We start from the raw sequence: 64,479 nt of genomic DNA, 5'->3' as shown, positions 1-64,479 counted from the left end.
TTGTGTGATTTTGATGAAAATTCAGCTGTATGTTTTATAATGGGGGCTGATCACATGGATGCAGCTGTTATGGGTTCCACCAACTGGCAACAGGAAGTATGGCACTTTTAATAAACTTTAAAATAGTCCTCTTTATTTACCTAAATTGCTTAAAAATTATTTAGAATAATATCAAATGCAAAATGCATGTGTCCACCTTGCATTGTTTTCCGAAAGCCACCGGGTGAAAATGGACCCATGGTGCTTGGGGCCGTCATCGCTGCTTGCAGCTATATTTCTATTCTTTTAATCATTTTAATCTTCTTTTTAAATATTGTTTTTAGATTTAATATTAAAAAATTATAATTTTAAAATTAGCCTGAAGCTGATATACATTTGGTAAGTCTGCCAGTCTTATTTTTGTTATAAAGATTTAAACATACAGTTGAAGTCAGTGGTTAAGGTTCTGGGTTACTGATCAGAAGATTGGGGGTTCAAGCCCCAGCACTGCCAAGATTCCACTGTTGGGCCCTTGAGCAAGGCCCTTGACCCTATCTGTTCTAGGGGTGCCGTATCATGGCTGACCCTGCACTCTGACCCCAGCTTAGCTGGGATATGTGAAAAAAAGAATTTCACTGTATATGTGCAAATGTGTGATAAATAAATATAATTATAAATTAAATTATTAAGTCAGAAGTTTACATAAGCCTTAGCCAAATACATTTAAACTCAGTTTTTTACAATTCCTGACATTTAATCGTAGAAAACATTCTACATCACTACTTTATTTTAAGAATGTGAAATGTCAGAATAATAGTAGAAAGAATTATTATTTCAGCTTTTATTTCTTTCATCACATTCCAGTGGGTCAGAAGTTTACATACACTTTGTTAGTATTTGGTAGCATTGCCTTTAAATTGTTTAACTTGGGTCGAACATTTTGGGTAGCCTTCCACAAGCTTCTCACAATAAGTTGCTGGAATTTTGGCCCATTCCTCCAGACAGAACTGGTGTAACTGAGTCAGGTTTGTAGGCCTCCTTGCTTGCACACGCTTTTTCAGTTCTGCCTACACATTTTCTATCGGATTGATGTCAGGGCTTTGTGATGGCCACTCCAATACCTTGACTTTGTTGTCCTTAAGCCATTTTGCCACAACTTTGGAGGTATGTTTGGGGTCATTGTCCATTTGGAAGACCCATTTGTGACTGAGCTTTAACATCCTGGCTGATGTCTTGAGATATTGCTTCAATATATCCACATAATTTTCCTTCCTCATGATCAGGGTTGTAGTGGAGGGTAAACGCCGTTTACGCACCTTTTTATTTGTGAAATAGCATTTACTCACATTTTCATTTAATTAATTATCGTTTACCTACTTATTACCACGTTCCCAGCATTGCTCAGGCACGCGAAGTATGCTCTTTATGTTTGCCTGCGCATGCTCGATTTGCCTTGCAAGCGTGCACTGTTTCATCTATCCAACAGCAAACTCTACACTGACGATGTAGAACTACCCAACCTCGGCTTAGAACCAGCGAGCGCTGGCGGCAACAATCAGTCTCACTCAGACAGAGATGACAGACATACGAAACTTTAAACGTCCATTAACTTCTGCGACTTACTTGTCTTCACCTCCCCCGAAAAAACCCAGGCTCCTGGATAAGGAGGTATCAAATGGTAAATAAAATACTGTAGTTTTTGATATTTCAGTTAGTTGGCTAGCCACCTACAGTAGTTAGCTAAATGCAGTAATTATGTATTGTACATTAATACATTGTTTATGATCACATATTGTATCCACACTAGTGCTCTTTAGCGCTTCAAAATACTTACTGTATTTGCAGTGTAGCTCATATCAGATAATTATTAATGTGAATAAAAATATTTTAATATCAACATTTGCAAATCATATGTTTGGTGGAATGTGTGTTCAGTCCAGATGATTTTTTTTTTAGATTAGTAACCTGATTAATTACCTACACTAGGCCTTCCCTTTTAGCAGACTTGCATCAAATGCAATTAATTGATACTGTTTACATTTTTTATACGTTTTCGATTATATTGATGAATGATTTGTCGTATCAAAATTATCCGGAGAAATTCATAGTTTACCCACCTTTTTTTTACCACTACATCACTGCTCATGATGCCATCTATTTTGTGAAGTGCACCAGTCTCTCCTGCAGCAAATTAGATTGAGGTAAGGGCTTTGTAATGGCCACTCCAATACCTTGACTTTGTTGTCCTTAAGCCATTTTGCCACAACTTTGGAGGTATGCTTGGGGTCATTGTCCATTTGGAAGGCTCATTTGCGACCGAGCTTTAACTTTCTGGCTGTTGTCTTGAGATTTTGCTTCAATATATCCACATAATTTTCCTTCCTCATGATGCCATCTATTTTGTGAAGTGCACCAGTCCCTCCTGCAGCAAAGCACCCCCACAACATGATGCTGCCACCCTCATGCTTCATGGTTGGGATGGTATACTTCGGCTTGCAAGTCTCACCCTTTTTCTTACAAACATAACGATGGACATTATGGCCAAACAGTTACATTTTTGTTTCATCAGACCAGAGGATATTTCTCCAGAAAGTAAGATCTTTGTCCCCATGTGCACTTGCAAACTGTAGTCTGGCTTTTTTTGGCAGTTCTGGAGCAATGGCTTCTTCCTTGCTGAGCAGCCTTTCAGGTTATATCAATATAGGACTTGTTTTACTGTGGATATAGATACTTGTCTACCTGTTTACTCCAGCATCTTCACAAGGTCCATTGCTGTAAGAGACAGAATGTGTCTCCTTCCTGAGCGGAACGATGGCTGCGTGGTCCAATGGTGTTTATACTTGCGTACCTTGGATGTACCAGACTTGTAGTGGTCCACGTTTTTTTTTATTTTTTTATTTTTTTCTGAGGTTTTGGCTGATTTATTTTGATTTTCTCGTGATGTCAAGCAAAGAGGCACTGAGTTTGAAGGTAGGCCTTAAAATACATCCACAGGTACACCTCAAATTAGCCAATTAGCCTATCAGATGCTAATTGGCTAATTGCCTAAAGGCTTGATATCATTTTCTGGAATTTTCCAAACTGCTTAAAGGCAGAGTTAACTTAGTGTATGTAAACTTCTGACCCACCGGAATTGTGATATAGTCAAATAAAAGTGAAACAATCTGTCTGTAAACAATTGTTGAAAAAATTACTCGTGTCATGCACAAAGTAGATGTCCTAAATGACTTGCCAAAACTATAGTTTGCCAATATGAAATCTGTGGAGTGGTTAAATTTTTTTTTTAATGACTTCAACCTAAGTTTATGTAAAGTCTGACTTCAATTGTATTTTCTTCCCCTGTGTATTTTTGTGTGAAAATGGTACAAAACTATCCTACTAAAAAGCATGTGACATTATATAAACAAGAGTTAGGTCAAAAGTAATCAGAAGGTAATCAGATTAGATTACCTAAATCATTTAATCCAGGAGATTACATTGCTGATTACAATTTTAGTCATGTAATTTGTAATCAGTACCAGATGCGAGATAATCTACCTAGTGCTGAATAGTAGTTATATGAATTTTAATGAACAATTAAAGGTAAAGATGTTAAAATAACCCTCTAAGCAAAAAGGCCAAAAATAAGGAAGGTTTTCCATCAGAGGTTTTCCCAGCACACAGTAACTTCTAAAGCTTCATTACAGAACTGTTGCACATGCAACCTTATTTCAGCGGAGGGCGCTGCTGTCCACCTTGTGTTTATTGTTCAATTTCAGACCGTACAAATACAATGATTGGACGTTGTTTTGTTACGATGGGTCTATAATAACTCTTCAATTTTAAGTCTTTACTGTGTATTACCAACTCAGTGCCTTTTTAATGTTGTTATTCATTTATAAGTTATAGCCCACAGCGTTATTACGTGGCACAAAATACTTTTGTGATTTCTGGATAGGGCTATTTTTTAGATAGTTTACAAAGTTTTTTAATATATATATATATATATATATATATATATATATATATATATATATATATATATATATTATTATTATTATTATTATTATTATTATTATAATTGCACATTTACATTACAAAACAGGGAACATTACAACATTAAAATAGGCTAGTTTTATTTGTTTGTCAGACACCAGTTCTTGGAATTTATATTTTAAACTATTATACTTTATAATGCCTAAATGTTTCCAATAAGACAAAAACGTCCTGATGCGACTTAATGAAATATTTTTAAACATCTTTTTATCGGAAATTCATAACATTTCAAAACAATCATGTCCTGTTTATTTTTATTTAATATGTAATTATACTATTAGAGCCAGAAGCACACAGAACCCTTCTATCAAAGAATATCTGAAGCACGTCAGACATAGGTCGAGACGCGTTTATGGTCTACGTGCACGTTCTCGAATAGTGAAAGAGCTGACGTGCGCGCACCTCAACCTGCCTTTTAAGTCAAAGCGTCATTAACGAAATTCTAACAATTCAGGATACCAAATGTGTGTAAATTCGTCCCAGATTAACTATACAATGAAAAGCTGACGGTTTGTTGAAAATTTGTTTCATTGTGGGTGTTTTTAATAAAGTCTTCTGAAGGCTTCAGAGTTTTGAACATTTGTGGCTGCGGTTTCCAAGCGCTTCGTTTCTTTTAAACTGAGGTAAGTTTGATAACGTCATTTCGACTGAAGAAACACCGTCAATAGAAAACAAACACTAGATATCCTTTACGTTTGTCTCAACTAATATGTCTCTTGAAGGTTTTCAACGTAAAATTCCAAACTTTGTCACTTTTGTTTCGTTGTATTTTCGTCGTTCAACGCTGGCGACGTTATGAATTTTGAAGCTCGAGCGTGTCGCGTGATACTGTGAAGTATTATGATGCAATGACACAATAATCCCGATACCAGGTTATACTGTTACTGTGATAATGTGTAGTGAACTGTGTATATAGTACTGAAACTACAGTTTAAAACGCTTTGATAATGCTAACTCTATACTATTAAGTATGTATGCTGTATAATCCTGATACTGTACTTTAAATGTGTAAATAATCCTGATATTACACTGTGATACTTTGACACTACACTGTTGCATTTAAATATCTATTCTGTAATAATCTGATACTATGTAGGCTGCTGTAACTTTGTTACTAGACTGTGAACTGTGTGTATACAATTCAGAAATTATGTAAAAAGTGTGTATATAATTCTTATTCAATACTATGAAGTGTTTATAATTATAATCCTGATACCTCAAGTATAGATTAAGGATTATACACATTTAAATTATGCTATAGGCAAATCTTTATTACTACATATACTGTGATGTGTGTAAACAATCCTGGTAATGTATTGATAAGTGTGTATATAAAAATTATACATAGTTTTTAAGTGTGTTTTGTTAATATTAGTCAGGGCGATTTGTTCAACATGATAGGCCAGTCTTGGTGCACAAAAATTTGCTTGTGGTAAAGAGGAAGTTTGAGGTTGCCAAGTCATCCTGTGAGCATTGAATTGTGTGGTTGATTCGCAAACAGGGAGGAAGATATGTTCAGAATAATGGCCGGATCCTCACATTCAACGCGTTTCATTCGGTATTGCTTCTTGTGTAAAGACTGCAGTCCCAGCATCTGCAGAAAATGTTACTCATAAATTTGTTACTATGTACTTTTTCTCTTTATAGATGTCAATGGCTTGAATTTTATATCCCAGGCAGTCTGTCTCTGAACCTCACTGTCACTGATTCACTTTCAAGGTAAGGATGTTTTTTAAAGTTATAGTTGCTGAAATGGCTTATTTGTGTTGTTTAAGTGGTGCTTGCAAGGCAGCACTGTATCGGAGTTCCTAGTTTGATGCTTCTCTGTAAAATTCAGCAATTAATTAAGTGTGAACCACTTGACATATAGACTCCATTCCAACCTTGTTTTGTAGATAAATTCAGTCTTTGTATTTTTTTTTATTTTAAAGAAGTAAATTTCCTCTTTGCCATTCCAAATTGAATTGCCAGTGATTGTTATAATAGCGTTCGGAGACCAGAGGCCTGTTTCACGAAGCTAATTGAACAAACTTTGAGTACGTTTCAGACTGACAAACTGGAAGTGATCGGGTTCAGCGATCTTAAGACGCTCGCTATAAACCTTCTGACTCAGAGTTTGATCTTGAGTTCATGTTTAACCCTGAAGCGCATGCACAAGAGCTGCATTTCAACTATCGAGCCAGGGCCAGTTGTGTTCCCACTGTCACTTCCGGGGCTTTTTTGGGGCCAACGGCCAATGGACTTTGACCCGCCCATTACCCTTGGGCCAAACAAGGCCAACTGCAGATTATGGCGGGGTCAGTGTCAAAGCCAGAGTTTCTCCGAACTTGCCTGGTTGTGTATCCAGCACACAACGGTACAGGTTTGAGAAAAAAAAAAAGAATTTGCGTGCACAGTACAAACCCGTTTAAAGGCACAATAGACAAAGCAGTGCCCCAAGGAAGAACTTTCTATGGTTCGAGATCATAGACGGTGTGCTGGGTTGGTGAGGTGTCAATGCTAATTTACCTTGCTAGCTTGCTAATGTTTACATACGATATAAACTCGATATTCTAGATAAATACAAAACAAGATACCTCAGCTTAAGCTTCCCTCTTGCTTGTGAAATGGGCAGGGTGTGTGACGTTGGCACCAGGGTGGCGTATTAAGGGCAGGTTTTAGGGCAGCACTGCAGGGCTGTTGGCCCGAAGGTGGGAACGTAGATTGATTTTGGTCTCGTGGCTCGAGGTCTGCTGGCCAGTTGATAGCCCTGGGTCACACTGGCTGATAGTGTAAAAGTGGCTAATGAGTGACATTTGCATGAACAGCCAATGCATGAAGCAGGGAGAGAGTCAGCGCGATTATTTCTTGCAAGAAATTCTGTGTGATTTACTTCTCAGCTGAAGATCAAGAGATCATTATGAAAATATGAAGAATTTAAACATTTAAACGGAAAGAAGAAACATCGCTGCTGCTGCTGCAGCGAATGTATGAGATGACTTCTGGAAAATATAACTGGGTATTGATACAGATATTTCCATTTCAATTCTGATTCGCAAGCTCTCGATTCGAATCCGATTTCGATTCATTAAGATATCAATTCATATGTGTATATTTCAGTAACAGTGTCAATTTTTCTGACATATTAAAGAAATTCTCTCTCAGCTACTGCTGTAAAATATACAGGGAACCTTCTAACATGGCACATTATGAAATTATAAATGTTATTTCATCATTAGCTTCATCATTTTGGTCACATTTTAGCTTTTTAAAAATCCACAAATTCCACGTATTCCATCAATAAATATAATGTCTTAATATAATATGTAGTGCTGTCAGTCGATTAATTTTTTTTAATCGCGATTAATCACAATTTTTTTGTAGTTAATTGTAATTAATCACAGATTTTAAGTGTTGAAATTTGACACTATTTATACTTCTTTTCTTGTCAAAATGCATTTATTTCCATCTTAGGAAAGGGAAAAAAAAAAAAAAACAATACGTAGCAATATAATGCTTTATTAACATTTTCCAAACAAAGCCTTCCACAGTATAAACATAGAAATGCACTAAAATATCACCAATTCAAGTATCATTAACATAGGTTGCATATTTATTGTAATGGGCATTAAATCCCTTAAATGTCATCCTCCACAATATTAATCTGCCGATAGACTGTGGCTATCCACTTTGTTACAGCAATCGTGAAGCTGAGTTCATGATTCGCGTCAAAGCGGCAACGCCAGCGTCATGTGCCGCTTTGGACTCACCATGAAAAGCACTTGCAAACAAAAACTTCTCATTCTGCATTTGATGGTTAAGATTTAGTTTGCTTCTGTGGTAATTAAATCGTGCCTTACATAGGCTGAAAAAATACTCGATTTCTATTACAAGTCCCATCTGTGCTTGTTTTGTACATGAAATAGTGTTAAGAAGTCATTTCTCCATCATCTTATCACTGACAGGAAGCGCTGTCAGCAATTCTTTTATTTACTGAGATAACAACCTCCACGGTTCTATCATAGGAGAGAGCGTAACGTTCAACTAGCGTGTTAAGACAGTTCCGTCCAAGAATGTCTATGTCTGTCAGTGTAATGACTCCGGGTGGACACATTACAAAGGTTCCACCCTTCACACCAGTGTTTATGCTGTATTAATGGTAAATGCGTTAATCGTGATTAAGAAAAATTAACACGTTAAACTTTTGAAATTAATAGCATGCGTTAACGCGATAATTCTGTCAGCTCTAATAATATATTATACATTAAAAATAAAATATATATTATATATATTTGTTACTTATTTATTGTTTACATGCAGAATTTGTACTATTTGCATAATCTTAGCATCTGGAACCTTTTGAATTTGACACTGAATTTTACTTTAAGATGCTATGTAAACAAAACATTTTAACAACTTATAGGGCTAGTCATTATATTCTGACAGTAGAGCACTTTACTGAATTGGGACATATCTAGTAAATATGTTTGTTTCCCACTCCATAACAGATTTAATATTTCTTTCATTAGGCTCCTAATGATTTAGGCTAAGTGATCATTACTGTTGTTAGGTCAATGTAAATAGTCTCTTTTTAATACCTGCCACAGTTGTAGCAAATATGTATATTTCTGTCAAAATACCATAGTTACTGTCACTACTGTAAAATCATGATAAATGTAAGCAAGGATGATGTGTCATTTTTAAAAAAACTTTTATTTTGACACATGCAGCGTGTTGTCTTTTTTTATCGTCAGTGCCGAATAGAAAGTCAGGGCTGTCCAGCTGTTTGAGAGGTTTGACTTCCTTGATAGTGCTTTAAACTTGAAATTTTCGGGGTCTAGAAGTCTGTGTCACAATATCAGGGTAAGCCTTGTGAGCTGCCGTGATATCAAGTGATCAGCTCTGTACTATCCAATCTCTGGCTGATAGTGAGGGAAGCCCAATTGAAGCATGCGCTCTTGCATGAGCTTCTGTGATGTCTCGCGCCACACTTGTGTGAAAACCAGGCTTCAACTGCACCGCGCAAATGAGTTTAAAGCGTATTAAGTGCCGGACACCAGCTTCAGCGACCCGACAGCACAAAATATAGTTACATGTACTTTACTTTAATTGATATTAGGATTTAAGAATCCTAATATATCCTAAGATATCAAGATCGTTCAAATTAAGTTCATGATGCTATGGAAAATCTATATTTTTACCCATCCCTAAAGCCATGTGACTGTGTGATGCCTACAATATATTTTAATCAGAATATTTGTTCAGGTGGAAAGACTCGTCACACAATAAACGTTTCTTTAAAGTGTGAGAATCATCTTACGAACACTTCTGCAAAAAATTTCATAAATTTCAGATAGTGAATTGGTGGGTTTTTGTTAAATGTGAGCCAAAATCATCACAATTAAAAGAACCAAAGACTTAAACTACTTCAGTCTGTGTGCATTGAATTTATTTAATACACGAGTTTCACAATTTGAGTTGAATTACTGAAATAAATGAAATTTTCCACGACATTCTAATTTATTGAGATGCACCTGTATATACCCCTGAAAAGCATGCTTTAATTTGGAGAGAGAGAGATACAGGGGGAGTTTTTTGTATTGCATCAGAGATGTCACTGTACTCACAGCAGATTGGTTCAATATCTGTTTGCGATCTGTTACCCAGAATAAAACCTGCTTCGGAGTAGATAAGCCATGCAGCATAAATTACTATGCCGATAAACACTGTAAAAAAAAAAAAAAAAAAAACAGCCCGCCTTCTAGAGCCCAAAAACCAGGGTTTGTTCAGACTAAACTCAAACTTACCTGGGTAGCCACTAAAACCGGCTTCGTAAGACAGGCCTCTGATGTCATAGTGGCTGGCTGCTTCAGCTGCTGATGTCAGCTGGGTCTATTCTATGCCTCCCATTACTCTGGCTTTGTTCTCCGATCACTGGTATTTCCCTCAGGAAATGCAAATCTAGTTTGTTTTGCTTTCTGCTACACAATGTCTGGGTTATTGACATGTTGGTTGTCAGTTGAAATGCCTTTGGGCAACTATCTGACAGATGCTGAACTTGTAAAGACCATCAAACATCAACTGTTAAACCCAGATCCAACACAGTATTACCAGCAAATGAGATTTCAAATGGTTGCGTTATCTCTACGAGGGTGAATACTCTTGACACTGAAACTTTGTAAGGCTTTTCAACGCATTCCTATCTTTTCACATGTAAAATACCTTATCATGTGGCCAACCAAATGAGTCATTCATAAATACACTCTGTCCCTAACTGTATGACCTGTGACTCCAGGCATTGCAAGTGACCTTCTGCTGTTGAGATCCTTGTCTCAATGTATTTTGTCTAGTCACAGTGCAGCTATTGTTGGTTTGGGTGTACTGGCACTATTGACTGGTGGGCCCAGCAGTGACAACATCCTGTCAGTTGGAGAACATGGACTGGGCACATGCTGCCATGTTTGCTGACACAAAGAAATGTGAATTGTTTTTGTTTGTGGAGTAGTTTTTTGTCACCATGAATAAGTTTTGATTTTTTTTTATTTTTATTTTTTTTAATATATATATATAAAAGAAATCTGTACACTGTTCGAACTGAAAAAAGTCATTTACTATTAAATAACATTAAAAATGAATTTCACACATACAATGACTGGAATGTGCCTCTTTACAGGGGTGTACCACGATATGAATAATTTTATATCATGATAATGGTATATCACAATATAGTTATCTTTTCAACAAATAAAAAAAATAAGGTTTTATGTGTTAAATAACAATGTAGTAATGCTTAATGGTAAACACTCAACTTGATTTTAGATCAACCTTACAGGGCTCCAGACTAAAAAAAATGACTTAGGAGCCATTGGCTCCTAAACTGAAACATTAAGGAGCCAAATGGCTGTTTTTTGCCACCAAATCACAGAATTGCTCAATTTAGAGTGCTGTTCAGAAACAAGATAGAAAGCCGAAGAAAAGGAAGACAGCTGATAACCCATTCATCGGAGGTTTAATAAACAGTATATATAGTTGAGAAAATATGTTTGCATTCCCTTTTGTCTCATAAATATTCATACCTTTTTATAATTTATAGAAATATAAGAAATAAAAGATTTTTTTAATTAGTACTGCTCTTCAGAATCTTCATTACAGATAATTACATAAAGTATAGTATGCATATAGTGGTGTGTTGTCTTCTGTTTTATATATATTATTTTTTTTAATCCCCTTTTCTCCCAATTTGGAATGCCCAATTCCCACTACTTAGTAGGACCTCGTGGTGGTGCGGTCACTCACCTCAATCCAGGTGGCGGAGGACAAGCCCCAGTTGCCCCTCCTTCTGAGACAGTCAATCCGCGCTTCTTATCATGTGGCTCGTTGTGCATGACATGACGAGGTTACCCCATGTGACCCTACCCTCCCTAGCAACCGGGCCAATTTGGTTGCTTAGGAGACTCGCGACTCCAGGGGTGGTAGTCGGCGTCAATACTAGCTGAGCTACCCAGGCCCCCATGGTGTGTTCTCTTCTTGAGCATCAATGAATGTTTGCACCTTGTGTAATAGTTGTGTACAAGTCCCTCAATTGTATTAAGTGTCAAAAGCTTGATTTTATATATATATGTATATACATATACAGCTCTGGAAAAAATTAAGAGACCACTGCAAAATTATCAATTTCTATGGATTTACTATTTATAAGTGTTTAAGTAAAATTAACATTTAGTTTTATTGTATAAACTACTGACAACATTTCTCCCAAATTCCAAAGAAAAATATTGTCATTTTGAGCATTTATTTGAAAAAAATTACAACTGGTCAAAATAACAAAAAAGATGCAATGTTTTCAGACCTCGAATAATGCAAAGAAAACAAGTTCATATTAATTTTTAAACAGCACACTACTAATGTTTTAACTTAGGAAGAGTTCAGAAATCAACATTTGGTGGAATAACCCTGATTTCCAATTGCAGCTTTCATGTGTCTTGGTATGCTCTCCACCAGTCTTTCTCATTGCTGTTGGGTGACTTTATGCCTCTCCTGGTGCAAAAATTCAAACAGCTCGGCTTTGTTTGATGGCTTGTGACCATCCATCCTCCTCTAGATCACATTCCAGAGGTTTTCAATGGGGTTTAGGTCTGGAGATTGGGCTGGCCATGACAGGGTCTTGATCTGGTGCTCCTCCAACCACAGGAGGCTTGATTGACCTGGCTTTGTGGCATGGGGCATTGTCCTGCTGGAAAAAACAATACTCAGAACATAGTCAGAGCAGAAGGAAGCAAGTTTTCTTCCAGGATAACCTTGTACGTGGCTTGATTCATGCATCCTTCACAAAGATGAATCTGCCCGATTCCAGCCTTGCTGAAGCACCCCCAGATCTTCACCGATCCTCCACAAAATTTCACAGTGGAATTTCAAACACATACCTATAAATAGTAAATCCAGAGAAACTGATAATTTTGCAGTGGACTAAATTTTTTCCAGAGCTGTATGAAAAAAAAAAAAAAAAAAATATATATATATATATATATATATATATATAAATAATATAAAAAATATTTTTTTTTTTTTTTTATCACTTGGAGTGGAATTTGAATTTTAATTAAGTTTTTAATTTTTTAAAGAGGCCCTATTATGCTTTTTGGGATTTTACCTTTCCTTTTGTGTGTAATATAGCTGTTTGTGCATGTAAAAGATCTGCCAAGTTACAAAGCACAAAGTCCACTCAAAGGGGAGTTATTTTCTCCCACAGACAACACTGCTCAAGAACTACACAAAATGGCTTGATTGTAGTCCAGCCATTTCTTCCGTAAAGTATCTACGTCATTATGTAACACATTTGCATAATGCCTGCCTAAGGGCTACTTTAGCCCACCCGCCAGGATGAGTTGGGTGAGTGTTGTTGCCATTTTGAGGAGATGCTGTTTCGTCACTGCGAAAGCAAAAGCTCTTTGTTTGGACTTCCAAAGGCAGACGAATTGAAGAATCAGTGGTTAATATTTATTTTTACCACTATTCCTCAGCAGTACAACCACAACCAATGCTGGATTTTCAAGACGATTACTCCTGAAAGATGGTGATTCCCACTTTGTTTGGACAATCTGGCGCTTCAGGTCACAACCTCTAAGTATGCTTGATTATTTGTGGATTTATCTGCTACCGAGAGTTCAAATGCGGAGTTTTGTGTTGTAGCTACAGTGTACACCCAGTACACAGCTGTAGGCCTCTGCTAACCTGCTAGCGAATGTTGTTGTGTTGAAATAGTTTTGCTAATCAGCTGCGGGCCCACTTTTAACTACAATTGTGTAGAATTATGCTGATTGTTTGTTCTTAATATCATGAATAGTGATCAAGTGTGGAGATGGATTTATTTTTACAAATGGTAATTTTACGTCTACAATCCATGGTAGTGCTCAGCTAACTTGCTATGTTATGGTATTGTTTTGGTAAGGGTTTACTATTCAGCTGTGGGCCAGCTTTTACCTAAAACTATGTAACAAAATGGTCGATCTCAAGAGTCTTATAATTACATAATTACAAGCTGTAATGTTATGGCCTCTATCGGTAGTCCATGACTAACTTGCTCACTAACCGGGAGTAAGCCTCTGTTCTCCGTTCATATCTCAGGCGAATAAAGTTGGGCTACACCCATTCCAGCAAAAGATGACTAACTTAGATGCACTACGTTCTTTTACTTGAAGCTTTGTTAGGTTCACAATAAATCAACAGTGTGCTTGTAAGAAAGCTACAAAATTAAAACTTAGCACTGTGAAATGTCCTGCTCTAGTCGTGCCTGCAAATGCAGTTCGGTCGATCAGCTGTTCTTCCAAACTTTCATTATCGGACTTGGACTCAAACTGGTACAGCAAAAACCAACACCACTGTTACTATAGTTACAATAGTGTTTACAGCTGTTAAGGAAGCCTGAAACTCAGCTATGGTAAGGTGCGTTACATTTCTGACACGAGCTCTACGCGGTTTGGTCACAACAGACTAGGCCAACTGACCAATCAGAGCAGACTGGGCTTTTCGGAAAGGGGGGCTTTAAAGAGACAGGACCTAATTCAGAGCGTTTGAGCCAGAGGATGAAAATAGGTTTAGCAGAAATGGACAGTATGAGAAAAATGTGTTTTTTGAACATTAAAGCATATAAACCTATTCTAGTAGACCACAAAATAAAATCATGAACCTGTAAATTAGCACGATATGGGCTCTTTAAATAAATTTAATTTTCAATGCAAAATCACTAAAGCAAGAATATTCACTGATCCCTCAGCCCGGGGTTTGTCGATGTAATTGGATTTTGTGATATATCATGGAGGGAACAAAACAAATGTATTCACACAAATGATGTATTATCCTGGACAACGACATACCGACCGGTAGAGAATACACAGATGAAGTAGGTTAGTTTCCAAAGAGATGTTGCCCTTCACAACTGTTGTAAAGCCATCTTTCAAAAAGTTGAACAACACACATTTTAATTGCATTCATTTGAATTTTTAGTTAAAATAATAAAGTTTGAAATCAAGGTGTCTTGGGTTGTGTAGGCTTAACCCTAACCCTGCTTAATGAAAATTACCCCATAGTACCACCTAGCGTCCAACCAGCGGTTATACGTGTTCGTCGGTTTGAACATGAACACACCGTTGATTTTATTTTATTTTTTTTTATTTATTTATTTTTTTTTTTTTAACCATGTGTCCAAGCGTTTTTGTGATCTCCAATTACGGTCATACAGGATTTTTTTCCGACCACATTTTTTCTGCGAAGCTGACGGTTCACCACTGTACTTCCAGGTTTTAATAATGCTTTGGACAGCTCTTAACCAAATTCCAATGATTTCAGCAATCTCCTTGTTTTCTTGGCAGGCCAATAATTTGCCCCTTCTGAAACACAGTAACATCTTTTCCACAACCAGGGGATACTTCTTCTGACATGGTTGTTTAAGAAATGAGAAGCTACACACTGCATTAGTTAGGGTAAAAAGAATTGTTGCCAGCTGAAACATATTAATCACTGCAATAATGATCCAATCATAGGCTTTTAAGTATCTACTTATTTAAATCCAAACAGCAACTTTGTTTTGGCCAGGCAATGTATAAACCAGGTTATACAGTTGAAGTTTACCTACACCTTAGCCAAATATATTTAAACTCAGTTTTTCACAATTCCTGACATTTAATCATAGAAAACATTCCCTGTCTTAGGTCAGTTAGGATCACTACTTTATTTTAAGAATGTGAAATGTCAGAATAATAGTAGAGAGGTTCAAACATTTTGGGTAGCCTTCCACAAGCTTCTCACAAAAAGTTGCTGGAATTTTGGCCCATTCCTCCAGACAGAACTGGTGTAACTGAGTAAGGTTTGTAGGCCTCCTTGCTCACACATGCTTTTTCAGTTCTGCCCACAAATTTTCTATTGGATTGAGGTCAGGGCTTTGTGATGGCCACTCCTCTCCTTGTCTTTGTTGTCCTTAAGCCATTTTGCCAAACTTTGGAGGTATGCTTGGAGTCATTGTCCATTTGGAAGACCCATTTGCGACCGAGCTTTAACTTTCTGGCTGATGTCTTGAGATTTTGCTTCAATATACCCACATAATTTTCCTTCCTCATGATGCCATCTATTTTGTGAAGTGCACCAGTCTGTAGAGTGTAGTGCTTTCTTAAATACAATGGGATCATCGTATTACACGTGGTTTCAGAGTGGTTCTGTGCTCCATGCTCACAAACTCTATCTATCTGGTGCCCTGAGTGACAGTTGTGCTCTGAGTTTGGTTAAGTGTGTTATTGTGATCTGAGCGCATTATTTTATTTATTTTTTTTTTTTCTCCTCCCTTTCTCCCCAATTTGGCATGCCCAATTTCCAGTGCGCTCTAGGTCCTCATGGTGGCGTAGTGACTCGCCTCAGTCTGGGTGGCGGAGGACAAATCTCAGTTGCCTCCACGTCTGAGACCGTCAATCCGCACATCTTATCATGTGGCTTGTTGAGCGCGTTACCGCGGAGACACAGTGCTTGTGGAGGCTTCACGCTATTCTCCACTGCGTCCACGCACAACTCACCACATGCCCCACTGAGAGCGAGAACCACATTATAGCAACCACGAGGAGGTTACCCCAACGTGACTCTACCCACCCTAGCACCTGGGCCAATTGGTTGCTTTGAACACCTGGCTAGAGTCACTCAGCACACCCTGGATTCAAACATACGACTCCAGGTGTGGTAGTCAGCGTCTTTACTCGCTGAGCTACCCAGGCCACCCGATCCGAGTGCATTATTTAAAGCGCCCCAGATTTACTTTAATTGCACATTTGCGTAATTTCACATACCTCTATGTTTGGCCACTATCATTTATTATACGCATTAAATAATCCCATGAGAGTGGGGTTTTTTTGACAGCAAGGCAGATGTGAGCATTTCAGTTTATTAAAAGGCTGTTGTCAACTCAACTTCAAACAACATAAACTTCCGTCCCTTCAGTTTGCAAAATAAAAGCTTCCACCAACATAAAGGCTTGAGGGTTTACCAGGACTGCATAGTAAGTTATTATTAAAGCAATAAATTACTAATAAATAATAATAATAATATTATAATAGTTATAATGATGATGAATATTAGGCTATACAATAATATTTAAGCAATATCACACTAGCAATCATGCTATATGGCCCTACATCAGCACTGCTGTGATTCGGCCGCAGGCCGAGTGCCGTAGGTAATCACAGCAGTGCTGATGTAGGGCCATATAGCACGATTGCAAGTGTGATATTGCTTCTATACAACAGTTCAATGAACAAGTAAATTAAAAAAAATTTGGAAAAACTGAGTACGGTCATAAAAACGCATTTGTGCATGGAACTACTTTCTTTCGCGACGGATCGGAATCTGCCGTTTCTGGTTCAAACCAAATGATGCGTCCAAGCCTCTCTCACTTCAGAAATAGTATCACGGCTTGTGCTGTTTCTAACAAGTTATTGGATAAACAAGGATAGATGGATGTGTGAGTGTGTGTGAGAGAGAGATAGTGAGTGAGTGAGTGAGAGTGTGAGAGAGAGGGTGCGATCACCTGTTGCCACTCCCAAGCAGAAATGCTGTCAGCTTTCTGAAGACCAGCTTTCTCAATGGAAAAATAGTCATCCAAGTGGGGGTATTTCTCCCTGTTTCACGGTAGCCGGTGTGCAAGAGTCGATCACTATAGAAACCGCAATGTCCTCCGCCATTTTAAACGGTATGTATCCAATGTGGAAACTCTGGTAAGAGGTAAGCGCCTTGAATTCTGTAATCAATCAGTCTGTTCTGTCTCTCAGCTGTGATGAGCCGTAATGCTGAAGTTGTTCATTTAAAGCTATTTCCTAGCTTTAGTCATGTAGTAGCGATCACGGAGCGCTGTTGTATGTAAACAGTGGCTGACGCGGATTCACTTCACATCACCAACTGGCTCATATTACACACAAAAATGATCTTTTGCCACCACCTGCTGGCTAACATATGTAATGTAAAAAAAAAAAAGACAAACAGTAGCTCTTAACACATCTGCACTGCTCTTGCACTTTAGTTTAGAATGGTAGGAACACAAGCGGAGTGATGCACACAGTGAAGCGTCCGAGTGCTGATGGTGTCAGACCATCGGTGCTCATGGAACGTCTGTCGTCCAATCAGATTCGAGAACCGGAACTAACTGTTGTATATATTTCTATAATAATTTCTTAGCATTGTTATTATTGCAATAATATAATATTCAAGTTGACTGGGTTTCAAAAAAATAATGATGAAAAGTGGACTGACCCTTTCACAAATTGGATTTTTTTTTTTTTTTTTTTTTTTTTTTTTTTTTTTTTACAAAGCAAACAGATGCAATGTGATTGTGATACTTTACCCCACCTCATCTGTTTCACTGTTTTATTTATCTATTTAGTTTGGTTCTTTTTAGAGGACTCAAGTGTGAACACCATTTCTAGAACAGTATTTCTGGTCGGCAGTAAAGCATGGGCAAAACATGGTTTAATTTTTGTTAAAAGGAATCGCACATGTTTTTTGTTTTATGTTTATTATATCGCAGTTTAAATCGCAATCGCAGTTTTTTCCAAAATAATCACAATTAAATTTTTTGACCAAATCGTTCAGCCCTAATTCATAGCATTGATGGATTATTGTGATTAGACAGCTAATAATTAACGACAGAGAATTGAAGCCTCTTATTTGCAGTCCTTTACGTAAACCTGGAGGTTTTAACACAATTCTACAATAGAGGTCCCTGTTACCCAAAACATTGCAATTGTTAAGTTCTAGCCTTCTAATTGGTAATTTGTACTCGTGACAGTAATGATCTCGTGACCCAGCAGACAGTGATCCGCGACCCACTTTTGAGTCACGTCACAGTGGCTGAGAAACCCTGCTGTAGATAAAAAGCTGGCTCACAAGAATAATTTGTAGGCTTGCGATCGATGCCTTTTTCACAAATCGATAATCGGAAGATTTTTCAGATATAAATTGTGCTGCTCATTGCAAAGTAGTCTTTTGTTTTCAGACATTTTTCTCAACTCAACTTTGGTAAAGTGAGAACGGCAGGGTAAATTAAAGTTGGTTGCACACCTGATACATCTGTTGGTCGAAATAGCGTGTTCTAAAATTCAAAACAATTATTTTCTACAAAGGTACGCACACACTGCAATGACCAACGTCAAAATTCTGCAGTGCCACGGAGCTCAACTCCCATAGTTTTCCATTAAATTTGACCCAAATCATTATCAAAGGACAAAGAATATTTACTCTAGCCATCACTGAATGATATATTGTGTCTGTGTCTTTCATACAGCCTACACAATGTGTTTTCAGTTACAACTATGTCGTTTTATGGTTTGACAGTTTGAATGAATATCACCCTCTTGTGGTCTCTCAGTGCTAATGCTATTACACCACACTGTTAAACAAAAGGCCAACTGAGTGAATTGGAAAGCATGCAAATTAGGATTCCAATTTAAATATCAGCTAATTTGAATATTTTGAATATATATTTGAATATATTGATGCCTCAAATATATAAATAAAAAACTTTCCCAGTTGAATTTCCACAAATGTTCTTGTTTAACTCTTAAGGTTTCAGATTCTTCTAAGGGTTATCCTGTACTAGCTGATCTCACTGTAATAGAATTTTCATACAGTTTAGTGCAAGCCGTGTTTCCCGCCACAGTCTAATTGGTCCCACCACAGTTTCATAATGAACTGAAAATATTTTTACACTTTCTCATAATAACATAAAAGATCTCTAATGTTGTGTTTTGCGCCGTTACTTCGGCAAAGCATCTCTCAGTCCGTCAGCTTGAAATTGTGGTATTTTGATAATGTATAGCCTTTAATGTACATGGTAGATCTTGCTGCAATAACATGATGAAAAAGTAGACCTCATTCCATAGAAGTGTGAGCACCCCTGCTGTAAATGATGGCAATGGAGGCTTTCCTTTATTTGACTACCATACCTAACATAAAATATTTATCAAATAACAATAGCCTCCTCCCCTTCCCAGTGCAGTTTACATTTCTGTCACAGAGAATTGAGTTGATTGCATAATTGTCATAATTGTAGAAAAATATACAACAAACTTTGACGTTGCTTGAGCATGTAACAAATGTCCTTTTTTCTCTCCGGACAAGTAACTTTTTTACTCGGACAAGTGAATGACCAATTTACGTGTCCGGAGGACAAATGTATGCTCAAGTCGATATTGTGTTGACCATTTGTGAACTGCGTGTTAATGTGTCTCATTTATGCTTTGTGGGTGTGACTTTTTTGCTGTGCATCACCATTTATATCTATACTACGGAAGCTCTGAACCGCACGGTGGAAAAAAAAAAAAGAGTGAAAAAAAAAAAATTGTGTCTCAGTTCCTTCCTGAGCCTAAGTCTTATAGTCTTAGTCTAAGTCCCATACTGCTAATACAAAACAGGTGTGTGTGTAGCCTACTATTCTTCCCCCCGGCGGAACCCGGGGAGCGATACTATAGGTGATTCCTCACCCCTCACCAGTTTGTTTGGGATTAGCATTTTACATCGGCGTAACTGTCTAGCTCATGTTTAGACAGACCAACAATATTTGGATATTTATTTGACATTCTTCATCTGGAACTCTTCACTTCTGCAGTAGACAGTGCGTTTCAAATGCATTGACAACTTTTTATATTAAAATATATTATTATAATTCCACCATGAATGTCTGCACATGACATCCCCGTTCAGTCACGAGGATTTAATTTATAAATGATCTTTTTGTTTGGAAATTAGATTATTTACAACAATATTAACATTACCAGATGTACCCCTAACACTTCAGAAGAACAGACATAATAATAATTTCCCCATGTTTCCCGTTTTCCTCAATACATTCCTTCGCTTCCACCATGTAACACTTAGCAAATGGCATAGATGGTTTAGAAAGACCAACAATTTCAAACAAAAAAAATAACTCCAGTTGTTACAAGACAACGAATGCCATATCAAACATATGTAACCTGATTATGTCTTGATTTAGGTTTGCAAACCCTTAAATAAATAATAAATGTATTATTCAGCTATATAGCAACAGAGAAAGCATTAAAATCATAAGATTACATGTTTACTGATAGTGGCACCTGGTGGCCAAGGTTGGTACCGCATGCATTTGTTTTTTTAAGAAAAAAAAAAATTTTTGGAAGAGAGAAAAAATGTAAGACTTAGGCTCAGGAAGGAACTTTTTTTTTTTTTTTTTTCACTTTTTTTTTTCACCTTGCGGTTCAGAGCTTCCGTACTAAACAACCAATGTGTTTATGATTAAATTACTACTTTAGAGCACAAAATTGTTTACAAGAGCACAAAGTTCTTAATAGATCTAGCCTCTTAATTTTGCTCTCAAAGTGCAACAGATTGATGCATTATCTTTTAAAATGTACAAACTTTTCTTCCGAGGGGAACATACCCCCAGACCCCCCTAGAGGGTCCAAGGTCCACCCACCATAGTCTCCTGTGGCAAACACTGGACAGTATACTTTTAACAATTGCATGTTGAGGGAGTCAAATCCAGTTTTGACTGTGGTAGCCAATTCTGAATGATTCATCTTTATTAGTTCATTCAAACACCGTGCCCAAGCCTTGAGAGGTGTAACCATGGCAGTGCTACCAGATCAGGCTGGCTTTATTTGGCTATGAGGTGGGGTGTGTTTGTGTGTGTAAGAGAGAGAAAGCGAGAAAGGAGGATACAGTGTCATCAGTAGGAGGAGTGTCGCACAGCTCCTGTGGTTTAGATGGCACACAGGCTTTGAATAAATGATGCAAGTTCTACTTTTTCAGCCAAGAGACTCCTGCTGAAAGCTTATCAACCACATTAACTGATGCTAGGAAGAACTTACTCCTAATTCAGTTCCAGGTGTATTGGTTAGAGGAGTCCAATCCACTTTTTAAGAAAGTACATCCTCCTCTTATGACTAAAGTGATTTACTCTATATTCCTTTTATTATACTTTGAACACTTGTAACGTAAGTCTCTTTCTCAACCTCTCGCAGCAGGTGTGGAGCATGTGGGCCAGCTGCTGCGGCTTGCTCTGTCTGGACGATTCCACAGTGGAGGACACCAGAAGTAGCTCACGTCATCAGGCCTTCACTAACTCTGGCTTCAACAGCTACCCATCTTCCCCTGCTCCTGAACACATGTGCAAGGCATGCGGTGGTCGCTTTGACAGCCTGGCCAGGAAGGTAAATGACATTTCACATGACTTACTGGTTTAGACAGAGCTCACTTAAAATTCCCTCATGTAATGTTTAGCTAACAGAAGCATAAAAAATAATGATGTGAAATGTAGACGAACAACTGTTAACTTATACAGGTGTAGGGCTTTACTGGTTGTTTAGATCAGTGTTACTATCAGAAATAATTAATAATTATTTCTTTAGTTATTAATTAATATTTAAATTAATTAATTGAATCTAACTCATTAAAACCTCATATGGGGCTCCAGTAAATGTAGTGTGCTACGTTTAGGAGTGGGTTTGGTTATTAGCAATAATTAATAATTATCAAAGACAATTATTAATTATTAAAATCAATAGAACATTGATAAAGCTTTTTCTAATCCTTTAAATCAACAATTATCAAAGATAATCGTTAATTGTTACCATCGATGAAACATTAATTAAAATTAACACTAGCTTATTGATCATTCAAATTCAACAATCATCACGGATAATTATCAATTATCAAAAATCAATAGAATATTAATAAGGATTAACATTGACGGGGCACCACCCTGGAATCAGGGACTAATAACCAGATAGTATAACAGTCTCAATATTAGATTGTTTTCTTAGGAAAATCGACATCCGAAGAATATCGATTTTCGGGGAAAAAAAAACAATGAATGAAGGCTTGAATCCGAGCACTGACATCCCGTCAGCATTTGACACAGGTGTATGCAAAACAAACCAAAACACTTCTCTTTGAAATATAACAAAGTTTATTTATGCAGTAATATCAATTAATAATCAATACAATGCAGTCAATAAACTTCCGACTTACAACTACAAACTAAACAGTGACATGACTAGATATGGTAACAAAAATAAGCCTATAACACATGAGGAAGGTAGGTGTGTGTGTGTGTATGTGTATGTGTGTGAGAATGTGTGTGTGTGTAAGGTGTGACGCGCGCAAAATGGGGGACGTGACTCTCGTGGAGAGTATGTCACACGAGACTTCCGGCCAGAGAATATGGCCGCGAATGTGGGCGGAGAGAAACCAGTCAATGGCGTCTACCAGTTATCGCGTGTATCCGCTTGTACGATAGCTTAGGGACAAAGCAGAGCTTTATCACGAAGCTATCTACTAGCCAAAAATGTGTCCGAGAATGTTTGTGAGGGATTGCGCGTGCGTGCGTGCGCGCGTGCGTGCGTGCGCGCGTGCGTGCGTGCGTGTGTGTGGTTAATATGAGAGAGAGAGAGAGAGAATAAAGTGACGGCCCCAAAGCCGATTTCGCGATCGTGGGAGAGGAAGCAGCTGTTAGTTTATCACTCAGAGACGTGGTGGACGGCTTGTAAAACGTCCTGCGGTCTTTGATTCTTTAATGGATAAACTCAGTTTGCCGGTCTCACCCGCGATGGCGGAAATGCACAACAGTCCAATGTGGTTGGACCACAATACAGCAAATCAAATTAGTGATAATTAATACCCTGAGTATTAATAATGAGCGGACACGGCGGTCCGTAAACTGTACAAGCAGTAACCTTGATACACAAGAATAACACACTATAATATTTTATCTCTGCCCAGACGTAAACCTCTTACTTGAATCGCATGAGGCTGCAGAATGTGTGTTCATCCGTCCTTAAACTCAGACTCTGTTCCTCGAGGCTTGGGTGATGACGGGAGGCCGTTTTCTCCCTCTGTCGGCGGGCGGTATGGTTGCTGCTTCTCGGCGGGCTGGCAGAGAAATCAGCGACGTTGACTTGATTGAAGAGGGAAGAGAAATCTTTTCTCTTCACTTCTGCAGGCAAACGGATGAAGATGCGGATTGCTCGGCGGTCTCCTTCAGATCCGTTAGAGTGTTCGGTGGAACACAGAGTAATCTCAACTCGTCCAGCGAGATGGAGATTGTATGGCCACAGTTTCAAGTCGGACGTTACTTCCTTGTGCCACGAGGCTGCACCTGAGAGCAGCGATGAGCTGCGTCTACCCATGGTGAGCAAAGTTGCTGGAAGCAAATCCCGGAAGCATTTCAGAGGTATTTCTACTCCTGATGATGTCATGGTTGAGGGACGTTCTGTTGTGTGCCTCATCCAATAGGAGTTGAGAGTTCGATCCTTTAGTGAGCAAGGCTTCATGGGATTTGTAGTCTGTTTTGGACTCCCTTGTTTGATTTTGGTGCGATTTTATTATTTTTTTATTTTATTTTTTTATTATTATTATTTTTTATTTATTTTTTAATCAGTAAAATTCATGACTTGGTAGGGGCCGAGTTAAGTTTTACGACTGTGTTAGGCCTGCCTTTGTCTTCTATATGAATACATGAGGCCCAACACAGGCTTGCACTTTTTGGTTAGTACATGTTTTCCACAGTCATGGAAAATCCGGGAATTTCAAATTATGATTTTAAAGGTGCAGAAAACTCCTTTTTTAAATACTTTTCTGTAATAGAATTTAAAAAATATATATTGCTTATGGGTTGAGTAAAACTTGTCTGCTGACCTTAGTGATGTCTGATTTGTGATTGAATCATTCTTTTGAGTTGGTTCTTTCCAGTGAATCTGTCGAACCAATTCATAAATCAGTTTTAGTGATTCGTTAACAAATATGTTTCCATTTGAAAACACATTGATTTTGCAGCGTTTATGCCTCTCATCCACACTGAAACAGCATGTTCCTCCAACACAATTGAGCATTTAGAAAACACACTCCATTACCGCATGCTTTGGAAAACGATGATGTCAGGTAACTTAATGTGGAGTTTTCAAATGAAAAAGGATTAGTGTGAATGTGGCCTTAATTTGAATGATTTTTAAAACCCCTTATCCAATAATTACAAATTACTGGAAAGTTCATGGAAAATTGTTAGTCTGTAAGTGTGAGAACCCTCTTAGTATACTCTAATTGCACCGATTTTATTACTTATTAAATTGTATTTGTAATTTCCTAAAAGCTGAATTCAATCCCTTATCCAGTCTAGAGTTTAAAAGTGGTGCAGTATAATTGAAGGGGGATTAATGTTCCTTTAAACAGATCTTTGGGTTCTATGCTTGCTGATTAAACGGACTAGATTTTGTCTGTGAAGGTTCTCAGGATGTTTTGCCAAGTTTATTCCAGTTCCAACTAGATATGTTGCTTATAAGGCAGCACACTTCCAGGTTAAACTCATAACACATTGTGATGTTATAGGACACAGGCTCAGTGGCTAAATGTCTTAATCTACAGATAACAGATGTTGAACTAAAATAAACTCGGATGCACGAAAGCTCTGTTTCAAACCCCCGAGTTACCTACTTGGACAGCATTTTAAGGCATTATAGGCATCTGAAATGAAGGTTGTTCCAAACAGTAGACAGCAAATACATGCTGCCATCTAAGACACCTCATTTTGACCACATTCTAAGGCAGCACTATGTTTCCTTCATGGATAACAGTGCAATGCAAAAAGTTTTTGGATATAAACATTTATCTAATATGGTGGGCTGAGTCGAGAGAGATACATTAACAAAAATAATATTATAAGTGTACTTTTTTATAATCTAGAGACTGTTTTATCCAATATTTGGGTGTGCTTTATATTTTTTATGCTAAGTAGATTATCACATTGTTAATTTGGCAACATTTTATTGAGGGCACAAATGTAATAAATGGTCCTAAAATAAATGTAGTTCCTAAATGTAGTAATATATGATGATAAATACACTATATGGCCAAAAGTTTGTGGACACCATATGTGCTTGATGAAAATTTGATTTCAGAACCTCAGGCATCAGTTTCCCCCTTTGCTGTAATAACACCTTCCACTCTTTTGAGAAGGCTTTCCACTATACTGTATGTAGTAACATGGCTGCAGGGATTTGCTCTCATTCAGACACAAGGCTATCAGTGAGGTCAGGAACTGATGTTGGTCAATGGGGCCTGACTTACAGTTGCTGTTCCAGTTCACCCCAAAAGTGATCAGTGGGGTTCAGATCTGGGCTTTGTGCAGGCCAGTCAATTTCTTCCACGCCAGACACGGTAAACCATTTCTTTATGGACCTCACTATGTTCACAGGGGCATTGTCATGCTGGAACAGAAAAGGGCTATCCCCAAACAATTGCCACAAATTTGGAAGCACACAAAGCCCAAGCCATTACATAAAGAAACATTAAGATTTTTCTTTACTGGATTTAATGGAGTAACCAAATTAGTTAATGGGGGTGTCCACAAACTTTTGGCCATATAGTGTATAATAAATACCCAGAATGTAATAATTGTAGTTGTCTTATTCTTACATTTTACATCAACAAATCATTCATTATCTAGAGTAATATGTTTACAGCTCCCACAAGCCACTTATTAATGTGTGACTACTAAGTGCTACAAGATTTCATCAGTGTACATAGTACATATGAACAATTTTTATTAGTTTAACTTATATATATATATATATATATATATATATATGACACTGACATTGTTGATGCATAGAAACACAATGGAGCTAAAGCCACAAGTCTGATAATGTTTATTATTGTTTATCATATTTGAGGTTTATAACTTTAAAACTCTTATTATTATGAAACATTTTCCAAGACACTGTCATGTGATTCTGGCCGCTTATAGCATAAGCCATTGGCATTAGTGCCATAATGCAGAACGAACCTTACCTATTACACATTCTCTACTGCATATATCTTCCAATCATAATCAACATGTTATAACACCTTCTTTTACTGATTTCACATGGATTCCATTCATAGAATCAGTCAGAACGCATATTTATTTTTATAGACTATTCAGCGTCTACTTCAGACCGCTCCATAACTGTCAATTAACATAGATGATTATGTAAATTCGATGGTATTTCTATTTAGATACATTGAGTGTCACTGCCTTAATTTTAGGACCAAAAGTTATTAGATTTAGTGCCTTTTAATTACATTTAGGATGAGTTATTACATTTTTGCCATCTACTCATGCTAATGTCAAACTCTGTTGGAATCAGTTGTCAACAGGCCCTCACTTTTGCACATGAGGAACTATATTTAGTTATAGACTTTTTAGCTTTTTAACTTTTTAGCTTTTACTTCAGGGTAGGTAATTTTTGGGAGAAGAGGAACTGTGGGAGGCACTGCAGCCTGCGATTTGTCAAAAACAAATGATGCACAAAGCAATTAGAAATGCAAAGAATCAGCAGCCACCATGAGTAAACAAACTTGTAGCTGCTAACCTGCTCTTCTGTGGATTGTGCTAATTTTCCAAAGAGTAGGGGATCGCCTGTTTCACATATGTGTGTGTGAGGGGTGAGCAGCACTGCTGCATGACTTTAACGGGAGATGCGTATTGAATTTCCATCGCATCTGTATTGACAGTTGCAGCACTATATTGAAAATAAAGTGATTCCTGGATTACTACATTGAGTTTTTCCTGTCATAATGGACATAAGTAATGAGATGTTTATTGAGAGTGTGTAACTGAGAACTATTATAAACTTAACCGTTGTGAAATCTAATTTACATGGGAAAGTGCAGTGTGCCTGTTACTGCATGTTTTACTTGCATCAAGATGTCTTTTTTAGTCAATGTGTGAGTAGTTCAGTACAGCAGTGGTTCTCAAACTTTTTTGTACCAATGCACATCTTTGTAAATATTAAATTTCCAAGGCACACCATTTTTTTCCCCTCATAAATCTGAAATAAACTGTATTAAACCTTATGCTGACTCTGAAACACAAATCAAAAATTAAAAATGTACTTGAAACCATGGTAAATTATATCTGTAAAAAACAAACATTTACTACACAAATTTCATGGAATATTTGAAAAAGGTTATTTAGGTTGTAAGCACAAATCAGGGCTCTACGCAAACATTTCTATTTAGGAAAAAAATGCAAAAGAATAACGACAGATAAAAAGAATATGATGATTATAAAACAATGTTTGTTTATTTTTTGGAATGTGCATTGACCTGGAATTTGCATAGGCACGATGCCATGCAGCTGCTTGGTAGTCTCATTATAAAGTGTGAACATTTCAACAGGATATGCAGTTTTAATAGGTTTTTGCAGTCTGGAAGTGCGTGGTTATAATGTTACAATGCACACCTCGGTTAGAAGCAGAATACTGTAAGTTCGGTGTGCTGTCACCCTCTCGCAGTTGTGCAAAGAGGCTCTTATTGTTAGTGACATTTCATGGTTATTTTTTTATGTTTGAGATTTTGCTTATCACGTTGAGTTAGACGAGGATGCTGACATGCTGTTTACTGGTATCACGCATTTTATGGATTCATGCATTTTTATTTGACTCGCTATTTTTCTCAGAAACTTGCATTTGAGCGCGAGGTTAAGACATCATCCATCAATAATTAATTATTCAAAACACTGCCGTCATTTTGACAGGTAGGCCTACAAGCAAGAATATCCGCTTAAACCATTTTCACGTGGCATATCGTCACTATCTCTCGGTCTATGCGTGCGCATGAGAGAGAAGAGGAGAGCGCTCGCAGCCGTGTGAGACTGAGAAAATGGCGCTTTGTATGCAAAACTAACTAACGTGCCTCTTTTAAAAGTACTTGGTATATGATGCAAGATGCATCAGGGAGTTTTTCTTCTGATTGTAGGTTGCAATAATAAGTTCATAACTTTGGGTGTAAGATCAGCTGTCACTTGCACTGGTGCAGCCAATAATTGTCCAAATTCGCACGCAGTAATTTTCACTCGCAAATTCCATGGCACACCGGCCCACCTGCCACGGTACACCAGTGTGCCACGGCAAACCCTTTGAGAACCACTGCAGTACAGTATTCTATGTTGAGTCATAAGAGCTTTTATTGTAAAAGATTGTGTTGATAAATAGGTTTATAGTGCATTTTCAACATGTTTTCCGAAACCATCCGCAATCCACAGACTTTGACTTCCGAGACATGGTATGATATCTATTAATGCTGCATGATTAATTAAGATTGAAATAGCAATGTTTTTGCTCGATTACTAAACCTTAAAAGGCTGCGTTTTTTAAATGGTCTTGTATGTGTTTGGATTCAAAGTTTACACCTAGATAATCTTTTTCATTTTAGACCATATCTGCAAAATGTACCGCTTTCTTAATGGATTTACAAACTTCACTTGCCAGATTTGACATTGTGTTCCAGTCTAAAAGTGCCCAGCGTTTTTTGCGTCCCACAGGAGAAAGTAAGTCATAATGGTTTGGAACAACATGAGGATAAGTAAATGATGAAATTTTTGGCTAAACTCCCCTCTATCTTGCATTGCAGCACATGTGCATGGACTGCAAGAAAAGTTACTGCAGCCAGTGCTCGGCTCAGCAGGACCTCCAGCCATGGCTGTGCCATACTTGTCAGCGTTTCCAAGGCATTTTGTTTGCACCAGCAGAGCTGATGAAGCTTAAGGTGAAGGACCTGAGGGATTACCTCCATCTGCATGGGGTCCCCACTCAGACGTGCCGCGAGAAGGAGGAGCTGGTCGAGCTGGTTCTTGGCCAGCAGACACCTACATCTGAAACGCACATTTCACCCCCAGTGAACACAGACACAGACCAGGAAGCCCCTAACACTCCAATCATAACAGCAAGCCCCTCAGAGAACAATGCTGCATTAAATTTGGGACCCCAGACTCAAGCAACAGAGGATGAACAGGTATAAATGAAAATCGAGGTTCATATTTGCTTTTTATATGCCAGTTGTCACCCCCATTTGTAAAGCACCTTCAGTCAACTTGAGGCCAGAAACATGATCGATGCAAATACGCAAACGCAGATGCAAATTGCATTGATGTGGTGGTAACAAACTTCAGTACTCAAGGGGGTGATAGAGTTGCCTTCAAATGTTTGCACTATTAAAAACAATTCTGTTATTCATGTAGCTAGCAATTAATATGTTTACAGTTTAACTTGCTCAGAAAGATTGCCTTCAAACTGTTGCTCCTGTTAACCTGAAAGAGAAAACTGAATGCTGGTGTCAGTTTATGACAGATTTAAAGGTGCAATATGTAATATATTTACTGTACTAAAGCATAAAATTATCATAATATGTTATCAGAGATTTAGGAAACATGCTAAGTTGAAATACTGGCTTCTCCGAAAACAATGCTACAGCCAGTATATTCTACTTTGAAATGTCTTGTTCCGGGCTGGAATTTCTGTTTGTGTTTTGGCCTGTGTGATCCCACCCACTGCCTATTTCCCAATTTTTGACACCCTGGGTTGCCAGATTTGAAACAAGTTAGCGGGCAAACACAGCGCACTGCAGCCATGGAAGCCAGCAATACATCTAGCTAACATTGACAGAGTTATAAAAAATCCACATGAGCTGGTTTATAATTTGCAAACAATAAAAACATTGCGAACCTATACAAGGCGTGTCCTCAACCTGGCAACCCACGTGAGCGAGTCTGGGAGGAGGGGGCGGGGGAGACAGTTATCTCCAATATTTTGAATTTGGACTGCAGTACCCATTTTAAACACTTGATGTCAATGTTACATATTGCTCCTTTAAGACTGCAACATCGTGTAACATTAAGCTTGCATCGCTACTTGCGTACATGAAATGTATGGTTTGTGCCTAAAGGCTAGGGTATAATTTGTTTTTCCGCATGCCGTTCCCTCTCGCGCACAGTCTAGCGCTCAGCCTTTTAAAGTGTACTCTCTTTGACAACGAGCCCATACAGACCCCACTTGAAATGGCGGTCTGGTTCATTTGAACTCTGGTACAGTTCGCTACTGATATGAATGCAACTGTACCAAACTGCGGAAGTGAATCACTTGTGATGATGTATAATTCGTGTCTTTGCAGGCTCGCGATTACTTTGGTATAACGCTATTATTCATCACATCATTGCACATTCAATGCATCCACAGCAGACAAACACAAGTGTTGTTTTCCTGGTAAATCCGAAGAGACAAACTTCAATACTTCACTTAACACAGTGACGTCTTCTGGAGTTGTTACCTAGTTACAGTGGTAAACAGTTGCCGTAAACACATTGATTATGTAATCGGCCCGTGGTTCAGACCCAAATAATATGATGTGAACAGAGACCAGTGGGGGCAGTGGGAGGGAGAGGAAATGAGCTCTGGTTTGGTCCAAGTGTAAAAGCACCCTTAGTCTTGCATAGCCAGACCTTTGTCTGAAATGCAAAATGTCTGGACCATATAGCAGCTTAAATTGGCCAAGAATGCCCATTTAGACAGGAAGAACTGTCTAACTTAAAAGGTGTTTGATAAAAAGTACTGTGTGCTTCTACTCGCAGAAGTTTCATCAAACCAGCTAATCAGATTTGCGCTGCGTGGATCGAGAAAGCGCTTTACAATTTTGTGCTAAATGCATCAGACGGTAAGAGCGTGCCATCTGAGGCAGAGTCTAGCGCGTACTTTGCTGATGATGAAATTTGCATCATGCGCGCTGTGTGTGAGATACTATACTATACTTTGGCCTTTGAGGTCAAGTGTGTAAAATCTGCTCCACTAGTGGCACCAAAAATGGAATTGTGAAAAATATAGTTACAATTTTTATAATGGGTTTGCCAAAAACTTTTACCCCTCTTTCCGCCCTGCCCCCCATCTGCCATTGGTTGAACAAACAGGTAGTCCCACACCAAACTCACACCATTGGTTAAGCCAGAAGTTGGCATCTCACTGGACCACTCAAACAAAGTAATGTTTTGAAAGTGCCACCAAACCACAGAGTTGAATGGCTTACTTATAGTTGTCTCTGCACATTAAGCTGGGATAGGAGAAAGTATTTTATCATGAAAAAATACATAAAAATACATACAGCACCATTAATCAAACAATTTTCTAGTCATTTATCAATGCTAACAGCCCCTTGCAGGTAGTACTAATCCATTTCGCTCACATAGAGCACTGTGTTACTCACTTTTGATATGGACTATCTCTTAAGTAGACAAAACAATGTGTGAGATAGTATTTATACCTTGAGGTAAAGCAGATCAGGTGCTCAGTTGTTAACCTTAAATTGGTGGTGTAACCTTTGACCTTTAGAGCTTGTCAGTGGCAGAACCGACAGCTGAAAGCGAGATGGACACAGACCTACAGGTGGAACAAGACTTTCAGGTATCTCCTGAAGTTACTCACCTCTCCTCTTTTCTGCTGCTATACTATTTTAAGTGTTAAATATGGGAAAAGGGATGTATGGAAAGCAAATAAGGTGATAGCAGGATGACTTCACCTGTCTTGCGTGATAATGAGAATCTTTGTTTTTCAGTCATCTTGTTGTAATGAGACAGTATTGTCTCTGGAATTCATTCAGTTCTCTGTAATCTGTAATCTATCCGGTGAAAAAGCTTTGCTACAAGATGGGATGAAGCACTGCTTTGTTAAAGTATTTTGCTAAATACACATCACATCAATCTATCTTGAATCTGATCCCAAATTTGCTTGTTGAAGGCCTTGTGTGGCTACAGTTTTTGCATTTAAATTAGAATTTTGCCTTTTTGCTGTCGTCTACTGTTCAGTCAGGTCTTTTTGGTGTGTGGCTTGAATTAGTCTATAGTCCTGTAGGGCTGGAGGATATGCAAGAAATATTTTTTGTTAACCACACTGCCGAGGGATTGGTAATTATTTTTGCTTTATTGATTTTGCTTTAAAAATTTATTGAAACATGAAAAACTTTAAACCAAAGATATTTCTAAATTAAATGAAAAGGCAATGAAATAAAATAACTAATTAGTCAATAAAATCATATATAACCACCTCCCCATATCCAAACATTTACCATCTCCAACTTCTTCCACCGGCCCCATTTTCCTTCATGCAAGTATCCGTCTATGGCAACAGGTGCAAAATTACTAATACAAATTAAGATCTTACAATTATAAATGTAAGCAAAATAATAATGACAATAATAATATTGAAATATAAATAAACCATTACCTCTAGAAAGTTCAACACAACCCACATAATTTCTACTTGCATAAAACAGCTACAACAGTTTGTTACTTCACTTAGACTGTGACTAGTCTGTAAACGAAAAGAAAACACAATTTTTCCTATTAGGTGTAAGCCTAATAAATTCCCTTGTGTTCCCCAATTAATGCTGCATAATAATTTCCACTGTGTTCTTATTGAATTTGTTTCAGTAATGCTGCCTAAAGAAAATGAAATAGAACTCAATTTTAGGTTCAAGGTGAACATGTTTTTGTATTATTTTATGTAGGGATGTCCAGGTATCGGGTCCGATTTGGGTGCAATTTGAACATTTGGTAGAACGCCAACATTATGACACATGGAACAGCTCCTTTGCATAGTAAAGTAGGCTAAAGTGTTATCATCTTAACGTGACTTAAACCCTAGATGTTAATGAACCACTCAGTGTACTGTACCCTAGCAGTTGGATATTATATTTGCATAACAACAGAGGATGGGCCATTACAGGATGTATGTAGAGTTAGGCAGTGTTTTGCACTTATTCATAATCTATAACCTTTCTTATCTCCCTTTGAATTTATCTCGCCATGTTGTGTTGATGTCATGAGTATGTTTGTGCTATGCCGGTGTTGTGCAATAATTTGATCCCTCTTGGACCCCAAAATAATTCCATTGGTTAAAAGAACTTGTGTCTTTTATTTGGTGCCTGATCAGAAATCCTATAATATTATTTGAGTTATGTAATTTTAACAATGGATGTGTCAATTACTGTCTAATGTGACACATCATATTATATAACTGAAGCAACACATTGTCAAATTTAACATTTCACTTTCACTTTTTTTTGTGTTTTCAGCCAGCATGCTGACTGATTGAGTTCACACATGAAATCCTGTCCCCCTTGGGTAGTTGTTTGTAATGCCTGATCCCTTATCTTGTAAATACAGTTAGTAAATACAGTATTACCATATCCATTGATTCACAATATAGCAAAAAAAAAATAACATTTTGACGTTATGAAATACTTGTCCTGAATATGTTAGCTTGCTAACCATAGGGATTGCATGATGGAATGCTAGCATATCAGGCTAATCGTTTAGCTTGATAACTGAAAATGCAAAGAGAAACGTTTTATTCAACCATTTGCTGCTTTGGTTTAATCATGTAATCATATATAGCTTGTATTAAGTTAATTTAAGTGTTTTCATGATTAACACTACATAAATCTTTGTAATATTTTAGGATTTCCAAACAAGCACTGAATAGAATACCATTCTTCATATTTTTTCCTGGTTTAACATGCACTCAACGCACTCTGCGTTCTATAGCCCGCGCCGCCTTCACCTGTGGAATTTCACTGTGCAAGGGTAAATTTGACCACGCTTTCATATTGAATAGTTAAATGGTACTGGTTCATTTTTTAACTATATGAAATATGTTGTACAATATTTAACTGTATTATCAGCATTGAAGTACAAGTTTACTTATTACTGTATTAACATGATTGGCTACAACATAAAAAAAAGGCAGGCACCTCTTACCAGGCATTACAAACAGCTACACCTTGGTGTCTAAGGGGGATTGGATTCTGCGGAGGATTGAATCTTGCATGACACTGGCCAAACCTTTCCTGACTAACCTAACCTAGTTGTGGCTGGTGAGTTCAAAACTAGATTCTGATAATCATGCTCCCAGTCAGTAAATGGAAAGTAAAAGACTTTGACACTTTCATTTTCTGTGTCTGTTGACCTCATGATTTGCCAGATTCTTTTTCTCTAAAGTTTGCTTTCACTTTCAGTGGAACTTGATCTGCTTGTGTTTGCATGCCAAATGTCTTGCATACACTGGGGATGCCAAAAGGTGTATGAAGAGATGCACAGATGCAACAGTTGTTTGCATACTTTCTGTCTCTTTATGTCAGTTGTCAGACTCTGAGGAGGTGTTGGTCCCTGGGCGGCGGGCGTCTCTCTCAGACCTCAGATCAGTAGAGGATATTGAGGCTCTGAGCGTCCGGCAACTAAAGGAGATCCTGGCAAGGAACTTTGTCGACTATAAGGGCTGCTGTGAGAAATGGGAGCTGATGGAGAGAGTAACGCGCCTATATCATGACCAGAAGGACCTGCAGAACATGGGTAAAGAATTTGAATTGATTGTGTGAACACAGCCCTTATTCCGTTGCTTATCTATCTAGTCATATGCTATCATTAAAGCTGAAATTAGCCTCATTTTGTGCTGTTGCTGAAGTTTATAGTGTGGATGGTGCCATTTCTTTAATCTCGCTCATCAGGGTTCATTTTGTCAGTGGCCTTTTTTTTGTTTTGTTTTTGCCATTTTAGCTTGGTGCCCTTTTTTTGACAGGCAAAAAAAGACCTTACCAATGAAAATGAGCAAAATGAGAATCAGACTATTTAAGTGGAGTAAAAAAGTAGGCTAAAGGTGGGAAATGGATGGTTGTGAATTTCCACATGAGCATTAATTGGTGGTATTTGCCGAAGTAAGCATCACTATTTCTACTGTTCACACATAGGTTAGTTTTTGTTTTGTTTTTTCAAATTCTTCCCTTGTTGAGGTGTGGTATTTCTTTTCTAAGCAATCTGGCTTAATGATACAATATAAAATGGGCAAAAAAAATCCCATATACTTACAGTAACGGCCCTATCTAGGTACCAAAATAGAGCGCAACCGTGCCCGTCCACTTTTTCAGCCGTTCTGGAGTATTTTTCCTATTCATTTGTTTTTTCCATTGGGATTTCATAAATTCTTCATAAAAGAATTCTAAGCCATGATAAAAACCAACCATGTCCGAAGTGAATCACACAACATGACAAACTTTGATTTGAAGCAAAAATGTATTTGAAAGTCAGACAAAAAGACAAAGGTACAAGTACTTTGTCTTTAATGAGGGCACTGACTACAATCCCATGAAGCATCGCCAATGACCTAATTGAATTTAAAACATTGGAAATATATAAAACTATTGATTGTAAGTATAGCATTAATATATTTTAAAGTATTTAGCAAAATATTCAGATATCTGCAAATATCCAAGTAGTTTGTGTTTATGGGGAAACCGACTTTATTGCATCATAGGAAGGGAGGTCACTGCCGGGTTTGTTTGGCGCCCTTTGTTGGTGGCAGTTCTCTGATTGGTGGATTGTTCTTTTCAGGATTCATGGGTATTGCAATTCTTCACCAGAAATTACACAAACAAATATTTTTTTTTAAATGAAGTTAAAATAATGCTGACTGATGGCTTCAACAGAAGCATATACCATCGATTTACAACCTCAGAGCTCACGGTAGCTCTCTCTAGAAGTTTTATACATTATCAATTAATTATCTTGAGAAAATCAATGAGATTTTTACTTCCAGAATCAGACTATTGCACTCTATATCATAAAGGCTTGGGGGTGGACTCTATTGACTTGGGCCACCTAGAAACGACTATGTGCTAAAACCACTCACAACATAACAATGTGGTAAAACAACTCACAACATCTTACCAACCATGTAGCAAAACCCTGGCATTGAGGTTAGAGACTTTTGCACTGGCATGGACTACTTACAATCAGGGATGTTCTAGGGTAATCGACTAGTTGTCTTACAACTGACTAGTCGATTTGTAGGGTTGACTACTAACATTAACATTTTAGTGGTGGTGGTTTTAATTTAGCCAGTTTATTTGTTGAATATTCGTTAGTCACCATGTTAAAGTGCTGCACTTTGCACCTGTATACCCTCTTACGGAGCCTAATTATACATTATTATCCTTAACACTGAATAGTCAACTAGTCGTTCATACAACCGACTGACTAGTCAATTATGAAAATTGGTAGTTTTGAACATCCCTACTTACAATATCTTCAGAAAATTTAAAAACCTAATATATTGTGTATATTGATCACATACAGCAACTAACATGAACTATAATTTTATTTTACAGTGACTATTACCACAGAAGGCACAGGTGAGTTTAAGCTTATGACTTTACTATACTAATGAACACAAGCTTACCTTTTTGAAATGTCCAAAGTTCCATTTTCATTAAGACACTAAATAATAGAGCTTCCCAGATGTTTCTGGCAAGTGTCTACCTTGAATTCACATGTCTGTCAAACTTGCTGGTGTAATTCACTAACATTATATGTGTAAAGTGTGAATTATGTTTCTTTTCTGTGTTGCATACAGACACTGGCTCTGGGACAGCCGTAGAGGAGAATCTCTGTAAAATCTGTATGGACTCACCCATTGACTGTGTTCTTTTGGAGTGCGGACACATGGTCACATGCACCAAGTGCGGCAAGCGCATGAATGAATGTCCCATCTGCCGACAGTATGTGGTGCGGGCGGTGCACGTGTTCAGATCCTGAATGGCATTTTCTGTCTACAAAGCTTGTTCTTGTTCTTTGCGCCGTGATGACCAACGTCCCTCATATTATACAGTCCTTACCCCAAACAATGGAATTAATATACAATAAAACTAGAACAGTCAGGTGGCCTGTAATTCTTGCACAATTATTACACAATTATCTTGTGGCACTTTAAACAATAACAGAGGTGCTAAAATTTCTAAGCAATAACAGTACTGGTTTCGTTTTTATTTTTGTCTCAGTTTAAGTAACTTTTCAGTGTGCCTTCTAAAACTGCCAGAATATATATATCTCACATCACAGCACAGTAATGTCTTCCGGAAGGAAATTGGTACTTTAATTCACCAAAGAGTGGCATTCAACTGATCACAAAGTATAGTCAGGACATTACTGATGTAAAAAACAGAACCATCACTATTTGAAAAAAGTCATATTTGATAAAATCTAGACAGGTCCCATTTCCAGCAGTCATCACTCTAACACTCTAAGTTGAAAGCTATTTGGTTTGTTAAATGAAGCTTAACATTGTCTTTGTGGTTGTTTTTGAGTTGCCACAGTATGCAATAGACTGGCATGTCTTAAGGTCAATATTAGGTCAAAAAAGGCAAAAAAGAAACAGCTTTCTCTAGAAACTCGTCAGTTAATCATTGTTTTGAGGAATGAAGCCTATATAATGCTTGAAATTTCATACAAAGGTGTACACTATGGTCTTCAAAGACAAAGGACAACTGGCTCTAACAAGGACAGAAAAAGATGTGGAATGCCAGATGTACAACTAAACAAGAGGATAAGTACATCAGAGTCTCTAGTTTGAGAAACAGACGCCTCACATGTCCTCAGCTGACAGCTTCATTGAATTCTACCCGCTCAACACCAGTATGTAGAACAGTAAAAAGAAGACTCAGGTACAGGCCTTATGGGAAGAATTGTAAAGAAAAGGCCACTTTTGAAACAGAAAAACGAAAAGGTTAGAGTGGGCAAAGAAATGCAGACATTAGACAACAGATAACTGGAAAAGAGTGTTATGGATCTTAAACCCACTGAGCTTTTGTGGGATCAGCTTGAATGTAAGGTGCATGAGAAGTGCACGACAAGACAGCCACATCTATGGCAAGTGCTACAGGAAGTGTGGGGTGAAATGTCACCTGATTATCTGGACAAACTGACAGCTAGAATGCCAAGGATCTGCAAAGCTGTCATTGCTGCACGTGGAGGATTTTTTGATGAGAACTCTTTGAAGTAGTTTAAGAAGTTCTGAATTCTTTTTTTTTTTTCCCAAATTGTAATAGTAATTTTTCGTGTTATTAATGTCTTGACTATACATTGTGATCAGTTGAATATCACTTTGGTGAATAAAAGTACCAATTTCTTTCCATAACAGCAAAACTTTTGGCCGTGTGTGTGTGTGTGTGTGTGTGTGTCAGTGTGTCAAATTTAAGATCTGACCAGACTGTCCAATTTCGGTTAGAAATTATTTTTTTTTCAGGGTCAGCCTGGTTGGTGATGGTATCTTATAATTTATCCAGAATGAATGAATGAATGAATGAATGCATGCATGCATACATTCTGGATAAATTATAAGATACCATCACCAACCAGGCTGACCCTGGAAAAAAAATAATTTCTAACCGAAATTGGACAGTCTGGTCAGATCTTAAATTTGTTGATTCATCTCGCATGAGAAACTGCAAATAGTGTAAACTGCTGAGAAACGGCACAATCGTAACCTCAACAGTTGAGGGTGTAACTTAATTTTAAGCAAACTGATTCTCATTACAGCTTTGTCTAACTTCACCGCCAACAAAAATGCACTTGTGTTTGTGCTACCATCCAGCTTGTGTGCACAGACCGCAATTAATTCCACCATCATGCCTTTTATTACTTTGTCTAAAGGCTCATTTATCTCAACTAATCTAAATGATTTCTCTTTGTTTAGCAAATAAAAATGGTATGAGCTTCCTTCCCTCTATTTAGAAGTTGGGAGGATTACAGGATGAATCTCGAAACCGGTTGGCCACCCAAAAATGTTCTGTGTCTCATCATTTACTCACCCTTATGTAGTCTCAACCTCATATGACTTTTTTCTTCTGCGGAACACAGAGATTTCTGAGGATATACGATTTGTTTTTCTCCATACAGTCAATGGGGTCCAAAACTTTTAAGCTCCAAAAAGGACATTAAGGCAGCATTAATGCACATTTACACGTGCTGTACGCGCTCTTTGCATGCATAAGGAAGTGTGAACAAGCTTCTCTTATGAACACTCCAAGGAGACTGCAGATGTCGAGATTTTTAGTGAAAAAGGAGTTACATTGTGGTCTATTTCTCACCAAAAACCGATCGGATCACTTCAGAAGATGTGGTAGACATTTGCATCTGACCACCTCCACAACAACACATCGACGCCTACTTTAACTTATCACTTCTGAAGCCCACCCAGTGGCAGTGAGCAGTGAGATGTCAATGAGAGAGCAGGTCAGTCAAGAACAGGGAGCCAATCATACAAGTGGGTGTTAACTGTCAAGTCTTAAAGGACAGACAGCTCCAAAACCAAGCGTTTCTGACAGATGGTCAGAATGAGGGTGGAAAATTGTGTTTTACAAGTATATGACTGTTTTGTTGTGCAAAAAAAACTTTACTAATATTATACGTGAACCTCAGGGAACATAAAAATAAAAAAATCCATGTCATGACCCCTTTAAGGCAATCTTGGGAAACTAAACGTTTAATAGTTGGCAAACTTTAGAATCAGAGAATGTTATATGGTGAAAAAAACAGGAAATTGTCCAAAGAGAACTTAGGGGCTATTCACACCAAAAGGTGTTTTTGCATCCATCTGTGCAGTTATTCCAATAGAAACTTGAGCTAGATTAGAGGGAAGTCTTTGATCAGTGCAGTGCCGCATTATTTAGAGGCCGTGTCAAGTTAAAAAGAAAGTCAACTTTTAAAAGTGCATTTCGAGACACTGGAGTTCTGTTCTGTTTGTGGTGCTGCGTCTAGATCTTTAGCGCAAGAACGCGTTCAGTCTGAACAACCCCTTTTGCATTCTCAAACTATTGTCCCTTTTTTATTAAAAAATACATATTTCACCCAAAAATAACCAAAAATGTTAATATTTTATTCACCCTCGGTCATCAAACCCGGTATTATTTTCATTTCAGGCTGAATATCCAAACTCCTCTTTTAGGTACATGTTAAAGGAATATTCCGTGTTCAATACAAGTTAAGCTCAGTCGACAGCATGTTGTTTATTACCACAAAACATTATTTCGACTCGTCCCTCCTTTTTTTTAAAACGAGGTTATAGTGAGACACTTACAATGGAAGTGAATGGGGCCAATTTTTGGAGGGTTTAAAAAGGCAGAAATGTGACGCTTATAATTTTATAAAAGCACTTACATTAATTCTTATGTTAAAACTTCTTTATTTCAGCTTTAAAGTTGTTTAAATTGTCGTTTTTGCAGTCATTTCAGTTTTTTTTTTTTTGTTTTTTTTGCAGTCACAAAGTTGTAAAATTGCCTTTAACTTTACACAGAAAATGTTAGTAAGCGATTGTATCATACTAAAATCATGTTAATACTCATTGTTTATATTTTGTGACTATACTTTTGAAATAGTGAGTATTTTAACGTGTACGGATTGGCCCCCTTCATTTCCATTGTAAGTGCCTCACTGGAACCTTGATTTTTTTTTTTTCATTTTTTTTTTTTTTTTTAAGGAAGGGCAAGTCAAAATTATTTTTTTGTTGTAATCAATATTATGCCACAAATGCTGTTTGAGCTTAACTTGTATTGAACCCGGAATATTTCTTTAAGTGGATGGTGATTTATACTGTCATTGGGATTTTTAGTGAATAACTCTTTACATTTATGTTGGCCTATTGCTCTGCTTTCTCATTAGTAGAATGTTCCAAGTTTTTTTCCCCTTATGTTGTGCTATGCTATCCATTTACACTGTTTTCTAAGAATAGTTTGGAGCAAGTCGATGCTAACTGAATTGTGAAGGCTTGAGGGGAGGGAGGAGCTGCAGTAAAAAGCAGGCCTTTACTTGTCCTATGATCTGTGAGGCACCACATTAACGTATAGCATGAGTGTTCAGGCATATTCACCTGATATTTCCTCCATTAACGGGAACAGTAGGCTAAAGTGGTGCTAATATAATTCCTGCGGGAGATCTACCATAGGCTGCACTATAACAACACCTTGAAACTGATCATTGGTAGTCTTAAATGCTAAATCAAGCAATGCATTGTAACAGTGTGGTTCAAGGCCTATAAGGCTGACAGCACATTGACTGAATGTCATACCACAGAGACTTCTGTTACCAACACCATGTGCACATGCATAACAATCAGCGCTTAAGGATTGCATAGACATTTTTTCCTCTGCCCAAGCAATATTTCACATTCGAGAAACGGCATCCAATCAGGGAGTGTTTTTTATTCAGAATGAAAAGTTCAATATCAGTGGTCTGTAGCAATATGAAAATGCTGTTATTTCCTTGACAACCAAGCTCATTTTCTCCCAGCTGTTATTACCATAATGCATAGGAATGTTTTACTTTTAATTCTCAAATATTTTCATGAATAACACAATGTTTTTAATGTAGACTGACGAACAAATGACAAGCTTACATTAAACACTGGATGACTTAATTGATTATATGTAACTGTGAAACTGTAGAACAACCTTTCTTTGGAAGTCATTTAAAAGATCAGCAAGCAACAATGTCATCTCATGTTGGAATTTGATGTATAAAATATGAAGTGTATGCTTTCATTTCAAGTTTGAATGGTAATGGTGTGAACCAAACGCCTTAATTTCTTAACCAGATCCGATATATTTTAAAGATTTGATAAAATCTTTGTTGTTTAGGAATTTTTGTATTTTAATAAATTTACAACATTTGTGTGTGATTTCTTTGTTTTAAGAACAGTATGTTAATAGTTTCAAAGACATCCGTGAGGTGGTTAAACTAGTTCTGCTGGTTCGCGTTAAACCTATCAGATTTTCTAGTTTGTAAAGAACAAAGTATTCTCATGAGGATGGAGTATTCTTACTGAGTTACAGGTTATTGTTAGCTCATTCCCTCAGACAATTGACCGTCCTTCTCCTGGGTTCAAACTCCCACTGCGTAATAATGCAAATAAACTTTTCATCGAGGGAAGTGTGATATTACTATTTGGTAACAGCAGTTACACACACACACAAAAATAAATAAAAATAAGATCTTTAAATACTGTACATTTTGAGTCCCCATATTGGACCTTAGCAAGTAACACATATTGCCTGTTCAGCACATTAGCACTTGTGTGATGTTGTACACATAGTATACACCAGTTATATTCACGATAAAGTAGATTCAATGACAATTCAGACATTCTACGAACGGCTTGTCCAATCAAATTGGTGCCTAAACAAGCTGTTGTATAATTGATTGTATAAACCTTATTCACAGCAGCGCCATCTTTTAGTTTTGGCGGGAATTACAACGAGGCTGTGAGGGATAGACGCACTGTCTCTTAAATGGGCTGAACCTGTACATATGTTTTAAATGTTTTTTACGGTGGCCATGAAGTGCAAAACAAAGCAACAAATCTAAAAACACAAAGGCAAACCCAAAGACAAAATAGCAATTCAGAAACACATCAATAAATCAGAAAACACAACACCAAATCAAAAAACACAACGGCAATTCAGTCGAAACAGAAAGGGTAGGTACCATAGCTTCTCACCTGATTGGCTGTGCGAATGAGACCTAGTCCTTTCTTCAGGACTGGTTCACTGATTAGATCAAAATCCATGCTAAAAGGTCACTGACTGAAAAACCAAATCATTTGGAGTGTTTTCTCTTTCGGGAAAACAGTAACAGGAAACTTTATAACACAGAGTAAAAACATTGAGCGGGAAAAGTTCGTTTTAGGTATGATGTTCATCTATGGCTTCATGGTTCATCAAACTGCACTAAAATGTTGGTGGCGTCTAAGCGTTCATTCAATTTGCATGTTCTAAATTCAAAACCACTACTGTTTAAAAAATGTTTTAAATAAAAATGATAAAGGTTCTGGTTGCTGCCAATGGATACATTTTCCAAGTATATCTAATAATATGGATACAGTATTCAAATATTTTAGAAAAAACACCACTAAAATTCATCAAGATGTAATTTTTACATTACAAAGGTTGTAGCAGGCTGCCAGTGGTGTGAATGACTAACATTGTTTTGTTGTTGTTTTATTATTATTATTAAAAATAAAATAATTGAATACTGTATATGTATAATTCCACATCCTGAGAAATCTCACCTAGAGTAAATAAGCATATCTAACAGCAGCCTTCTACAACCTTTACAATATGAATATAATATCTTGGTAAAATTTCAGCAATTGTTTTTTTTTTTTTTTTTTTTTTTTAATATAATTGAACACTGTACTCATAATTGGACATGCTGGCTTCAAATGTAGAAAGTAAGCCATCACTACTGCACATCTACTGCAACCTTAGAATGAGAAAATATTTTTTTTAATAACAGTGTTTATGTTAGAATATGCAAGTCAATTGAATAAATGCTTGGGTGCTTTTTAACACAGTTTGTGGAATGTTTAGATGGTCCCTTACACACCATAGACGAATATCGTACATAAAAAAGAAGCTATGGTGTCTACCCTCTCACTTTCGACTGAACTGCCGTTGTGTTTTATGATTTGCCGTTGTGTTTTATGATTTGTTAATGTGTTTCTGAATTGTTATTTTGTCATTGCATTTGCTGTTGGGTTTTTAGATTTGTTGTTTTGTTTTGCACTTCATGGCCACCGTAGTTTTTGGATCATTCTGCTGACAAAACATTAAAAATATATATATTTACAAGAAGTTTCAGTAGACAAAAAACTCAACTTGTAAGTTGTAGAAAATTAGATGTGATCTAGGAGCTTTTTGATAGCTTTATACAGTGCATGTCATTGAAGAAATGGCAAGTCTATCCCTCACAACCTCAATTTCAATAAAACAGCACCTATAATTTTATAAACTATAATTTTAACTATAATTTTAACAGCACCTTGTCAGCTTCCAAGTGTCTGTTTTGGTTTGTTATGCCAACAAGTAGTTAAATGGTAGCTATGGGAATTCTGAGGTGAATAAGGATTTCCAAATGCGTCACTTTTGAAATTGGCACTGTACATGTGACTCCAAATGTTAGATAAATTGATTTGTGCAATGTTGAATGGTACTTTAAGAAATTTTAGTCACTTTTAGTTATTTTATGAACACGCATATACACCGCCTGGCCAAAAAACCAAAAAAAAAACTGCATACTCTAATATTTCGTTGGACCACCTTTAGTTTTAATTACGGCGCAGTTTGTTGTGACATTGTTTCAACAACATTATGCAACATCACAACATTTATTTCCGTCATGAGTTGCATTAATTTTTGGCTGAGATCTTGTATTGATGACAGGAGAGTCGAAACATTCCGTAAAGTCTTCTCCAGCACATCCCAAAGACTTTCAATGGGGTAAAGATCAGGACTCTGTGGTGGCTAATTCATGTGAGAAAATGATTCCTCATGCTTCCTGAACCACTCTTTCACAATTTGAGCCTAATGAATCTTGGCATTGTCGTCCTGGAATATACCCGTACCGTCAGGGAAGAAAAAATCCATTGATGGGATAACCTTGTCATTCAGTACATTCAGGTAGTCAGCTGACTTCATTTTATTGCAGCATAGTTGCTGAGCCTAGTAAAGCAACCCCAGATCATAACAGTGCCTCCAGAGACTTGAACAGTGGGCACTATGCATGATGGGTGCATCGCTTCATGCGCTTCCCTTCTTACCCTGAGGTGCCCATCAGGGCCAGCAAAGCCTTCTCTGCTGGCCTAACATGCCAAATAAATAAATATTTTTCATCCTTTCATTCTCAATCACCTTTTTGCCTATGTATTTTTAATCACTTTCCACTCTTAATTAATCTACAAACAAATAGAGAAAAACGCAAAGTTTATCTAGTCAGAATTTATTCCTTGATGCTTACAAGCAAAGTGTGATAGCTGTTTCACAAATTGCATGCCCGAAACAGCGCGAGTCTGAGCTCCGCCCCATTAGGCCTTCGGAATTTCTACAGAATCCCTCAACAGTGCAAATGAATGAGCAACTAAAGTCAGATTGTCAGATTCATCAGCCAATCAAATTGATTTATTTGTTCTTGGTGGGTGTGATCTTTAGGATATGTCCCGGTCGAGGCCTTCTTGCTGGCCTTGAGTGACGCAATCACTCTTTAAGTGATGTATGTTATTTAAAAGCGAGTGCGAGATCTTGCTGACGAGTCGGCTGTCATCACTGCTGTTACTGCTGTTGAGAAAGAGATCCTTATGTATTTAAAAACCTAAGATGTTCTGCATGATCATGTGATTGATTCATTAAACAGGAAAGGAGGACTGATTTTCACTTCAAGCAAATTGGTAAGTGCTTTTTGCATTGTTTAGCAACATCAGGAGTTTTCTAAGTGTAAATTAGGCTGCTTGAGCATTCAGTGTCGGATCAAGTTTTGAAAAGTAGTGAAATTCTCAACTCCGATTTCGCCGAGATGCAGGTGCATGATGTCACACAAACATGTACACACTCAGGAAGATATACAAAGTAAGTGATAAACATTCACTTTATTAAGTAATATCGATAAATGAGTTCATTTCCACATTACATGATATTGAAGCTTGTTTAACAAACGCCTGCAGAAACAGGTGTACAAAACATTATAATCTCTTTTGATAATCGTACACCTGTAGCACAAATGCTAGTGCTGCAGCATTGTTTATCAGTTGGGTTGCTAGGAGACATCTCTAATGAGAGTCAAACCCCTGCTGAGCTAATGGGAGCACTGCAGTTTTGTTTCCTTAAACGCCATCTTTCAAATATCGGGGAATGGAATGCATTTATGGTCAGAGATATCAAGTAGGAATATCCCACATCCAACTTGACTGGAATGCAGCATAACCGTGTACCCTGACGAAATGAAATTTATTGCAGGCAACATTTAAATCGCAAATATTATTAGAAAGATTTTTCCAGGTATTAAAAATTATGATTTTTGAATGTCTGTTCGGGAGAATGCTTGCTTGAGCATTAAGCGTCGTTTCAAGTTCTGGCTTTCATGTGTGGACTTGTTTTTAAAATGTCAATTGGTATTACTAGTTAGCTGTGACATAATGTATGATACCCAAAGGCATAGAGTGTCTTATTCATTGTGAAACTGTGTTTTCTTAATGGCATGAATCACACTGATGGCCTAGACTTAAAATGCATGGCCTGCCACTGCTTTGGACTCAAATGACCTTTTTCAATTGCTCCACAGTCCAATCTTTATGCTCCCTAGCAAACTGAAGTCATTTTTTTCGATTAGCCTCACTAACAAGTGGCTTTCTTGTGGCCACACAGCTGTTTAGTCCCAATCCTGTAAATTCTCGTCGCACTCTGCATGTGGAAATGCTCTTCCTTTCTCTGTTAAACATAACCGTGAGTTCTACTTTAGATTTTATACGATGTGACTTCACCAAGCGTTTTTTATCATTCAAGATTTTTTTTCCGACCACATTTCTTCCTTGAAGCTGACGGTTCACCACTATCTTTCCAGGTTTGACAGTTCTTAACCCAATTCCAGTGATTTCAGCAATCTCCTTAGTTGATTTCTTTGCTTGATGCAGGCCAATAATTTGCCCCTTCTGAAACAAAGTAATATCTTTTCCACGTCCACGGGATACATCTTCTGACATGGTTGTTTAAGAAATGAGAAGCTACACACTGCATCAGTTAGGATTAAAATAATTGTTGCCAGCTGAAACATATTAATTACTGCAATAATGATCCAATCATAGGCTCTTAAGTGTCTGCTTATTTAAATCCAAATGGCGACTTTTTTTTTGGCCAGGAAGTGTATCTAGCTCTATAATGACACTCAAGGACTGTCTTTCATACTTTCTCAGATTCCGTGAGAAATAATCCTGGTTTATTAGTCAACAGGGACCCCCAGTGGATATGAATATATATATATATATATATATATATATATATATATATATATATATATATATATAATATATTAATCCCTATATCTATGTTTAATAATTTTCTCTTTATTATATGTAGGTGTCAAAAAAAATTGGTGTCAAATAATATTTCTGTGTAAATATACTATCTACCAAAGGTTCTTAAACAGGGAGTTCGTAACCCTTAGAGGTCTGCCAATTATTGTTTGATTTAAAACTTTTTTTCTTTTTTCTTCTTCTTTGTAATATTATTTGTATTGTATTTTGGTAAAATATGCATTTACCAAAAATATAATATAGCTATTCAACCAAGGCCACATTTAAGAAGCAAAAGTTCAGTTAAATGTTAAAGGGATAGTTCACCTAAAAACGAAAATTCTCTCATCATTTACTCACCCTCATGCCATCCCAGATGTGTATGACTTTCAATCTTCTGCTGAACACAAACTAAGATTTTAGAAGAATATCTCAGCTCTGTAGGTCCATACAATGCAAGTCAGTGGTGGCCAGAACTTTAAAGGTCTAAAAAAAAAAAAAGCATAAAAGTGATCCATAAAACTCCAGTGGTTAAATCCATATCTTCAGAAGTGATATGATAGGTGTGGGTGAGAAACAGTTCAATATTTAAATCCTTTTTCCTATAAATCCTCCTCCCTGCCCAGCAGGTGGCGATATGCACGAAGAATGTGAATCGTTAAAAATAAAAGAAGAATGTGGAAGTGAATGTAGAGATTTTTAGTTAAAATGGACTTAAACTTTGATCTGTTTCTTACCTATCATGTTGTTTCTGAAGACATGGATTTAAACACTGGAGTCATACTTATGCCACCTTTATATGCTTTTTGGACGTTCAGTGTTCTGGCTACCATTCACTTGCATTGTATGGACCTACAGAGCTGAGATATTCTTTTAAAAATCTAAATTTTAAAATTATTTCCATTTTTGGATGAACTATCCCTTGTCTCTCACTCATTAAAATGTATTTAGAAATGTAAATGTAATAAATGATGCAAATGTCAATAATGATTGTTTTAATGGATTTAGTATGGGTAAGCATCATAAAGTATGTAAATTCTTTACAATGCTACTATGTGTATGGATATCTTTTTTCCATACATGGATAGTTTATGCTGTTCTGATGAAAAGCAACCCTTCAAGAAATCATTTAATAATCAAAAGTCAAATGTTCATTAAATTCTAAAGGATGCAACAGAAAGTATAAAAAAAAACCTCTTTCTACAAAAGTGGGGTTCTATTGATTAATTTTATGAAATGTTTCTGATATGATGTTTAGCTGCTGCAGTTCAGCTACTTTTTTGACATAATTAATTACCCTTGCTGTTGACTGGAAATATTTTTTCATTGTTCCTTAAATTGTCAAAGTTAATTTAAAGCTGAAGTATGTAATTTCTGCACACTAGCGCTACCAAACGAAATGGCAAAAAAAAAATAAATAAGTTGTTTACAGCATTCGGAATACCCCCGTATGCCGTTAGTCAAACAAAGTGATAGTCCCTAAGCAGGTCTCTCAACACAAACAGAGCTATTTTAATTGCTCCACAGAAACAGTTCTTACAGTTTTCAAGAAAATGGCTTGGCTTACTAATAGTTGTTCCTGCATATTAAGGTGGCATAGGAGAAAGTATTTTAACATAGAAAAGTTTTACATAAGCTTTAAATTATATTGAAATCATTTTGTTTTGTTTAGCCAAATAAATGGCACCTGCACACATAATATATGGCTGTTTTTTGAGCCAAATCTATCTAATGTCAATACAGTGGCCCAAATTATTTGTCTGAATATCTGAAACTTCTAACTTCACTTCTCTTAGCCATGTTTATGCATATTATGTTATCCAATGCAACAAAATTCAAACATTTCTAAGTGTGGCTTAAGAATCCAAATGCTTTTTATCTAGTGTGCTTCTTTAGGACCATGATAGATGGTCTAAATTTTGGGTAAGGTATGACATAAATATCATTATCTTAATATCATTATCTTATCATATTTACACATTACCATAATCCCATGAATATATTTTTAGCATCACATGCAATGACAGTGATGAAATGTGATCTTAACTGTAGGTCAGATTAGAATGGACATCTTGGAGGCGAAAGCATGAGTTGGTCTATTTTTATGCGTCTATACTAGCATTTGTGCCATTATGCTGTTCTTAACAGGACAGGTAATGTAGACCATTACACAAACTCTTTCTGTCTTTTTGTTTTCACTCTTAAACAGATCTGTTGGAGTGTCTCTCGTCTCATCTCACTTCCTGTCTTAATTGTTTCTCCCTTGCAGATAACTAGGTAACAGTAGCATGAACTGTAAAGCTTTTGCACCTGCACAATAATGCTTACCATCAAAGAGTTTGTTTAATGTAGTTTGATTGGGAGCAGAGGTTACGTATCTTGCAAAAAAAAAAAAAAAAAAAAAAAAAAAAGAACGATGAAAAACACAATTGCTGAAGCAACCATGCCATTTTTGTTGTGTTTCTGTATGAACCAGTCCTTTGCATCCCAAGAGCACTGCTCTATCAGTAGAACATGATTTACATATAACGAAATTATACACATCATAAACTTTTTGTGAATGTGATATGGCCTACTTTATCCAGTTCTTCTTTCTGGATTAGTTCACTGCAAGTCACACATTGTATGAATGCCATTTTGGCATTATATCGAAGTCATCTGAGGATAAAGGTGCTTTCCATCATGGGGAATCTGGTTACAGATAAGATAGAATTCCTGAGAATAATGATGCCACAACTGTTGGACAGTAGTAATTTTTGAAAAATTCATGGAATTTTCAGACAGTAAATATTGGAATGGTGTGTGTTTATTTCACTCTCTTTCTAGATTATAATTGTTTTAAACATACACCTGTATATTGACTTATTCATGCGATTATCTAATCAACCAATCGTGTGGCAGCAGTGTAATGTATAAAATCATGCAGATATGGGTCAGGAGCTTCAGTTAATGTTCATATCAACCATCAGAATGGGGAAATTTAGACCGTGGTGATTTAGACTGTAGCATGATTGATGGTGCCAGATGGGCTGGTTTGAGTATTTCTGTAACTGCTGATCTCCTGGGATTTTCATGTGCAACAGTCTCTAGAGTGTAAAGAGAATAGTGCGGAAAACAAAAAACATCCAGTGAGCGGCAATTCTGCGGACGGAAACGCCTTGTTGATGAGAGAAGTCAATGGAGAATGACCAAACTGGTTCAAGCTGACAGAAAGGCTACGGTAACTCAGATAACCCCTCTGTACAATTATAGTGAGCAGAATAGCATCTCAGAATGCACAACATGTTGAACTTTGAGGTGGATGGGCTACAAAACCTTGTTGGGTTCCACTTCTGTCAGCCAAGAACAGAAAGCTGAGGCTGCAGTGGGCCTACCATTTGTGTACCTCAGCAGAAATCCAGATTTGTCAGACCAGGTGATGTTTTTCCAATCATCTACTGTCCAGTTTTGGTGAGCCAGTGCCCACTGCAGCCTCAGTTTCCCCTTCTGGAGGGGTCTTTTGCTGCTGTAGCCCATCTGCCTCAATTTTCTAGTCTTCTGAAGCAATCCAATCGGTTTTGGGTGTGAACTGACCAAAATATAACTCCCTTTTTCACTATAAATCTTAACATCAGCATTCTCCTTGGTGATCATGAGTTCAAGCTCGATTACATTTCCTATAGCGCCATCTAGTGCTCTGGCCATGTCAGAGCCTTTCTACCAAGGGAGCCTACAAGGTTAGCATCACAATGCATAGCAGTGGTCCCACTTACATTCTGTCGAGGAGTCCAGAGGCTGTTTTTTTTTAATGGATGTCTATGGAGAAGATGCTTCAGTGTGCTGAATAAACTGCTTTTGTGAGGAAGCAGCTCATCACTTAATGAACTGACCGTCTGTCCGCTAATCCTCAACATGTTTTACCCTACACAATCCTTTTGGATTTAACTATGTGTGTAGTTTACTATGATAAAATTGCTATTTTATAAGAGAAGACACAGACAATTTAGCAACAGGTAGGTGTCAGTTTACGGCTTTCCCATTTGGATGGTATCCACAAACAAGTCTGGTTCGAGGCTAAAACAGTCAAATCTATACATACACTACAAGGCATTTGGAAAGTACCAAAAATAAATAATGAAGGCCTGATAAAAAGTTTCCATGTCAATTTTAATGAGGCCTTCATATAACCAAAAGAGGGTGGAAATCTGTTAATAAATCTGTTTGTCTTAATAAAATTTATGTTGATTACCCCCAAAAGTGTTAATTCTGTGGTCTGTTTGCAATTTAAATATTGCTTTCAAAGAAAAATAATAAATAAATAAATAAATAATAATAATAATAGTAATATATATATAATCAGAATAAATGACTACTTGTGAATCATTCAATGGAGGAAGATGCTTTTTGGGTCCAGATGGTGTAGTTACTACAACTACCAGCAGGGGCTAACTGGGCCAATTCCTGACCCCTTCGTCCAGCCCAACAGCACCACATTTGCTCAACCAATAGCGTAAGATTGGGGCGGGAGTCCCTAGCAGTTTGTCCAACCAATAAAAATCATGTTGGCAACAACCTGTGTAAACAGTCATTATAATTCCATAATTACATTTGGTGAAACTAGTAGCAGAGAAATTACACAATTCACCTTTAATCTCCTAAAACATCCAGTGAACAATGACAACAAAATGAAAGCCTTTAGAAGTTGCTGCAGTAACTCCAAGATGAACTACTCGATAGCCAACTCAGCATGTCAGGTTCCACGCCCTGTGAAGATCAGAGTTTGGCATCATGATCGTCTTCACAGGAAATCCTTTGCTCAGTGAATTCTGTGCCAGCCCTGTAGAGAGATGATGTACAGCTGTTAGCATTTTTGCGAGGCTTTCACTTATCATTTCTCTGCATACGTGATACTTTTTAAGCCAGGCAGCCCAGACTAGAACTAAACCTTTACTTAACCCCCTTACTCAACTGAATGGAAAAATGATTTCATAGTTACATTGTTTCTTATTTGTGCTGTATAGTGTTGCATTATACCAGCAACCTTATATTTGTATGGTTTGACCAGGTTTGTGAGGCTTGGTAAGGTTTGTGAGGCTTATTTGTTCTGTTAATTAAAAAATGTAACATAAATTGTGAAAACTAAGTATAATGGCCAGTTTATCCAAAGTTTTAAAATTTACATTGAATTGACGTTGACAGTGTTGAGACTTTTTGAGATTTTTTAAAATTACATTCTCACATGCATTTATAGAGGTTTTTCAACAGCTTGTGCAAATGTGCAAAGAGCAGGTGTTCCCCTGGGTGCTGCGGGCTTGTCATGGCATCTTTCCTTATCAAATTCCAATCTTCACCCAGTTTTGTAGTTCTTGCTTATGCAAATTAGCAACCGCTATTCTTACTACTTTGACATTTGGTTTTATAGTTTATATAGGTTTGTATTGTATGCAAATATGATACAAAATGCAAGTCAATCAAGTGCCTTTTTCTCTGTTTGTCATAGATATTTGTGTTTTTGAGTGTGAACTGACAATATAGGCATATATGATTCATATTAATTGCTGCTAAACCTAATATAGATTATATAATATTTATGGGGTCAGGCTGTTGAAATCCAGATCCACTAAAATTGTGGATCTGGGATTTGAAATCATCGGATTATTCACTGTTTTTGACATCAAAACGTAAACTGGTGCACAGCACTTGCGCACATTGGATTAGTCTGTAAGAACACTGGTAAATGTGTTTACATGTGCGAAATCAGGATAACTGGAAAAAAATCTATCTGTGTTGATTGGATTTTGCTTAAACGGTTCATGACATTCTCTCGATAAAAGAAAACAGTTTAAAGCGTTTACCACACACCTTGTCAGCTTGTTAAGCATAATCAGTGTAAGATCATATATGTTAACGCGCTCATTGTTGTTACATGACATCACATTTCATGTTAAGTTCAGCGAGTGGCGTCTTGAAAATAAAAGTGGTAATTTTACATTTTGTGCAAAAATTTAAAAAACATTTTTCTTTTTTTTTTGGCAGTCCGATCCAATAAAGATTCAGGAAAGAGATGTTCAATATCACATAAAATATTACTTTCAAATTCTTCGCCACACTGGAAATGGAAGGTCAAGTTTCATTGTATTACACTGTGGGATATACAGTAACCAGCACAGAATGCTATGTGGTATACTGCACATTTTAGAATATGTAGTAAGTTATCTTGATAATTTATGCACACAGAAGACTTGTATACCATGCATAGTATACATACTATATACTGCAGCAGGGCCGTTTCAACCTATAAGCGGTATAAGCGGCCGCTTAGGGCCCCCGAACCACCAGGGGCCCTGCAAATCAGGGCTGTAAACTGCAACTCACGTCATTCATGGGTGGGCCTTGATTTGGGTTGGGGGTTGGGGGGGCTCCAAGTAGGATTTTGCTAAGGCCACCATATGTTCAGAAACGGCCCTGTACTGGAGTGTATTATATAATGTCAGGTAGTTTGCTATCGCAAATGTGGGCAGAGTTCGGAATGGCATACTACTATACTGCTCTTACGGTGCTTCTCAATCAGCTCCCAATGTCGTGAATCAGTATATCGTGAAAACAAATTCGGGTACTGGCAAGGGTGAATCCACTGAAGATTGAAACACTTATAACTCAATTACCTGTGACATGATTACTTGCTTGCACATTAAAAGACAGCTGGTATTAATTAACAACATCACTGTACATATGACACTGTCGTTGTATATAGTCAAGCGTACAGTGTTATTAAGAACATTAAATGACATAAATAAAGAAATAAAAATTCTAGTGTATTTCTAACCTTCCTCTAACAACTCTAATATTAAAAGATAATAGAGTGTTTCCCTTTCATGTTCATTATGGATGAAAGACATTACAAACAACATCTCTTTTAAAGAGAAAATACGGCTTTGACTTCATAGTTTTACACTTGTGCTCATCTTCTAATGACTTGAAATACTTCAGAAGACATGCCGACGTTTCCGGTAAAGGAACACAGTCAGCAGCGATGCTCCTTGGTTTTTACGGTGCATTCTGGAAATTTTTAGGGCACAACCATTTCAGTGCACTGGAACAATTTTGAGATTGAGACAGCCCTAGAAATGTCTGACTCACTGCTCAGTGCCCTTATACTGAATTTGTGTACTGATTGAGACACACCCTTGGTATTCCTGTCATATCTCTATATATGGCAGCAATATTAGGAGTAGTATGGTAGTATGCTATTGCAAACTTTGCCTATATGTTAATAAGCTGTTGGTGTCTTGGTTTGGGTGCAAAACTTTCCACAGGAAATTGCTCTTTGCTATTGTTTCAATCATTGAGTAACTTTTGAAATGTAGATGGTTAAAAAAATAAATAAAAATAAATAAATAAATACATTTGGTAAATGGCCTCACGTTGCTTTTAAACAGTCTTTCTCACGTTTTTAACTAAACAAACATTTAATAGCCTATTTAAAGGTCAATTCAACATTGCTACCAGTTGCTCGTTAGAATCGCACCACGCCAAAATGTCGCAGTACCGCACAACCTCCCATTGTTTTCTATTGTCCGCATACACTAATTAAACCCACCATAAAGCTTTTTAATTACTTTATTCATCTCATTACCCCCGCATAGTATGCGCCCTTTATATTGATCAAATACGATTTGAGGCAGTCTGTTTTACATTGCACTCAGGATAGCCAATCATCTTCCATCTGACGTCTGGCGTCACGGACAGGCTTAACCAATCAGAGACGCCGGCTCTCTACCACCGCCAAGCTTGTGTGCCGAGTTCAGTACTCAGGAAGTGAGTGCAGGGCCCGAGCTGTTACTACGCTTTCACTGTCATACATTTACACCAAGAAGTTGTTTGTTTGCTGTTTCGACAGACCATTTCGACCCGAAATCCCGACTGCAATCGCAGGTAAGGAGCGTGCTGGCATATTTGAGAAAGTTAAAATAGGAATATGTGCATAAACAGTTTGTTGTTGACAAAAGTGTCATGTTTTGACAGCAGGGTTTGTTGTTTAAATGCAATTCTAAGTAGGCGAGTTAAAGACATGTACGACTTATTTATTTATTTTTGTAGAAATAAGTATGCGTAATTGACAAATGGCAAATCTAACAGCGACTGATTCTTTTGATTATAGCATGCAGCTAGCAGGATTAACTACGTGAACGTGCACAATTTTAACAAATAATAATGTCTGTGACGTCTCGCGTCAGTGTTTTTCTCCCTTAAATTCTACTTGTGGTGTTATATGCATTTATAAAATGCAGATAATAGCGTTTAGGGTGCGCTTTTACTGTCCCATCCTAAAGTGCGTGAAGTGCCGAGCTCGCGCAGTGAGTCTCGAGCTGTCAATGAGTGTCTGCGCGCGGAGCGGCTCATATCGGGCGTTGCTTCGTCGGTTTGTTCTGCAGCTTTTGCACATTTCCGCTGCTCCGAGGACGCGTTCTGACGAAATTAACTTCGTTTTCGATGAGAAGCCCTTAACATTCTTTCGTATTTGGTGTCACTTTACTTCAACAGAAACATTTTGGAAATAGCTGGGAATTTGTCATAGGGTGACTCGTAAAAGTTTGGCCTTGAGGCGATAATGTCACACAAAACTCTGAGGTGTTTTTTTCCACAGTTTGTTCTCAGCTGATGCACATCATTGTTCTGTATTCCTGTCAGTTTGGGGTCTTTAGTGTATTTATTTATTTATTATTATTATTATTATTATTTTATAAATTTGACTAATTTTATCACCACAATTTGTCAGAACCGTTAATGAATCATCATCTGTCAAAGTCTTTGGTGTAGAAACAAGCTTGAACCCTTACAAAAGTACTCTAATGGGGTTGGATGCTAATTAGCCTGATCTCACATAAAAATCGGTAAGAGGGTGCTGATTTTACTTTAGCTGAAATCGTTAAACGTTGACCGAATTTGAAAACACTGCCCCCAGAGGCTAAAGTGTTAAGTGTTTCAGAGCATATAAACAAGTGTGACAGTTGTAGCCAGTTGTGAAAATAATTGTTTTCAGCTGAACAGGGTGTAAAATGCTTATTTTATTTAGTATACCCCCCCCCCCCCCCCAACCAAAACCCAAATCTAACACTAACTATTAGTAGAGACAAAATGGATCAAATTGCAACCTCATCACGTTCGTGATAGTTTTTTTTCTTCTCCCCTTTTCTCCCCAATCTGGCATGCCCAATTCCCAATGCGCTCTATGTCCTCGTGGTGGCGTAGTCAATCCGGGTGGTGGAGGACCAATCTCAGTTGCCTTCGCGTCTGAGACCGTCAATCCGCGCATCTTATCACGTGGCTTGTTGAGCGCATTACCGTAGAGATCTAGCGCATGTGGAGGCTTCACGCTATTCTCCGTGGCATCCACGCACAACTCACCACGCGCCCCACCGAGAGTGAGAACCAATTATAGCGACCACGAGGAGTTTAACCCAACGTGACTCTACCCACCCTAGCAACCGGGCCAATTTGTTGCTTAGGAAGCCTGACTGGAGTCACTCAGCATGACCTGGATTCGAACTTGCGACTCCAGGGGTGGTAGTCAGTGTCTTTACTTGCTATGTTCGTGATTGTTTAAACAAACATGATTACTTCCTCGTTTGAATGGGGATTGAACTGTGGTCTCCCGTGCAACTAATGCAACGTGCTTCCAGTCGTGTCGTATGTCCGATGGGAGATCGGCCTGTCAGTGAGTCGGCATACTGTTGCGGATCCTAGGGTACCGGAACTTTCGGAAACAGCATGCTGACTTCCCGTGTGATCATGTTGTGCTAGTACCGTGATGGTACTTTGATATGTAGCACAAGAGGTACTTCAAAGAAAACCACGGTACTGCCACAATAACGGCCAAAAACATGGTTTTATCATGGTGCATGTCCAAAAAACATGGTAGTACCACTGTTTTGTTAGTGAAGATATCCAGGCACTGCTTATCTGAGAGGATTTGCCAATGTATTCAGGCGAGTTTGCCACTTAAAATGAATTCTGTTTGTCTGTGGTTTCTATTCCCCATGAGACTGTATGTTTTTGGGAAGCACCTGAGCCCTGTTGCTCCGGCAGTGTCAATGGTTGTTTGCTAAGTTTTGAAGTAAACATTCAAGAAAAGATTCAAGAGAAAACACGAAAAGGCTTAGCCAAAGATGTATTTGCGAGTGTAGTTGGGAAAGAAAGCTCTGGAGTGTGAGGTCATGGGGTTTTTGTTGGCTTAGTGTACTGAGATTTCAGGCCAGGCTGTGTCAGATTTGAGGCAGACATCTGTTGGTCCCGCACAAACGGTCTGGATGTTTAATCCTTCCATTGGAGAAGAGGAGGAGGGAAATGAGACCCCCACAGTGTGTGTGACAGGTGTCCCCCTGCTATTCAGCACCTTAAGCAACTTTTCCTGCCTGTTTGAGTGTGTATTTGTGTCTGCGGTGGCTCTTTAGAGACCTTTGTCTGTTTATTCCTCTCTGAGGTTGCGTATTTGCTGGAGTTTTGTAGATAAACTCAGACTCCGATTGAATGTGAAGTTCACATGTATTGATCTGTTGACCTAATAACACTGCATTGTTGTTATAGGGCTGTCACATGAGAGGGTGCAGTCTGCCTTTGTGTGTATGTATTTGCACATGCACAAAAGAGAGTGAATGGACAGAGAAAACATGAATTCTTTTTGGCGCCATTTCCCAGCTGTCTTGCTCAGTGGTGTGTATTCTCGTGTCACTGTAACATGCCCCATGGGACACATACTGTTAGCGTTCTGACGCCTGCGCGTGCTAACAGAAAGTAGGTGTATGTTTGTACATCTCGCACATGTATATGTGTCCTCAGAGACTAAACTTAACCTTCTCCATTCACGTTGCAACACTGCACTTTCCATTCTAGGAAGCAGGAGACCTAGCGTCAAGTTTCGGGATTGCTCAAATGTATGCACACATTGGACACTTTGGATCGAATTGCTTTTTCACTGAGTTTTGCTGAGTTTACTACTCAAGGTTTAAAAAACATCCAGCACCTTACATAGTATCTTCGCAAGGTCTGTAATCAATTATTTACCCCTTGAGATTGCAAACTCACAAATCCAACATCGCACTTATTCATTTAACCCTTGTGCATCAATTTAAAAAAGTTACTCAGAGGTCCTTAGAGGACAAAAATGTCTGTGTCAAGAAACTGCCATAATAATATTATATATTAATATTATTTTCCACTTTCAATTAGTACATTTTTTTTAACCAACATCAGTCCTGATCAAAACTACCGGATATTCATTCATTTTCAGGATTTTAACCCTTTAAATGCCAGTGTGTTTACATAATGACACTGTTGTTTTTTTACACACACACACACACACACACACACACACACACACACACACACACACACACACACACACACACAAATTTCTCAATACACACATACAAAGCACACTCTGACATCAATACCAACAGACCCACACAATTTTAGCTTCATCATTTATTCAATTGGCCTGCAGTGCTCTAATACAGCAAACAGAAAATAGGAAAAAAGCATGTATTTGTTCCATAGGCTAAACATGAGAAAAATGGCACCATCTGGTGGAAACTTTTAAACATTCAAATTTTGAAGCCATGGCTGCAGTTTTAATGGGTTTCAATGGGGACATTTTTGTCCTTAAGGTCCTGAGTGTAACTATTTTGTGTACACAGTGTATTATAGATGTATTATAGGAACTGAGGAAAAATATCAAAATTCCCCCAAAAATACACACCTTTGGCAAAATTTATGCCGTTGGTATTAACATAGCCAAAATGATTGAAAAAACTAAAATTAAAAAGATAAAAATGTCCTGAAGGTCGCACAAGGGTTAAAGATGTTACCTGATTTACAGCATTTTAGCTAGTGACATCACCCTTCAGATGTTTGAACAGAACGTTACAAGTTAAAGGAATATGCCGGGTTTAATACAAGTTAAGCTCAATCAACAGCATTTGTGGCATAAAGTTGATTACCACAAAAATTTATTTTACTTGTTTCTCCTTTTCTTTAAAAAAAATTAATAAATAAAAACTGGGTTACAGTAAGGACTTTACAATGGAAGTAAATCTGGAATGGTAAATTTTTCACTATTTCAAAAGTATAACCACAGGAATAGGGATGCACCGGTATGAAAATGACTGGTCGATTCTAGGGTTGTAACGGTTCTCTGTAAAAAAACTAACCATACGGTTTGCCAACCATGGTTCGGTAAGCATTTGCTCCACGGTTCATCGCTAGTTTAATAACATCATACACTTTTGCGAAGAAAATGAAGCGCCAAATAGACATGCGCAGTTGTAACCTCCGCTAATGCACCTGTATGGCTCTGTAGATGGACACACTGCCTGTGTTTCATGTGGGTCAACTTTCTACAGAGAGAAGCTGTCCGATTAACTGTTAATGTTAAATCAGTTGATGACATCACTGTTCTGCACGTGTTAGTTGGCAAAATGGCAAGCGGAGAAAACAAGCCGCAAGATAGAAGCTCCTGTGTCATTTAAGCCTCCAGTCTGGGAACTTTTTCTTTATGCAATTACAACAGCGATTTTCAAAATACATTTCCAAAACAGGCACTGTTTGCAGACATTTACTCGACGCGAGAGCCGTATACCTGTAATACATCGATATTTGCTTAGCTATTTACGCTGACATCACCCGGGAATATATAGTGCGTGGTGCGCACAGAGCCGCAGGTGAGCCTGAAACTGCACACAAACACAATCCCTTCCGTCTTTAAACAGGCACTCGGTGCTAGTTCGGACAGACATGAAACAAGAACTAAAGTGCTTGGGGTGTTCATTGCCAAAGTTATGTTGCACTACTCCGTTGATGAAGATATGGGATTTACGCGTATGATTAAAATACTCGAGTCGCATTACGACATCCATTCTCATTTTCATTTTAATAGCAAGTTTATTTCTTCTATAGTGATGTACAGATTCTGAATGTTAAATATACGTTGAGTTTGAAATGTACATTATGTCAATGCATGTAGTGTAATAATGCAGGTATTAATTAAAAATGTTGAGTTAGTAATTAGAGAAAGATTTATTTTAATTTTAATTTTTTTTAGTTAAGGACCCTAACGAAAATTAACCATGGTTTTACTCTTGTAATATTGTAGTAACCATGACTGTAATAACAAGGAATGTTGTCACCATGAATTTCTTAGCAGAAATCATGGTTTTGATAGAACTGACCATGGTTTTATGTAGTAATACTGTAGTTTCCATATAGTAACCTTGATTTTACTATAGTATTGTAACCATGACAGTAACCATGTTCATTTTGTGGTTACTATGATTTTACTACAAATACAATGTTTAAACTATGGTTACTGTAGTAAAACCATGGTGATTTGTAGTGAGGGCAAATCTCTTGATGTGTCTTTTATCAAATAGAATATTTTTACTTTGGATTTGGCAGTCATATTGTTTTTATTTTTTTACTCCTGAACATAACAAATACCAAACCATACGAAACCGTGACCCTAAAACTGTGATACAAACCGAACTGTGAGAAATTTGAACCTTTATACCCCTAGTCGATACTATTATGATTTTAACAAAAAAACTATTGGCCGATACCGGTATTTTGACACTTACCTTATTTTGTAATCAGATCACAGTTTTACTTTGGAATTATGTTTTAAATATGTACAAAGAGGTAAAAAAGCTTGTTCTCTGTTCTAACAATAAATAATTTCCATTGAACATGGATTGAATATGTTGAACACATGACATGCCAACATTTTTAAGAGAGCCACAATGAAAGATAAATAGAAGATAAAAAATATTGAAAAATAACTAAATGTCATTGCATAATGATTGTTGTGAAAAACAAAGGTTATTTTGTGCTTCTAAAACATTTTTGCTCTTCCGTTTTTGCAGTTCAAATCAACAGAACTCACATTTTACATGTTTGTACTGTATATAATAGAACATCACAAATTAATATTATGCATATATTGGGCAAATTCCACAGAAATGTCAACAACATCATGAAAAAATAAAAAGTTACCAAAGGAACAAAACACCCTTTTAAGTTCTATAGTGGTGTAATGAATAATGGAAATGCCATCCAGAACACTAGAGGATGCTGCTTGCAATGCTGAATGAAGCTCTGATTGCAGTCTATTTTTAAACAGCCTTTAAAGCTTTCATAATCGTGCAAGACCGTGATGCGATTTCAATCTTAACTCAATAAATTGTGCAGCCTTAGTGGATATAACACCAATGTCTCAGAAGTCAAAGTTTGCTGATTTCAAAGCGTTTTGGATGGTTTTACCTCATCATGTAGCCTATAGGTAAGTGCCACTTTCACAGCTGTCGCATCTGTAACGACAGGTCTTCCTCATTAATGTGAGAACGAGAATGATTGATTAAAAATGAAATGATACATGTTCTTAGCCAATCCTTCTACATTCTGTGGCTATTATTATTTCTGGATTGTGCATTTGAATTAAAAGAGTTTTTACAAAGTGTGTTGATGATAAATTATAAATGAACCATCGTTTTTTTCATATCGGCATTTTCATGCTAAAAAACGATTTGCAGATGGTTTTAATTTGGTCAGTAATTGGCCGAAAAATATCGGCGACAGATATATTGGTGCATCCCTACACAGGACCAAAACAATATGTGTGTTAACCAGATTTTAGGGTAATAAAATCTCTTACTAACCTTTTCTGTGTAAAGTAATTTTACTACCTCATTGCCATGATGACGAACTGCCATAGTTGATAACGTCGACTAATCGTTTCAGCCCTATACTGAACGCATTTGTGTTGAAATTGATAAATCGACAATCAATAAGCTTAAACGATCAAAGTATTAATGACAATTAAGCAGTTTGTCGATATTCATTAACATTCCTATTAACAACCCTAAAACAACCATAAAATTCATGATTTGAACAACTTTACAGCGCAAATAATAGCTACACAAGTTTTAACGGAAGAATGAATGCAAGTGCTTTTATAAAATTATTAGCCTAAGTGTCATATTTCTGCTTTTAAACCCTTTAAAAACTGGCCCCATTCACTTCCATTATAAGTGCCTCATTTTAACCTCAACTGCACCGTGACTTTCGGTCGGGGGCAGAGACAGCGCTAAACACTCTGGAGAAGCGCACACACACCAGTTGAGTTCTTACTTACAAACAGCTAGACAGAGCTTAGCTGAATAAAACAAAACACAGGTCTTCAAAACTATTTTCAACTTAATATGGCATATTAAAAACACGAAGTTTATGGCCAGGGTCTGAAATGAACACTCACGGAGCACCAAATGTGGGTACATTTTCTATTTGGCTGGTGAATTTTACAGTGTAACACGTCATTCTGGCGGGTGCTTTTTCCTTTCTATCAGTTTGTGTCAGCTTATAAAATAATGTAACATGTTTAGTTTTGACCTCAAGGGGGCTCTGTAGGCCTTCAGTCAGTAAGGTCGCAGGTGTTCACATAGAACGGCTTGTATTTTCTAGTCCCGCTGCTTATCAGAAGTCTCAGGTAGCATTAAATCTAGAAGCAAGATGAAGGCAATGTTCAGGAGCATTCATGCCTTCTTTTAAATCTACAGCACGAGACATAAAATCGCAAGTTTTAAGGTGTAAATAAGGAAGCTCCAATGAAGTGTCCAAAAGCCTCACCGAACAAGTATAACATAATAATTGTAAATTAAGAAATAATTACACATGCAAACACAACAATGACTAAAGATTTGTATAGCATGCAGACATGATTTTAGTAATGAGATTTCACAGAATGAGTTTCTTTCTGTGCCATTTGTGTCATCTTTGAGTCATCATCTCCTGGTGGCCATATGCAATTACAGTCATTGACCACATAACTCTCTGTCCAAATATGGAGGACTGTCACAACTGGTTGAAGCAATCTAAACCCAATCCGATGGTTTATATTGCTTATTATATTGTTTATATGTAAAATGTATATCAAAGACATATACTTAGCTATTACTCGCTATATTACACAAAATATTACACACGTCTTTTTGATGAGATTGATGTTTTTACAGATTACAATAATATGTACAGTGCAAAATTTTTAATAAGTTATCAAAATGGAACACTTCTGATTTGTCTGCAAATTTCAAAGCACTTGTTCAGTTTTGGTCATAATGCCTGCATTCATTGGAAAGTAAAGCTTCTAAGCTTTAAAACAATACCTATTTTGTGTTGGACAAGACTGCAGTTATTAACATTTTGATAATAATTTTTTCCTTCAGAGCTTAAAGGGTTAACAATAAGGATCATTCACATGAAGATTGGCTTGAATCCAGAATTGTTTTTATTATTTTTTTTGCCCAGCCCTAATGGACAGTTTAGTCTAATGTTTGTTGAAGTGACCATTATGGCCACACTCAGAATCATCATGTACTTGCATTGCATTATGAATTACAATTGAATGCAGTTTAAAATGATGAGTGAAATCAAGCTTTGGTGGCTAAAAGTGTTTACACACTTCCATGAGTTGAATGGACTATCCAGGTGAGGCTATCTAGAACTTTTCAGTAGTGAATGTAGAGTGTTTCTCGAGTGCATTTGATTGTGCTTTCTATTTTCATTGACCCAGTATGACAGCGTGAGTTTGGCTGTTTGCATTTTAGACACGCACACATACGCTCCTTCATAAGACCAAATGTTACCCTCCTCCTCCTCTTGTCCCCTGCATAGCCCACGCTAATCAGTTCGACTATAGTTGCAGAGGCCTCCTGGAGAGCTAATGGTTTCCTTACAGCTCCTTACAGCTCTGACAGGAGAAGTGACGGGGGGGTGCTGGTCTAAAGGCTTTATAAGCCTCAGATATACATTGTCAAACTTATTTTATACTTTGGACGTTAATATTGTCGCGCTTTACTGCTGCGCATGTCTTGGTCTCTGTCCCGCACAACAAGGTTGATGACCTCTCTGTTGCCATGGAGATGGACTGAGCCGCACAAGTGACAGATGGAGAAGGTTACAGAAAGCAGAGGGAGTGGTCTGCCTTGGAGGATGCGACACCCCCTCGACACCAGAGGAAAGTCCTGCAAAGTGGATCCCTTTAACATGCTGCTTGGGCTATATAATCGGCTAATGGATTATAGCTCAAAACAGTCTACCACCCAGCATAACTCATAATTTAGTTCACTAAACAATAAGCACAACATATTTAGTCTGTATGGACTTCTGTAAAGGCCCTTATAGACCCTAGAGGTCTGGAGGAGAATTCATTTTGAAGGCCTGTAATTGAGACCCTATAACCTGACCTGACCAGTGCTGTCAACATTTTGATCAAACCCTAAATAACTTGCTCTCTTTTATTTCCTCTCTGAGTGAGTAGACCCTGATGCACAGCATCTGAAAGATGCAATTAAGATAACATTATGAGAATATTTATATTAATAATTTTTCCTTAATTACATTTTAAGACCTAGCCAGGAATCATTCTTTCAGA

General features: G+C 37.4%; 2 protein-coding genes across 5 annotated transcripts in view; both read left to right on the top strand.

The window, feature by feature from the left end:
* Positions 1-4,397: 4,397 nt before the first annotated feature.
* LOC127422002 (E3 ubiquitin-protein ligase rififylin-like) lies at positions 4,398-38,397 on the top strand. 4 transcript variants are annotated; one of them, XM_051665305.1, is made up of 8 exons: positions 4,398-4,637; positions 5,662-5,733; positions 21,525-21,710; positions 28,948-29,328; positions 31,692-31,763; positions 34,498-34,708; positions 36,520-36,543; positions 36,765-38,397. In XM_051665305.1, the coding sequence occupies exons 3-8, from the start codon at positions 21,534-21,536 to the stop codon at positions 36,944-36,946; spliced, it is 1,047 nt and encodes a 348-aa protein (XP_051521265.1). In that variant the 5' UTR covers positions 4,398-4,637; positions 5,662-5,733; positions 21,525-21,533; the 3' UTR covers positions 36,947-38,397. The 4 variants fall into 4 exon arrangements, with proteins under 4 accessions (XP_051521265.1, XP_051521263.1, XP_051521266.1 ...); XM_051665303.1 differs by having other exon boundaries at positions 21,522-21,710; positions 36,765-38,396; XM_051665304.1 differs by lacking the exon at positions 4,398-4,637 and adding an exon at positions 5,519-5,572 and having other exon boundaries at positions 21,522-21,710; positions 36,765-38,396.
* A 16,406-nt stretch (positions 38,398-54,803) lies between these two features.
* Positions 54,804-64,479, top strand: part of LOC127421999 (transcription factor Dp-2-like) — a 76,952-nt gene continuing 67,276 nt past the window's right edge. The window contains exon 1 of the mRNA XM_051665297.1: positions 54,804-54,935. The gene's annotated coding sequence lies outside the window, so the exon portion shown is untranslated. The remainder of the gene's footprint in view (positions 54,936-64,479) is intronic.

Source organism: Myxocyprinus asiaticus, chromosome 31 (assembly GCF_019703515.2).
Source record: "Myxocyprinus asiaticus isolate MX2 ecotype Aquarium Trade chromosome 31, UBuf_Myxa_2, whole genome shotgun sequence".
NCBI classification, from domain to species: Eukaryota; Metazoa; Chordata; class Actinopteri; order Cypriniformes; family Catostomidae; genus Myxocyprinus; species Myxocyprinus asiaticus.
This window is presented reverse-complemented; position numbering and strand designations above follow the sequence as displayed.

Bases quoted from the DNA above. Each gene is read 5' to 3' on its own strand.
- LOC127422002 (XM_051665305.1), top strand. From the start codon at position 21,534: ATGTGGGCCAGCTGCTGCGGCTTGCTCTGTCTGGACGATTCCACAGTG. The intron at 34,709-36,519 runs GTAAAGAATTTG...TTTATTTTACAG, and splicing joins GAAGGACCTGCAGAACATGG to TGACTATTACCACAGAAGGC. The intron at 36,544-36,764 runs GTGAGTTTAAGC...TGTTGCATACAG, and splicing joins TATTACCACAGAAGGCACAG to ACACTGGCTCTGGGACAGCC.